Here is a 60948-nt window from a genome sequence, read left to right as displayed (position 1 = left end):
TCATTAATGATAAAAACATAAAGATTTACCACTCTGACAACAAATTGGTTGTCATACTTGTTAAATTGTCCATAAATTAGTATATTAGTTTAGGTGGAGTAATTACTATAATTAGAACAAAACTTTTCATTTTTTCGTCAATTGTTGGAATTTGTGGTAAATTACGTCGATTAAGAGTAATTACTAATTCGACGATGGACATTACACAATATATTACTTTCATTATGCAAGGGAGAACTTTTTTACACAAATGAGGACGGGTAAAGATATGGACATTAACATTTCTCATACATGTTCTATTTTATATAATATTAACCACTCTGAGGACTCATGTAACCACTTTGAGGACACATGTGGTAATTAGAAAAAAAAATTCTCATTAAAGTAAATAAGGTCTTCGTTAGAGTAAAGTAGGTCAAATGTCCTAAAAGTGGTAATTATAATAGGTTCTCATTAGAGTAAAGTAGATTCTCATTTGAGTAAATAAGTCCTAAAGTAGGTTCTCATTTGACTACATTTAAAACAAATATTATTTATTTTTACACTAATTGTTGTGGTTGTCATAAAATGCATGTAAAAAGAATGATATTTGGTTAAGGAAACTACTAATGATATAATTAATTGGTAATAAAGACTACTTAACTAATACTAATTTTGCAAACTTAGGTTAGAAGGTTTTGTTTTTAATAAGGAAAAAACATAATTTTCAATTGTGTAATTGTCCATTAATAACAAGCATTAATCAAACATTAATTCACTAATAAAAAAATTAATTAGTAATATAGACTATTTAACTAATAGTAATTCGGTGAACTTAGGATAGAAGGTTCTTTTAATTTTTTTTGAAAAAAGAAAAATCATTATTGTGAATTGTCAATTGATAATTAAATATTAATTGGCTTTATTGTTTTCACTATCTTTATTGTTTTCAATTCAATTAGTAGTTTGTGTTAAAATTTTTGCTTGTTGGAAATGAGTAGCATAATTAGAAACGCTAAGGGCTAAACAAGTTATCAATTTGTTAAATATTTTGAACTATTGGATATATTACTAATCCAATGGTCCAAAATATTTAACAAAATGAGGGTATGGCAAACATCAAGGTATCCAAGAATTCTCCTATTAGCTACGACAAATATAATTACTTATAAACTTGCTGGAGATTTCTTCAGTTTTATTAAGAAGAGTTAGCTACTTTTGCCAATTAATATGGCACGAGTCATTACAGGTCTTGTCGTACGTGATTGCCCTTTTCGTTGTTTTTCCGAGCATTGTTTTGGCGAAGGAATATGTTGGAGACGATCAAGGCTGGGATGGTAGTGTGGATTTCCAAGCTTGGGCTGATAGCAAGACTTTCAAAATCGGAGGTGTTCTAGCCTCTAGGCGCGTGCCTTTTCTTTGTTATCAGTACATTAATTTGTTTTATAGATCTATTAGTTGTTTTGTGGAAGTAAAACTTGTAACTCACTGCATCTCGTTTGTTGTTTCCCAGTTTTCCTTTACGATCCTGATCACCATAACGTGGCTATAGCGGCTGATTCTACTTCTTATGCTAATTGTCAATCAACTGACTATGGTTCGTCCGATAGTGGCCATGACGCAATTCCGTTGAACGCTTCCGGAACCCATTATTTCTTATGTGACTATCACTGTGAAACTTTTGAGCAGAAGGTTATGATCAATGTGGACTAGATATCGACTCCCATGATCATCACCCTGTGGAGAAATATTCTCAGAAAACTAAGCTGAAATATCTAATGATTTCCCACATTGAAAATTTTTTTTCTCTTCCCATCAAATAATTTGTAGTTGGACAAACCAACTTATGATCGGGTGAGATCACATGCATATATGCAATGTACCTTTTGTCTACTTTTGTTTAATGAAATTTAAATTCTTTCTTTCTTTGGATATGCTAAGTTTGTTTTTAGGACAATTCTCAGGTTCACCCTTAGGGTGAACGAGCATATTTACTTCATTGTCGATTAACATACTTTTACTTAATAAATTTATAATCCAACGGTCCATATCTTAAATTAGCCTTTAAAGATCATCTCTGTAAAAAATCAATCAAATCGGAAATCGTTTAAATATCTAATTGAATCAAATAAATGGATAGTTTTAACCGCACTTACTACTATTATGATGAACCGTCTATGTATTTCATAGAAATAAACTTCAATTTGATTGATTTTTTACAGAGCTAATCTTTGTATTACGTCATACAACCTAAGAATTATTCTTATTTTTAATCTCTTGACCTGCATCATAAGAATAAAGATTTGATTGATGATAATTAAAGGGGAGTACGTGATGGTAGCCCTTCACATTTCAACAGATTTTAACACAGTTGCATTCTTTGTTAATAAAAACAAGTAGTGTGAAAGTGGAATATTCTTTTGTTAAACACAAATGATTGATATGAGAAATAAGCGATTAGTGATTAAGACCTGATTTAGTTAAACCAAATATCTAAATGTTCTGTCATAAGGAAAAAAACAAAAACCGGTGGTCACTGCGTGGTAGGGAAGGTGATTGAGCATTGTCCCTACGAAGAAAAATTAGGTACACCCCGCGCTTGTAATATTAATGATGAAAGGTTTTGTTTCACTGAGCCTTGAGCATTCTCATTTGTTGCACATCATTCCAATCATGGTCAATCGGTTTTGGTTGTGATCTTTAGATCACTTTTACATTGTATTAGAGCGGATTTGCCTACATACATGTGAATTGTCTCATGCTCAAAAGTGCTCAAGTTATAAATTGTCTAAATATGAATTGAAAATTTGCCACATACGCGGGGAGTGTGAACATGTGGAGTGTTTCTCTCACATTACAAAAAAAAAGACCTCACAATTAAGGGAGCTTCTATTCATACCTCCAAAATTGGCATTTGGACCTCTTTTTTTTTTTTTTTCCAAGTAATAGTTAACTTCGTTGACTCATGTTAAATTACCAATAAAGACACAAAAGAGGAAAAAAAAAAATTTATTGTCAGACTCAACATAGAGTTTTTTGACCATGTTGAATGCACTAACAGACTAACCACCATTCAATATAGCTTTGTCTTTGGTTAACCCATGATCTTACAGTTTGCATCTAACACCGATTTGGTGCTTGTTTTAGTTAGTAGCTCTTTACTTGTTTTTTTAATTTCCGCTCACATGTACATGTCCATAAGTTAAGACTAGCATAGTAGAGATTTCATGAGTCTTTCAATAGGCTAGGGTATGATTGACATTTGGTCAGATACCGGGCTTAGAATATCAGCAACAAGAGGAACATGTCATCCTAGTGGTGATACCACGATAGAAAACAGAGGTATATATAAAAGAAATTAACAAAATGATGAATCTTCTATGAAATCTCACTGAAAAATGATTGTAATATCACTCTACTATCAAATGCCAATCATAATCTGTCTCAATTCACTTATATCTATATTATAGGGACAAGTAATGCTATAGTTAGGTGTTTTATGCTAACTATGTGAACAACTCACTTGTATCATATCCATATATTCCAACAAAGAAAGTTGCCACTAGCAAATCTTGCGGAGGCTGGGGAGTTGTAGTCATTCATCTAGGTATTGATTTGTTTTTCACTCCGGCTTCCATCTTGCTTTTGTTTAGTTTAACATCGACTGTACATATATAAATCTCGTTTGCTTTCCTTTTACTTGTTTCCACAATGGAAATGTCGCTACTAGAGTAAATGAGAAAGCAACAAGAAGCAGATAAGGTCATGATGAAGAAGATCACAATAACAGAAAATGGTTTTTTACATGGAGTAAATTTGGAGGTATGAATAAAACCTTTATAAAGAAGAAAAAAAAGTCTTTTATTGATTTTATTGGACGATGGGCATTGTGAGAAAATTAGAGAGGTGTAGATAGAAAATTGGTTATTTGTAAAAGTAAGTTGGAGGTCTATTAATTGAGGAGGTCTAAAAAACAAAGAAAACATAGCGTAAAAAGACAAAGCCGCAAAGAAAACATAGCGTAAAAAGACAAAGCCACCTCCTTTTCTCCTAGGGTTAGGGTTTCTGCGATGTCTCTGTGCAATCATCAACAATGACTTTTGTTGATGCTATGGCTGCTCGGCTGGCTTATTCTCTGGCCATTGCTGAGGGGAGGAAGCAGGTCGACCTGCGACAGACACAGGGGAAGGTTCTGCAGCAGGCAGATGTTTTTTTGGTGGGAAAGCTGCTCACCGCTCGAGAATATAAGACTAGATCTTTTTTGCGGATGTTTCGGAACGCATGGAGGGTACACAGATCTTTGCTTGTGGAGGAAGCGGAGGGGCAAAGGGTTCTTGTCACTCTATCTGATGCTACAGATCGGGATCAGATCTGGAAGGGAGGTCCATGGGGTTATAATCACGCTCCAATTGCCCTAGCTTACTACGATGGCGTGACTGCCATTGAATCGGTCTCCTTCACCACATCATCATACTGGATCACTTTGCAAGGCATCCCCCCTGCGTTCTGTTCCGAGAGAGTGATGACTATGATCGGCTTTACTCTTGGTGATTTTAAGGAAATTGACAAACAGGCCAAGAAGGTTGGAAAGCTTTGCATCAAGGTGGAGATCCCTTTTAACCGACCATTGTCCTTCCAAAGATGGTATTGGGTGGAGGATGAAGTCGAGTTTCTCTGCAAGTTTAAGTTTGACAAACTCTTTGGTAGATGCTCGGTTTGTGGTTTGGTTACTCACATAGGTCTCCCACGCTCGGGGCCTCCTTTGGAAGAGAATGATGAGGCAGAACGCACGGTCCTGGGTGCGTCACAGGCGATTCACCTTGCTGCACCGGAGCCGCAGCTTGCTGGGCAACTTATCTCGACCTCAAGTCTTCAACTAGCACAGTGAATGCAGGAGTTCGGGCTAGGGTTTCTTTGGGTGGCAAGGACGTTGTTTTCCGTACTATGCTTCCCAACTCTATGCCAGAGCGACTGCTCCATAATCCGGCAATGTTGATGCATCGACCTCGGCATCAAGCTCAGATACGAGAACTGCCTAAGATGATGGCTGTACCTGACAGCATCATAGGAAAGAGGAGACTGAGGGAGGATGATACCATTATTATATCTCCAAAGAAGCTCAAACTGAGCCTTGCCATTGGAAAAAGAAACCTGAATCTGGAACCGGAGCAACTAGGTTTAGTACCGGTGCTGCAAACTGAGGAACAGCCCCTCCAGGTGAAGAGAAAGAGGGGGAGACCTGTAGGTAGTAAGAACAAATTATCCTATGGGGAAAAGTAGAAAGCAAAGCAGGGGGACAAGACCAGGGTAAAGAAAAAGCTTCTCCCCAAGCTTGACAAGGCAAGTGGCGGATCAGGCTCCAATCCGAAAGGGAATGAGCTAACTCTTTTGTAATTGCAATTTTATTTCCTTCAAGTCTATGTGAAGGTGGAGAAGCTTCTATATGTCTTCTATGACGTTTCTAATCAGTGTTTGTACCACAATTGCGTGCTTGGCAAGCAAGGGTTAGTTGAATATTTCTTCCGTAGAAGGCGAGGTTTGGTCACTTTTGTATAGGCTTGCAAATTTGCGAGCGCATCAGAGACTTTAGTAGTTTGCTATAGCTTGGATAGGGCAGTCAGTTTTTAGTTCTGTTTTGGCTTTCTTATATAAGCTTTGTAGACTATAGCCTTTTGGCTGTTGATCTATTGATATTCAACTTCTATTTCAAAAAAAAAAAAATTGAGGAGGTCTAAATACTAATTTTGGAGGTATGAATAGAAACTCCCTACAATTAATAGGATTTGGAGGTGATCAATTAGTAAAGAAAAAAAAACATTGCCGACCATAAAGATTGTCCAGATGAAAAAACATTCTCCTATTGGTCTGTTTGAAATTGTTTTATTCCCTAATGATCTAATTGCAATTGGGCAAAAGCCCCGGTAGCAACGAGGCCAACGAGCGCTTGTTTAAAGGCCGTCCACGGGAGCGGTAAACTTTTTCGATATTCAAAGCCGGTAATCAGTAAGTATTGGCTATCTTGAATAAGTCTGAGATTTGATAAGGCTTGAAAATTCATTATACGAACATATAATAGTCTGTAACTGCTGATACTCTTAACACCATGGAAAGAGGTAAATCGAGCAGCATGACTCTTATATTACCGAATCATGTAATATTGTAGTTATCAGTACAGCGGTGTGACCAAAGTACTAGCTAACCCCATACATATGACTGGTATGCTCAGAAGCATAAGTGTCCGTACGGTTTTAAGACCATATATATATATATATATAAGCTTCCATTGTTGGCTTGGACAGTATAAGTTTACAAAGGCTAACAATATATACAAAGTGAGATTTCTTCAGAGGGATTAACAAGAGCTTCATAGCTAGCTAGCTTATTTTGCCAACATGGCAATCAGTACTCCTCTTGTTGTGATAGCCTTTTTTGTTGTTTTTCCTAGCATGGTTTTGGCAAAACAGTATGTTGTTGGAGATGATGAAGGCTGGGATGGTAATGTTGATTACCAAGCTTGGGCAGATGACAAAACTTTCAAACTTGGAGATGTTTTAAGTATGCGTGCTTTTTCTTTGCTATCAATTCATGAATTTGTTTTATGGAGGTAAAATTGTAGCTCACTAAATCTTGGTTCTTTTTGTTTCCCAGTATTCAAATACGATGCTGGTAGCCATAACGTTGCTCAAGCGTTTAATGCTGATGGCTATGACAGTTGTACTTCATCACCAGAATTGGGTGTGTACACCAGTGGCAATGACGCTTTAACTTTCAATCTTGTTGGGAGCTATTATTTCTTATGTGACTATCACTGTGACTCTGATCAACACAAAGTTATGATCAATATTGTTACATAGATCTCGGCCTCCGGATCAGCACCCGTTGAAAAATTCAAAAGAAATCTATTTGAGATCTAATTAGTCATTATATGTTTAAGTAATTAGTAATTTTATTTTTTGACATTAAAATTATTATGTTGGACAAACCAACTTATGATCGGTTTCCTGACTAGTATATAGTCTAATGAATAAGACATTTATCTCAAACAAGATGTTGGTACCAAGTTCGTATCACCCCTTCCTAATTATTATTATTATTTTTTTTAAAGAGCCTTATGATCGGCTCAAGTTATGTACACACATTGTAACTTTCATATATTTTCATTAGAAGAAATTTAAATTCTTTCTTTGTTAATTTTGTTTTAATCAAGTAAACAAATCATATACAACAACTAGTTTATTGTAAGTCATAAAGTCATACTTATAACATTCCATTTATAAAAGAGAGACTTATGCCATTAAATCAAATGATATTGGGCTTCTTTGTTAACTTTGATATTGTTTATTTATAATCTAATTCATATACTTATGATTTAAGAATTGCATCATAAAAATTAAGGGGGGTGTATTCAATATATATTTTAAATGATTTTATCTGACTTTTTATAATCCTTGGATTCTCATGGATTCTGCAGAATCTACGGATTATTTTTTTTGATCAAAAGAATGATTCATTCATATTTGAAGAACTACAAAAAGGAGTATGTAGTTGCCTCATTAAACCTTCCACAACTCGGATAGGAAGAGTACCACACTCCAATTAACCAAGACTCAATGACTTGACTCATGAACTAAAATTGAGGAGAGCCACTGTGGCTCCATCAACCACCAATAGGTAGGGAAAGACAAAGATAAAGCCTCCCTTGCTACCCTATGAGCAGCGTTATTACAAAGTTTGGGGACATAGCCCCAACTACAAGACTGAAGAAAAAAAAACGAATAAGATTCTTTGCTTCATCTACCAACGCACAATCCACACTAAAATCCTCCTGAGTAGAGTCTAAAGCCGAGATCACAGTCTGAGCATCACCTTAAATTATAAGGTCCACGATCCCCGCCTGCACACAAAAGTGCAAACCGTTTACCAAGGCAAGGAATTCGCAAGTCAAAGGACTCACAGATTATTTTAATTCCATATAGATTTGAACATATTCTAATGTATTGTATTAGCATGATTTGTTTGGATTTTAATAAGTGCATGGATTGTTTTGTTTCGTTCTATGCTGTAGTTATTTATTTGTTAATTATTATCCTAATTGCCAGCTCCTTATGTCAATCGTACTGATTACCAGCTGTTCGATATATTTGAAGATGGCGTTGTAAGTACTTAATAAACTTATCAATATCAGAAGAAGTAGAAAACGATTATGAACAGGCATAATCTATGGCCTTTCAAACAAATATAAGCAAATATGCATACATAAGATTGTCGGCAGCACGTAAGAAACCTAAGCACAACATAAGCTAATGTATGTGTTAAATTCACGGGGGTAGGAGACTTTTTGCAGAAGAAGTATATAGGCAGTAACATCAAAGCAGTTAGAGACCGCTCTGCAACAGCCACCCATGAAGTGATCCACTTGCTAGTGCCGCCATTAGCAAAATAGATACGAAATAGAAGGTTAGATGCAGGAAACGCTACGAGCATTGCCACGCTGCTTAGAAGTAGAAGAATCCAATATAAGATTGGCTTGCTTTTATATTCTTCCCAAGCCACTATCTCAAGGGCAGAAATCTAGGCATGCAATGGAGCATTGATGTGATTACGTGTCAGGAAAATGGGAGTACCCAAATGACCAATTCCCAGTTTCAATCAATTGGAGACGCTCTACACAAAGTGGATGTAGTTGTCGGTTCATCTTCCACTCAGGTTTTATCTCCAGAGTCAGAGAGAAAAGAGAGTGGATTTCTGATAGGGTTTGGTATTTATACCAAGCACTTTAGAATCCTCCACAATCTAGCTACTAATACAATTCTTTGAAATCGTTGGTCTTTTGAATACCACCAGATTTAAAAGAACTTTTTAAAATCTTAATTGAATACCACCAGATTTAGAAGGACTTTTTAAAATCTTAATTAAATACCTCATGATTTTAATAGACTTTTAAAATACAAAACAATTTAATAAACTCCTGATTGAATACACCCCTCTAAGATTTGATATTATGAAAATAACTAATATTGGCAGTGCACATTTGAAAGGGGTATGAAGCTCATCCAACTTGGGGGGCTCATCCCATGCCTAACTTATTATATTAGAATGAAAATCATGCATAGAAGGGGACATAGGGCCTTGACCTCTAGTAATATCACAAACATTTTCATAAAGTGCATTCCGAATAATAACATGAGCCTCATCTAACCAAACTTCATTCAGATAATTAAAACTAGCAAGTTGTGTCAATTTATGAACTACGTCATTTGCTTTACAAAATATATGCCTAAGATAAGTGAAAAACGGTAAAATATAAGAAAGTAAAAATAGAGTGTCAAAATTACTCTGTTTTTTAAATTTGACATATGATAGTGGATGATGGATCCGTAAAAATTAATTAAGGATTAAATTCAATTTACTCCCTCAAATTTTAGGTCAAAAATCAGTTTGATATATTTTTTTTTAATCACGTTGGTCCCTGGGCTTCTAAATCCCATCAGCCGCGTCCAAATTTCAAATTTCCCACCAAATGTGACGTCATGTGCTGAGTTGCAGCCAACATGAGGCCCCACTTTTCAACTTTTCAACCCTCCAAGAAGGATAAATTCCCAAACTAACCTTTCAGCTAAATTCACAACAAAAAAAAAAAAAAATCAATGGTTGCCCATCAAAAGTGTGAAGGTCTCTTCTCCTCTTCCGATCCCAATCCCAACCGGCATCAGCACTAATACCTAACGATGTTGTCTCCATCCTCCTTGACCTCGACTTCCTTCAAAGGCTGCTGCTGCTGCTGCATCTCCCTGCTCTTCTCCTTTCTGGCCCTGCTGGTCCTCGTCGTCGTCCTCGTCAAAATCCTCACTTTGAAACCCAAGAAGCCCCAGTTTGATCTTCAACAGGTAGGTGTCCAATACATGGGCATCAACTCACCCAATCCCACCAACTAAACCCGACTACTCCGGCCTCTCTCTCCCTCAAAATTCGCATGATCTTCTCAGCCAAGAACCCGACTCCTTCAACTCTTCTTCTTCTTCCTCCGCCATGAAAGACCTAGAAACCACACCATCTCACCCTCCTTCAACTTTTCTTCTTCTTCCTCCGCCATTAAAGACCTAGAAACCCCATCATCTCACCCTCCTTTAACTCCTCCTACTCCACCACTTCGAATTGCAACAATTTAATGATAATTTGCTTAAACCTAGCATGTCCAGGTATTCACAAAAAAAAAAAAAAAAAACTTACTTTTGTAGAATTTGAGCATCAACAATGCGGCTTTGACTCCCAAACTGTAATTTCCTTATCTAATTACACTCCAACTTCGGCGAGAGAAAAAACGACCTGCCGCCACTGAAGGAGGTGGATTCGATCATCAGATGCACCATCGACAAGGTCCTTATCCTCTACTTCAGCAGCACTCGTTGATATCGATTCCAATGAAATTCATGTCTACCTCCATTACTTCGACATTACTTTGATTATGTTCACCATTTTCTTCTTGAATGTGCATCACATGAAGATGGATTCTAGAACTGCAGATCACACCAAATGGATCGGCGCATTCGGACGAAGCAGTTTTCACTACTGTTGTGAAGGCGATTTTCAGAGAAGCAATGAAAATGAAGCTAACTGTGAACTTCCCGTTGCCAGAAATTGAAGATGAAGACTGGTTGGGATTGGGATTGAGATCGAAAGGAGGAGAAGAGACACTTTTGCTTCTGGAGAGAGAGAGAGAGAGAGAGAGAGAGAGAGAGAGAGAGAGAGAAGGCAGGCATTTTTATTTTTTTCATTTTTGTGAATTCAGCTCAAAGATTAGTTCTAGAATTTAGCCTTCTTAGAGGGTTGAAAAGCTAAAAAGTGGGGCCCCATGTCAACTCCAACTCAGCACATGACGTTACATTTATTGAGAAATTTGATATTTGAAATTTGAACGCGGCTGATGAGATTCGGAAGCACAGGGACTAACGTGATTAAAAAAAAAAATAGGGACCAAAATACTTATTTTTGACCTAAAGTTTGAGAGAGTAAACTGAATTTAATCCATTAATTAAAGTGCCACTGCACACTCCGGTTTTATCCAACAAGGGGAACTAGACAACAAAGTAAAGAAAGTCGGCATTCAGATATATGAGTTATGAGTACTGCCCCTAGCCAAGAAGTTAAAATATGACACTGGTATGAAAAATTAGACTAATGTTTGGTGCACTACCTTTTTAGGTATTAGTTACATATCACCTTATGTGGTAGCTGATATAGTATAAACCCAACTTATTAGAGAATTTAATTAAATGACGTGGTTGTTCTACATCAGTTGCCACATAAAGTGAAATGCATGCGATAACCAAAAACGTGATTTACCTAGCATTATTTAAAGCTAATTATGGTATGATGAAAAAAAGGTTGTTTTTTGGTTCAGCACCTTTGATCAAGAAAATAATTAATATAGTTGTCATCCCTCATCCGCATATGAAAAAAGTCTAAAGTGAATTAGTGATTGGTGCAAACATTTTAATTTATAACGCCTTTCCTCGCATATATACTCACCGTGCAAGTAGTTTGAGTTTTGAGAACCCTTTGCTCGACTTAAGAGCTAGGTTCTAATTTTGTTTTTATAAGGTTGTTTTGAAAAGTAGAACTGTGATTTTTTTTTTGTACACCAAATTGTATGTACATCATATATACCATGTTTTTTAGAATTTTTGTAAATAAAATATCTTAAAGTTAAATGTGTTTTAGGAAAACTGAAATTGAGAGAGAATTGAGTCGTGCTTTCATTGATAATAGGGACATCTTTATATAGAGGATTACAAGTAAAGAGATAGAGTTGTACATGGAAACATAATCGTACAATGATTAGATATCTAAGAATATCTCCGAGAATATCTTTAACATAAATCCTATTACAACTAGAGCAAGCAACCTAGAGTTTGGGCCAGACACATATTCTGGATTTACTTGAACACTTCCTCTTGTGTCGCCCAAACGTGATGCTCCTCTCGTTGTCCCATTAAAAACCTTGCCGAGTAACAAAAACCTAGTGGGAAAACAATAACCTCGGTCGAAGGGGAAAAAGAGCACAACACACCATTCATGTTTCGAGATCAACATGTAGACATCTCTCCCTGATGACTACGTTCATGGGAGTTCGGATAACTTCCGCAAACTATTGCTTGTAACATTTTCTCAAACATGGATTTGGGCAATGACTTAGTAAACAAGTCTGCTACGCTGTCCTCAAATCAAACCTAGTTCACTCTGATCTTGAGGAGAGTTTGTTGTTGCTGATTATGCTTCGTGTTGTCACCTTTGATGTAGCCTTGCTTCATTTGTCCAAAGCAATTAGCATTATCCTCATAAATGCTCGTAGGCTCATCTTGTAGTAGACTTCAAACCACAATTTCTTTGAACATGTGTAGTTATGGATCTAATCCATATATATCCATGAACCGCTTCGTGAAGAGCGAAAATCTCTGCATGGTTCGAAGATATAGCGACTAGGGTCTATTCTGTAGACCTCCACGATATCGTGGTCTTGTCCATGGTGAACACATAACCAGTTTGGGAATGACCTTTGTGTGGGTCAAAGAGATACCCAGCATCAGCAAAACCTTCCAAAACACTAATGTCGTTTGGGAGGGGAGAGGAAACTCAGACCACTGTTGGTGGCGTTCTTTACATATGATGGGTTCGAATCCATCGTCTCTCTATAGGGATAGAACAAGCTCATATCAATAGTACATCTTAAGTATCAAAAGATATCTTTTACACCAATCAAATGGCGTCGCGTTGGCACAGAGTTATACCTAGCTAACAAGTTCACTACAAATGAGATGTCTGATCTTGTTCATTGAGATAAGTACAATAATGCGCCTATTGTACTCTAGCATGGCACCTTTGCCTTTAGCACATTTTCATCATCATCCTTTGGACGAAGAGGACCATTTTTTCAGGATCAAGATTACGGTCGATCATAGGGGTGCTTGAAGGCTTGACCTTGTCAAAACACCTAAGCATCTATCAACAAGATGCTTAAGTTTCAAACCGAGACATAATCGTGTTCTCCGAAGATCTTTCATCTCAAACTCAGATTTCAAGTGTTCAGCGGTTTCCCTTAACTCTTTCAGGGCTTCCAATGAAGATCATGTCTAACATGAACCGAGATAAAATCGGGAACTTGTCTTAGAAATGCTCGGGTATATCCCTTCCCAATCAAGTAGTTTCTTTAGTGAGCATTTCAACCTAATTGCAAACGCGCTCTATGTTCTAGAGCCACTTGACTTGGGTAAATGAAGTCCACCATGATCCTTCATGTATATTCTGTATCTAGATCCCCATTGAGATACGTAGTGACCACATTTGTAACCTGCATGTTCAGTTATTCGAAAACTACCAAACTGACAAGGTAGTGGAGTGCAATGACATCTATTACGAGAGAATATGTCTCATCGCAGTCGATCCCAGGGCGTTTTGTGAGAAGCTTTGCACCATAAGGCGAGATTACTATCTCTTTTTCTTATCATGCTTTCTAACGAAGACCTATTGGTCAATAGGTTTTATGTTAGGAGGTGTTGGCATCACTGGCTTGAAAACCTTCCTCTTCGTTAGAGAATCCAACTTAACATGGATCACATCTTTTCATTTAGGCCAAATTTCTCTACGTTGGCATTCATTTATCAACAGAGCGTTGTTCGATATCATCGGACTAAAAAACTTATGCGCAATGAAATGCGCGAATACATTATCAATCATGATGGAATTTATATCCCACGTCTCATGTACACTAGTGTAATTTTCATAGAGCTCTATATTCTTAGGAAAAGATTCTGACGTTGAGGCGTCCCCCAACGATAATCATAAACTGAAAGATTCTCATGAAACGGATTTTGAGTGTATCCTTCGAACCCACGGGCCTCACATTCATCCTAGCAGGGGCCATGGCCTGTAGCACCAGAGTGTCACTCTCTATGGCGTTGGTACCATGCCTACCTCCGTGCAGGGTGGCGCTACGTCCACTCGTAGGGAAGTTCATCCTTGTAGGCATGTTTGTAGCAGATATGTATGATCTCGTCACTTTAGCGGGGATCGAGATGAGACATAGTGGGGATAAACCACGACAATTCCTGTAGTTCCTGCTGAACATCTGTGTTCTTATCTCCCCCTAACAACGGGAAGACTGTCTCGTCAAAGTGACAATCTACAAATCTAGAGGTAAGGAGATCGTCTAGCAAGGGCATTAAGTGATGGACGATTGTTGAAGTCTCAAATCCAACTTAGTTGTCCATTCGTCTGTAAGGACCCATCATAGTGTGTTGTGGCAGCGCAATTGGCACATAAATGGCACACTCAAATATGTATAAGTACGATACTGGTACCCAGTCACTAGCTATAACGCAGATGTAGATTGAGTGGCGGTGGGTCGTAGACGAATTAGGATAGCTGCATGTGATATTGCATCACCCCAAGTGGATAAAAGGAGATTGGTGCACATTACCAATGTCTGGACTACTATCGTAGTCATTTCCGAGAGACCATTTGGGTGTGTACATGGGAATATGATGTCCAACATCAGTTCCATTGCAATAACCATCGAAAGTTTTCAAGTCCAATTGACTGAATAGGATGATTCGGGGAGTGAGCCCGTTGTCATATGATATGTGCTAGGAGTGTAGTATAAGTAGCATTTATAGGTGGACAATGGCACACCACATGACCAGCGTGTTTGCATGTCAACCAACATCATGAAATATTTAAACGTCCGCAAGTTGGTTGAATCAGTGCACATAATCCCCATGGATTCTATATAAGAACAAAATGAGTATTTTCATATCCTTTACATAGGACGGTCTCAGTCCTAATTTCTTCTTGGAACGGGCTTTGTAAAAAAAGCAAAAGGCCTTGGAAGCAACCAATGAGGATTTTGGTTGGGTTTGAGTGTCTGAAACGTTATTTGAAGCAAAGTTGGTGATTGCAGCATTACCTGAGGCGCCATCACCATGATGGACACCATCCATGGCATCAGTAGAAGGGACTACGATGCAGATGCCAAAGGCAACGGCGGTGGCGGTCACACTTAGTCCAGGAATCAACTCTTGATTCTTGCTTCGTTTCGCTCGAAAGAATGGATGTCCGTGTGAAGTCTTTAGTAGACGGATGATCATATCATGACCAGGATGACCTATCATGTCGGGACAAAGTCAATATGTGTCTAAATCCAAGGGATCTTATCTCATGACTTTATTGGATTTAATAGCTCGAATAGTGACATAGAGTCCACTAGAGAGACACATAAATTTCTCTAAGATGTGCCTTTATTCTCAATCATTAGAGGTATTGCAAAAGAACTCATTTATGTTCTTTACATGCTTTTTCGCATGAAATCTGTTGGCTCGAATAGCTCAATAGGGTTCGATTCTCCCCAGGAGCATAGAGAGTTTTTGTGACGGTAATCAAGGTGCCATTGGGCAAGCGGAATTTGGGTCATTCCATATCCTTGAACTAATTCTGATGGCCTCTCCAAAACGCTGGGCTGCCTTTTTTTTTTTTCTTCTTTTCTTTTCTGTCAACTAGGCTGCGTCTTCCTTTCTTTTTTCTTTCTGGGTCGTTGCCTTTTTTTTCTTTGAGCTAGGCTGCCCTTTTTTTCTATTTTTTTTCTTTAGCTGGAGGAGTTGCTACTGGTCTGGTCACTTTATGGCCTGTTCCTGGGGTGGTGGTTCCTGTTCCTGGAGCCTGGGGTTAGGGTGGCAATGTTGGCCAAGTTTGACTGTGAAAGGCGGTCTGGAAGCTTGTGAACCAGGGAGGGATTTTTTTCTCTTCTTGGAGGGCTGGTTCAGTACTTTTCCGACCGGTTCTGAGTTTCTGGAATCGAGAGCTTCAAGGTGGGGGTCTGTGGTTGTTAGGGTTTGAAGGCTACCATTTTAGGGTTAGGGCTTCGTGCTGATAATGTGTTTTAGGAAAACTGAAATTGGGAGAGAATTGAGTCGTGCTTTCATCGATAATAGGGGCCTCTTTATATAGAGGATTACAAGCATAGAGATAAAGTTGTACATGGAAACATAATCATACAATGATTTGATATCTACGAATATCTCCGAGAATATCTCTAACATAAACCTTATTACAACTAGAGCAAGTAACCTAGAGTTTGGGCCAGACACATATTCTGGATTTACTTGAACAAATTGCAAGTATTGTAATTGGCTGGTTCAAAAATATAAAATCTAAATTTCACAGAGGTATAGAAAATATCTGAAATGTAATATGTTCACCAAGAAAGAAATAGGCAAAATTAAATTTCTTTGACAGAACGTTAAAATTGCCAACATGAAATGTTGGTTTGCAATTCTTTTGTTCCCTAATTATGTAATTCGTAACAATCCCTGTCAATGAGCTCATATCAACGGGACAACATGTTATTGGAAATTTTTATGATTTAAAATTAAAATATATTTTATTTATTCTTTATTTATTTTGGGGGTTATTTTCATTTTGTGTTTATTACTCTATTTATGGTTTAACGGTTTTATGTTTTAAATATATGATTATTATTTGACCGTTATATGGTTTATGAGGCTAATTATGGTCATGGTAAGTGTGACCTGTATATGGCTAGAGTAGGAAGGCATGTGTGGTTGGACATATTGTCGAATATGAAATGTCGAGATGGTCGGATAAATATGAGGGATATCGTGGGAAGAAAAGGCACTCCACCATCATGCAACCACTCTAGCACAACACCCTAGCTATCTAAAGTCCTCTTCCATATTTTACATTTATCTATTTTAAGTATATACCGTTTTGAGTGCATAAGTGATTAAGGTTCAATGGGGCTTCTTAGCTACACAACAGAGCTCGAAGAGTTGTTGTATCTTGGAGGAAGTTCATCATTCAACCATGTGTAGTAGGGGACGAATCTTTTCTTAGGACAGTGCGCTTGCACGCCTCGACGTGATAAGTTGTCCTATATAAAAACTTATATATTATATTATTTTCTTACTTTATTTTATTTTCTTATCTATATCATTTTTGTTATTTCCCAAGATACTATGATATTATTTGTGTTTTAATTTTACAAGAATTCCGTTCCATATTTTTTACAACACATGTCACGGGAACCGTAAACTTTCCAATATTCAGGTTCCATATTCCGTTGGGAGGCTTTGTGAAATGTAGCGAGAAAAACCCAACAAATTAATATATGCTATTAATAATGAGTAAAAAAGTGATCGAGTAAAACAAATCTGTAACTGCAGACGTACAACAATGTAGTTCCGGCTTCAAAGATTGCAATTATCAGTACAGCGGTGTGACCAAAGAAGTATTAACCCCATATATATGATTGATATGCTCACAGCATAAGTGCCCGTAAGTTTTCAAAACCATATCTTCCATAGTTGGCTTGGACAGTGTACAAGTTTACGAGGGCTAACAATATATGCAAAGTGAGATTTCTTCAGAGGGACTAACAAGAGCTACCTTTATTACTAACATGGCACGAGTCACTACTGCTCTTGTTGTCATTGCCTTTTCCGTCGTTTTTCCGAGCATGGTTCTGGCAACAGAATATGTTGTCGGAGATGATCTAGGCTGGGACGGAACTGCTAATTACCAAGCTTGGGCTGATGACCATGCTTTCCATGTTGGAGATGTCTTAAGTGAGTGCCTTTTCTTTTCTATCAATTCATTGAAGTAAAATTGGAAGTCAATACATCTTAGTTTTTCGCTTTCCAGTTTTCAATTATGAAGCAGGTGAACACAACGTTCTTTTAGCGGCTGATCCTCTAGGGATTGATACTTGTGTTTCATCTCCAAGCTTAGGTGTGTACGACAGTGGCAATGACGCATTAACCTTGAGCGTTGCTGGAACCTACTACTTCTTATGTGGATATCACTGCGATACACTTCAGCAGACGTTCTTTATCGTTGTGGGCTAGATATTGCGCACCTGATTAGCCACCTATGGAGGTGCTACAAGACCTTTGTGAGGTTCCTTTGGGCCCAAAACCTCAATCCGTAAGGATATTTCTTTTTTTCTTTTTCTTTTTGACCAATGAATCTGTAAGGTTTTCTAGTTGTGATTGATTTCTCAGTTGTGAACGTCGTGCCTGTCATCTAGCAAGCAAGAATAAGCCCAATGTCAAAACTAAAGTTATGTGTCGGTCTATTATGACCAAGAAGAAGATGGAGGTTGTTCTTCCAGTCTTATCTGATGCAACTGTTAGGCATCTGAGTTCTATTTTCCAATTCCCCAATTTCAGGATCATACTATATGTTTTTATTATTTGGGCTATAACCAATAAAGCAGGTGCGGTTTCTTATTGATGATACTTTTCTGTAGAGCCTTAATAGTGGATCATTTTTGTAACTTTGCTTTATAATGGATTTTATAATCTCTTGCTAAATAAAGAAAAATTCATTTTTCTAAAGACCAAGACAGACTTGGGCTCTACAGAAAAGCCACCAAGATATCTCCTTGAAACTCAAAACACAGAGAGAGAGAGAGAGAGAGAGAGAGAGAGAGAGAGAGAGGAGGTGGTTTTTGCATATCTAATTGGAATGGTATTATTTTGAGGAGAGATTAATAGAATATTTTGGAATTGCAACTGATATCCAAATTGGATTTAACTTACCACCAAACGTTCAAAAGTAATCTCAGTTGTCATAATGGATTAGTCACACACGAACTGCTGTAAAATAGCATTCTTGCACTGTAATGATTAAATTTACTATTGTCCACAAGCGACAAACTTGAAAGAAACTTAAGTAATAACTGAGATAAGTACTAGTACATGAAGGTTGATAGACATCAGTTAGAGACTTATCTCTATTTTAGTAAACAACCGATTTCTCGTTAAGTGATATTTAATGTCATACTTTTAGACATCGATCGGTCAATGCTCGATGTCTAAACATATTTAGACAACATAGATTTTCAAGAAAATGATGTCCTATGTATACTATAAACCTATGAATACCTAGATTATGGATGTGTAAGCACCAACTTCTGATGTCTCATATCACTTTAACATCAGCAAATTGTTTTCGTCTAATGTGTAACCCTAAAACCAAATCAGTCTTTCACTTATATTTGATGTCTAAGAAGAATTCAACATCAGTTTTTTACTAGGTTATGTTTACAAATGCATCTTTACACCATGAAATGCATTTAAACCTATGGTTATCTAGTCTTTTGGCATCCCTTTTTACCTTCAATTCTTACTATAGAATAATAACTTTTGTATTTAAAAGTAAGATTAATACAACTGTCTACATATTAAAAGAGCTATTCTTATTTCTCATATAAAAAAGAGAGAAGAGTAATGACCAATATTCTTTATTAGCACAAAAAACAAATACAATAGACAGGGGGACATAAAACCTGACCTCTTAGTACAAAAAACATAAAGAACTTAGAGCAACTCTAACAGCTTCCCCATATTTTGATTTTTCTCTATTTTAGGGAAAAATCAGTCTCTTTTGCTCCAACAGATTCCCTATAATTATCCCTATTTTAGAGAAAGTGAGGAAAGAGAAAACCAAATTCCCTATATTTATAACAATCTCTAAAATTTAAGGAAGAATATGAAGATTTTAGAGATTGCTGTAAATTAGATAATCTGTTGGAGTTTGAAAAGAAAAATATGCTAAAGTTTTGACTTTTGATTCCCTATTATACAGAAATTATAGGGAAGCTATTGGAGTTGCTCTTACATAATGGAAAGCACTAAAAGTTTAATTGATCAAAATTAAATAACTTGGCTATCCAAATCAAATTGCTACCCAAGAATTAATATAATTAAAATGTTACATGAATATATAAGCACCCTTAGAATGAGAGAAGAACAGCTCTTCCTTGCACAAAACAGAGCATAAAATCCTCCTTGTTCAAATCCAACAGAGCAGCAACCCCTTTCTCCAGTACTGAAACCTGTGCAACAAGTAAAATAATGCAAAAACATATAAGTTCAGGAATAGATGCGGGAAAACAAACATCCAATATTTAATGATCAAAAGTACCAATAAGGCTAGTTTTTCATGATGGACATTCTTAGCAATTCAAAAAACCCAAAAAAAGAATTTGTTAACGTTCTCAAACTCAGTATGTCAAAGGAAGCTCAATTTCACTCCATAATGGTTATTGCCTTATAGCATCTTTAGCAATGTTAGCCATTTTTTAGTCAAATTTTAGCTAAAGTAGCTAAAAAGTTATTTTAGCTAGCCACTTTAGAATTACTTCTGCATCAATGCTCTCTATTTTAGCTAGTTTTGAATTTATATTATTTTTTAAATGAAGATTAAATAGATTAAATGTATTTATAGATTACATAAAATAACTTAAAAAGAATGTTTTAAATTATAAAGAGCCTCATCCCGCTCTCTATATTTAGGAGCGAGATAGCTAAAAGTTATAATAGAGAGCCACTTAGGAGTCTGGTGCAGCTGCTAAAATAGATAAAAAACTAAACATGCTCTCCAAAATAACTAAGGAGTCAAAATAGAGAGTCTGCTAAAAATGCTCTTATCTAGTTAAACCCAGGGAAAGAAGTCAGTTAAGTTAAAAATGATTAAGACCAAAAGTTTAAAGCTTAACTCAAATTACATTAAACCAAAAAACATATTAAAGATAACATTTACTTTGGGAGTTTTACCTGTTCCTCAAAGGCAAACTAGGAATCCGATGTTCCAACCCCAACTTCTCTGTAAGAAGTAAACACAAGCAACACCAGTACAAATAGAATGAATGCATAGACATATGAAATATAGTCAAAGAAAAAAAAACAATGAAAAGATAAAGCCAAACCGTATGGTGGATTTTTCAACGGTGACCAAGAGAATCAAAAAATTAAAAATTAAAATCAATAGATACGCTCTTATTATTTTTGAAAGAAGCAGTACGTAGTTATGACTCTTCTTCAGGAAATGTAATGGGATCACCATGTAAGAAGCACATTGACATTAGAAAAGTTTTTTATGTGCCATTAAAAAAACACGACTAGCAAGAGTGGTAATTAGCAATACCCTCATACAGAACACCCACTAAAACAATAATAATTTAGTATGGACCTTCCAAATCAGCTGAAGATTCTTGGCTGAAGACATCCTGAATTGAAGTTAACACAACATTTTTGTTATGATAGAGGCACCAAACATTGCTTTTTCCTAGATTTAATGTAAATTTCAAAAACAAGTTAATGATGCCACAGGTGTAATATCCAAATATCCATAAAAGTAAACCAAAGAACATAAACAATTCCAAATCTAAGTGCTAAAAAAAAAAAGGCTAATAACTTCGCACCAAAAAAAAAAAAAAACCGGCAACTTATGTTCATCAATTTAGCTTCGTAATATAATGTCAAGTACTTAATTTCAACACACAGTTGCAGTGTCTATTGCAAGAGGCAGTGGCTACAAAGGATATTAAAATAAAGCATATGTTTTATCAGAATCAAAACACTTTGTAAAAGATATTTTCTACAGTATGGAGTGCTATGTTTCCCAAACAATAGCTTAATATCTAAAGTCACAAAATACCCAAATCAAAATAAAGTGGTCGACAATATAAGGATGCCACATTTATTGGCCCTATCAGTTTAAGTAGGGAAAAAAAAAGTAGACCTGCAAGCTTAAATGCATCCCATATTATTTCTTCCTGTTCAGCGATGCCGAAGAGGCACAAAGTTACAAATTCAGTGCCAAATACTTGCCATAACAACTTTCCAGTTTTGTTCTCATCTTAAGAAATCCTGCAAAAAGCTAACGGCTCATTTCAATAAATTATTTTTTCAAAAGTGTTTGAAGTACCTGACTGGTTCATAAAATGACAAAAGTGACAGCCTTTGAATGCATATATAACCAGAATCGCATTCGAGGCCATAGAGGGCACTGTACCACTCTTGAATACATACAATCTTCCAAAGAAAGCCAGCACTGCAAAGTAATATAATTCCTATAAGATGTGATAAACATGTAATGGAGATGAATGGCGTGTTTGCCTTCTTCTATGAGTTAGGAATTTAGGATGCAGTATTACCTCAGTAAGAGGAAGAAGTTAAAAGCCAAAATGCACACAAATATTTTTGCAATAAATACCAAAGCTCAAGCCTAAATTCTATTAGATACCTCATAAAACATCAATGTTAATGTCATACTTTCTCTCAGTCTTATAGAGCACTAAAAACAGCTAAATGAGATTACGCAGTACTCAACTACACATCTGAACTTTAACTAAAATCTGAAACCCCCTAAAACCATGTTGATATGAAAAGATAAAGCCAAACCGTATGGTGGACTTTTCAATAGTCACCAAGAGAATAAAAAAATTAAAAATTAAAAGAAGAGTCTTTTGGTTAAAGTGCCCACTACCTAGGATTGAGGTCATGTGTTTAATTCACCATAGGAGTATGAGTGAAATCCTTTGATCCTCTTTTAAAATTAGAGGAAAAAAAAAAGAATATAAACATCTCACATGGGAAAAATGGGACATTGCCTATGAGTTTATAAGGGTTTGGGCCACTCCATCCATTGACAATTGGTTTAGGATGTGAATCCTGTTAGATATCTTAAGAACAAGACATTGTATCAAGCTGGACATAGATGCATATATGTAATTGGTTTAGGTTTTGGTTCCTGCTGATACATGTCCATTTATTCTCATTCATAAAACAGTCCCATCCACTTATAGGAGAATTATAAAGGTGTAATCAGGAGAAGATCAAAATGAATGAGTCAAGTTCTTCAAGTGAGTGTGATGTTCTTCTAGTTTCAATATTTTCTGGAAAACTGGGATTGCTGATGCTATATCTATCCTAGTTCTATTTTGCACAGAAATGTCTATCTACATTTATTCATTTGGATATAGATTTGTATTTATTTTCATGTATAGTACTAACAAATCCCTGATTACTTTATCACGATATCAGAGGAGTCATCCCAAGTGTGCATGTCTTACGGCCACACGGGCTCCATGTCACCCAAAATTGTTCATGTGTATGGCTTCAAAATTCACCACACGTGAGGGAGCGTGTTGAGAATATATACATCCCACATGGAAAAATGAGACCTTGCTTATGAGTTTATAAGGGTTTGGGCCACTCCATCCATTGCCAATTGGTTTTGGATGTGAACACCAGATTATTTGCGTGTTGAGAATATATATATACATCCCATGCACATAGGAAAAATGTGACCTTGCCTATGAGCTTATAAGAGTTTGGGCCACTCCATCCATTGCCAATTGGTTTTGGATGTAAACCTCAGATTACTTTAGCATTGGTATCAGAGCGGGTTACCCACGTGTGCATGCCTCATGGCCACACGGGCTCCACGTCCAAAGTTGTCTATGTGTATGGCTTGAAAATTCACCACATGTGCGGGGGCGTGTTGAGAATATATACATCCCTCATGGAAAAAATGAGACCTTGCTTATGAGTTTATAAGGGTTTGGGCCACTCCATCCATTGCGAATTGGTTTTGGATGTGAACCCCAGATTATTTTATCATCTTGTTCTATATAAGTCAACTAGCAGACAAATAAGACAATAAGAGTGTAACCATTAACGTAACATATAGGAATGAAATACAAATGCATAAGAAGGGTCATATCGATGGCAATTCACATTCAGAGATGACTTGTCATCTGTGAAATCTGTTCAAAAGCAAATAAATTCCTCAGACCCATAAGAGATAGGCCCTTTATCATCATGAATGGGGTAAATTCATTGTTCTGAGTAAACTTACAAAGAAGAGAGAAAATCTGACCCAAGAGGATATTAAAAGTGCGAGAGAAGTCTTTTGACTCCGCACCAAACGCCTTGACCTCATGTCGTATATCTCAATTTCAAGAGACCCTGCGAAATCAAAGCAAACTTGCAGAAACTATGAAACTTCAAAACCTAATTATTTCAACAGAGGTAATGAATATATAGAAGACAAGCCAACTACCGAGTAAAAAGAAAATGCAATAAAAAAAATTGACAGATTTGAGAAAACCATAATAAAAAGGAGTAGCTTCTAAGATAGTAAATTGCATATGAATTAAAGAAATTAACAATGAAAAAAAGGTATAATAGAAGAGGAAGCGTACATCATCGAAGAGGACGAAGCCGGTTGCTTCATTGCGCCTTTGTCGTTGGATTCCTTTATAACCAGATTTCGGTCTTCTGAAAATTATTTTTCCTTTGATAATTGGAGAGAGCGAGAGAGATCAGAGAGAGAGAGAGAGAGGGAAAGAAGGGAGAGATTCTGGCAACAGATCAGTTCAGGTCTTCAGGATGTGGGAATTTGATTTTTTCTTTTATCATGGAAATTGGGAAGTTTTCATTCTCCAAAAATTTTAATAAAGCAGCGCGCTCAGCTTTTCTTAAATTTTGAGGTTCCCGCAATTCAGAATTTTTTTTATATCAGTCGCTATAAGGCCCGATGTGTATGGCCATGTTAGAAATCGGAAATAAGAGAATGCTATGTTAAAATATTTGTACCATCAGATTTTGGTTAACCTAGCTGATGTCAATCAGGCGATGTCTATGAAGGGATTTGTAGTAGTAGTACTTATCTCAAGTGAAAGAGCATACTTTTTAATCAATTTTAAGCATATGTAGTTAGCATGAATTGCATAATCACTTACGTAACCTTGCATATTACAAAAATTCCCAGCTCATACATGTTAATCACAACGGTGTGACCAAAGCTCAATTTTTTAACCTGTATATATGCATATATGCCTTCAGAAAAACCTATATATATCCTTGTGATAAAGCATACCCAGGGCACCAGCCTTGTATAGAATATAAAACACAATAGTAGAACTCGATCAATATACCAATACTTCCTCCTCAAAAAAATCATACCAATACTTCTTCAAACAGGAAGAACAAGAATAAGTTTTATTGAGATGGCACGATTCAATACAGCGAGTCTTGGTTTGGTGATTGTCTTTTTCGTTTTTCCGAGCATGGTGTTGAGTGCACAATATTGGGTCGGAGACGATGATATTGGCTGGGGAACTTTTGGAGAAGATTACATGAGGTGGGCTGCTAGCAAAAATTTCCATGTCGGAGATGTTCTCAGTGAGTACTAATTACTGCAGTTAATTTTTTATTTTTTGTCTGAGCATTCCAGTTAATTAATTTGCTGCTTTCATCACTTTTTTTTTGTCTAAAGAACAAATACTCATATAATAAATCTAAATCTTCCTTGCTCAATTTGTAGTGGTGATATTGCTGTTTTAATTCGTCATGTATATATCTAAACTATCTTATTTAGATATATTGTATTTTTCATTTGAAGATTGTAATTATTCGTTTTTGTATATTTTGTCTTTCTATGCACATGATGAGTCTGCACGATATGTACATAAAAATGGTGATTAACTTAATATATGTTGTTAGTTGATTCTCTAAATGCTAAATGATAAAATTATTGGAGTATATATGTATTTAATTAGTTGCTTAACTGTATGATCTATGTTAAGATTATAATTCACATATTATTGATCTATATATTTAATAGTTGCTTAACTGTATGATCTATGTTAAGAGTATTGTGTCTTTTCCTTGTCTCATTAATTCATTACTTTGTAGTTTTATTGGTTTTGTATAAGTTATGATTATAATTCACATATTAATTCTTTTGTTTCCCAGTCTTCAGCTATGATGCAAAAATACACAATCTTGTTGTAGCAGCTAATAGTGACCTATATGAGCAATGTAATTACACTCCAAACTTGGGAGTGTATCAGAGCGGCTTCGACTCTTTAACTTTGCCGGTTGCTGGGACGTATTATTTCTTCTGTTCATATCATTGCCACCCATTCGCAATGAAATTTTACATTAATGTAACCTAGCTACATAATCTAATTGAAAGTAACCTATGTAGAGAGAAATCTAGTTAGTAGTTTTTCTTTACATTAAGAGTTATTTTAAGAGTTCCTGTACCACATGGTTTATAGTTTCACATAAAACTCTAAAGGAAATGTTTCCTTCTGGAATTTGCAAGACCCGTCAATTGGTTCGCATGCACTCTTCTTACAAACTTTATGGGCGTTACATGTATTTCAAAAATAGTGTTGATGATAAGATAAAAAGTTTGTTTCACGAATGGTGTCAAGGTTTTACTTTTAACATTTATACCTCCAATTGAGGTAAAAAGTTCGAGTCTCAGTTTTTTAAGGAATTACAACAAGAAAAAAAAAAACATTGCGTGACAATTTAAAAATGATTATGGGTGGTCATTTCCAATTGTTTCACATCCTCACGAGTCGTAGGATACCGTTACCACTTACCAACATATCGTTACGGTTCTAAATAAGAAAAACATTGCGTGAACAGGGGAGAAGAGAAGAGAGAAAACCAGAGTGTGTTCCCTCCGGCGGCTCGCCCTCGTGGTGGCGTCGTCGGACGGGATTGGAAGGGGCCTAGTGCCTGGTGGTGGTTGTCCATGTAATAAATTCGGTCAGAGAGGAGGCTGCGTGGTGGTTTCGCTGCCCAAACCGCGTGGTGGCTGTGCTTGCGGGCTCGGTGGCTTGAGTGTGGGGCTGGGCTCGATCTCCCCACGACCAGAAGGCGGTCTGCAAGTGGTGGCGTCGTCCAAAGGAGTGAAGACTGGATCTGAGGGGCTCAGATCAGATCGGAATCCGATCTGGGGAGGTTGGCGAGGGTGGGTTCTGTCTGGGTTGGATCTGATCGGAAGTTTTCGATCGGGTTCAGTTCGTGTGGATCCGATCTGGAGAGGGGAAGGCTTGGGAGAGGCGGCTCATCTCTTTGGTGTGCTGGGAATGAGGAAGGGCTGGTGGGTCGACCTGCGTTCGCATGCTGCAAGGGAGGTGCTGGCGGAGGCACTGCCGGTGATGAAACGACGAAGGAGTTGCAGACGGGGTGGTGGGGAGATGCTTGCAGATCGGTGGCGAGATGCTTGCAGGCAGCTGTTCTCTTCGATTGGGCTAAGTGGGGTTTGGGCTATGGGCCCAATTTCCCTTTATTTTATGTTTTATTGTCTTTGGTTTTTGTTAGTTAATTGTGGCTTTATGCCGGTAATAAGTCCTTACCGAGTAGTGGTAGGGCGACGTGGGCTTGGTCCCGGACTGCACACCTTGTGTGCCTTGTCTGCTCTGGCTAGGCGGCGAGTTCCTTGCTTTGTCAAATGGTCGCAGCCTCCCAGTGGCAGGATGAAACTTAGTGTCACCGAAATTGTTTTTCGGTGGCAACATAGTGGGAAAGCTGATAGAAATAGTAAATTATGGCTCCGCGTGAGCAAAATCTTTCTGGTATGTCACCACCTTTGTAAAGCGAATAGAGTAGCTAATGATGCACTCTTCGCTAATTGGTGCTCGTTAGAATACATATTTTCTGTAGAGACTCTCGTTATGATTTCGGGCTGTTCTCTTTATGCTTATTGTAATCTGGGGTTTAAGTATCATGTCCCCCCATGTATTTTGAGGTTTCATTAATGGTCAAGGCTTGAGGGCAACCGTACTGGCCCTATTTCAAAAAAAAATTAAAAAAAAATAAGAAAAACATAATTGGTTAATCACAATTAATCTCGTAGAGCCATAATAAATGGCATATTGATTATACCAAAACAAAAAGCTATTTATATTGAGAGCGTTTTTAATTAGGAATTTAAAATGAGAATTTGATGAGAATATTTTCAAAGCAACGGTTAAATTAATGATTAAGTTTTAGCTAAAATATTATTTATTCAACACACTGGCCAAAGAGAAAAAGAGGAAGAAGAAATGAACACAGAGACATGCATGCACTAAAGCCAGAGAGAAAAACTGAGAAAAAATGTTACCATGCATGGGAGAAGGGACATAGCCGCTACATAACCATGTTACAATAAATTCTCATTTGTTGCCTGGAAGAGTGTCGACTGCTTCCTTGTTCAATAATTGAACTTCAATCGCACTAGCTTCTAGAGCAAGGTTTGGAAAGTTAGAGCTTCTGCGCAAATGCTTCTTCTTACTCTTCTTATTTAGAGGGTGAGATTTAGTTTATCCTTGCACTAGCCTTACTCGTCGTAAAGTACAAAATACAAAATAAATGGTAGAAGAAGCCCTGCTCGTCGTCATGAGGTGACTGCTGATTAATAGGGGTGGCCATAAAAAACCGAAAGACTGGAAGGAACCGATCTGGACCGGCCGGTTCGGGTTGGGTTTTAGATTGAAAATAATTGATTTCGGGCCGCTTCGGTCCCTGTACTCAGTGTGCCGGGCCGGTCCCTATTCTTGACTTGCGGTGACTGCGTGGATTGAAAAAACCGAGCTTGTATACGTGTCTTCCAATTATTGGTTAGTTTCGAAGTCTATTGTGTTAGTATGGACATGACCACATGTGATTAGTAAGTAAACTATAAACCTAAAATCTAAAATCCCAAATCGATCTTCCTCAGTTCCTCAGCTCTCTGCCGCTCTGCTACTCCGCCTCTCTTGCTCTCTCCGTCTGTTCTCGCGGCTCTCTGCGACTGAGCGACTCCGCCTCTCTAGCTCTCTCCCTCACAATCGGTCTTCCTCACCAGTGGCGGAACCAAGATTTGATCTTAGGGGGGGTCCAGACATAACGTAAGTTGAAAGTTAAAAAATAATAATAATAATAGTATAAAAATAATTTAAAAATCTTGAGTCTTAATATCAGATTGTAGTAAGGTAGCACTAAATTTAGAGTTTTCGAGTGTTTTTCTTTTAGTAAATCTTGTATCAAGTGCTTTTTTGTAGATGACTTTTTCATCTACAAATCAAAAGAAAAAAAAAAATTACATATAAACAATGAGTATTCAACAAAATCAATCGTGAAAAAATAAACCAAAAATTTTTTTAAAATCAATCTAACAAAGTAAAATGAAAGAATGGAAAAATATAATATAACAAAAAATAAATAAAGGTATCGGACCTTTTTGCTTTGCCTGGTGCGAGAGAGAAAAAAATTAGGTTACAGAATTTGCAAACCGCCAACCCCAATATATAGAATAAAAGCTGTCAAAATCCTAATGATATATGAATATTTATTAATTTCTGTTTTGACTTTCTTCTCTTATCCTAAATTTCTAATTAAATGAATATTAATATTTTATTTTTAACCTGACAAAGTGACAATCACGTGGGTTTAGAGAGTGGGGGAGGTGGGGGATAGAATATTATATATTTATGTGTACAATTCAATTTAGAAGGGGGGTCCAGCCGTTGCACATACACATAACTCAATAATAGACATATAATATTATATATCTGCCAAAAAGCTGAGGGGGGTCCGGACCCCGTCAGACCGAATGACGGGTCTGCCCCTGTTCTTCACCTCTGCGGCTCTGCCTCTCATCTCTCACACCAATTGATCTTCCTCAGTTCCTCAGCTCTCTGCCGCTCTGCTTTCTCCCTCTGTTCTCGCGGCTCTCTGCGTCTCTACCTCTTTGGTTCTCTCCCTCACAATTGGTCTTCCTCACTCTTGGTCTCTTGCATCTCTGTCCCAGCCACCCAGGTACTCAGCAACTCATTCTATGTTCTTGTCGAATCTTTTAGCTTATCAGGGATTAAGATCTTAGCATGGTTAAGAGAGAATTGACATATCAATGTGGTTGCAACTCCAAGAAGACTGGCAAGGGAAAGAGGCCTGGAAAGGGAGGCAAATTAGGCAATTGCTATTCGCTTCTGGAAGAGCGTTGGGCACTTGGGCTCTAAGACTCCCAGAGATGCTATTGAAGGTTCGTGCTTAGTGTATGTTCTTACTTTGTGTCAAAACATTTGCATATTCATGATTGAAATTGATGTAAACAAATGGTTTTCACTCAGATGAGCTACTTGTAAATGCAATTATGCAAACATTGGTATGTTGTTTTGTTTTGTTTTGTTAAACATTGTTACAACTGATCGAATTAATGAATTATACTGTGTGCCAAGTATGTTGTTTTGTTAGTGAAGTGGTGATTTTGTTACTAGAGTGGAAGTAGTGAGGAATTTGCCTTGTAAATGCAAATGGGGTACTGTCCTGCTAAATGAGCAAGAAAATTTGGTGTTTGTGGTTTACATTAAGAATTGTTTGCCTTTTTTTTCTAGGAACATACATTGATAAGAAGTGCCCTTGAGAATTGAGATGCCATGGTGACTTGGTGAGGGATTGGGGGCTACTGAACATGTAAAGCATCTATCCCTGGAAATGTTTGCATTTGAAATTTTTTAATTTGAATGAAGTTAATTGCTTAATGCTTGTCAACTTGTGTATTAATCTCATAACCATTATTTAATCATGCAGCTTGTGTTTTCTCGGAAATTTTACAGACTTGAATACTTGATGGCAACCTCATCGGATTCAAGTCATTCAGTCAGTTCTCATTATAATGGTGATAATGATGAAATTGCTATTGTTGGGAATGATGCCAATGTTGTGTCTCAGCAAGGTGAGGACAAGGAACCAGCCAGGGAAACAGAAGCTGCATTACAAATAGAAAATGAAGCACCAACTCAGGCATCCCGAGGTTTGCCGAAAAACTTGAAAAAGAGAAGAAGAGAAAATAAAACAAAGAGGGCTGCCCCGAGGTCAAATAGGTGGAATCATTACGAGAAGTATGACAAAACACTCTACATTGAAAAAGATGGGAAGAAAGAAGAATGTGGATTCGAGAAAAGGGCCAAATGCAAGTATTGCTCCGCTGACCTCGCTGCTGATTCTTCATTTAATGGTACAAGTACTTTGCGTAGACATGTCGAGAAGGTGTGCAAAAAGTATCCTGGGAGGGAGAATTTAGAAGACACAGCAAGTATTGATTAGTGATGGTGGAGTTGAACCTAGCTTGAAGGTGAATAAAGGGTGGTCACAAGAAGCTTGTGTCAAAGCTTATTGATGAACTGCCATTTAGCCACATTGAGAATGAAGGGTTTAGGTGGTTCTGCAAAGTAGCAATTCCTATATTTGAGGTGCCTTCTCGGAGAAAAATAGTGAGGTGTTTCTTGGAGATGTATGAGGAGAAGAAAGAGGAGATTCAGATGGTTTTAAGGAACCATAGAGTATGCTTAACAACAGATACTTGGACATCTGTACATAACATCAATTATATGGTGTTAACAACGCACTTCATAGATTGCGGTTGGAATTTGCACAAGAGAATCTTGAACTTTTGTGTAATTCCCAATCACAAAGGCAACACAATTGGAAAGCTATTAGAAACATGTTTGCTGCAGTGGAGGATAGACAAGGTGTTGACAGTGTCTATTGCTAATGCTAGTGCAAATAAGGTGGCAATCAAGTATCTACAAAGGAAAATGGCTGGATGGAAGAACCCCCAGTGCTTGGTGGCAAGTTCATGCATGTGAGGTGTTTGGCTCACATCTTGAACATTATAATTAGGGCTGGTTTGAGAATTATTGATAGAAGCTGTGCTGCAATCCGAAATGCCATGAAATATATTAGAAGTAGTTCTAACAGATTGAACTGCTTCAAGGAGTGTGTTGAAAAGGAGACGCATGAAGGCCATATAGATTCTCAAAGAATTCCAGCTTTGGATGTTCCAACGCGATGGAATTCCACATTTTTTATGCTTGACATAGCTTTGGAGGTGAAGCCAGCTTTTGATCGGATGGCTGATAAGGAAGACAATAAGTACAAAGACTATTTTGATGAAGATGAAGAAGTTGAAGAGGAACAGGAGGGTGAAATACAAGTTCAAAAATAATCAGTTCAACCAAGAAAAAGAGTCGGGCCACCAGTTGCTGCAGATTGGAATAAAGCTGAAATCTTTGTGAAGTTCTATGATGTGACAATTAGAATTAGTGCAACTAAACACCCCACTGCTCATAAAGCTTTCACGACATTGTAGCAATCGAGGCTGAGATTGATGCACTCTTTGTGCCTCCGGAGATGAGTCATGGAAGTGAAACCGAATAGTTAATGAGGGAGATGGCAGTGAAGATGAGAGTAAAATTTAGGAAGTATTTTGGAACGGTTGATGATATGAATCAACTGTTGTTAGTAGCCCTTGTCTTGGATCCTAGGTTCAAGTTGAAAAACATTAGTCACATATGTCTAACTCACCTCCAGTTTGATGCTACCGAAGCAAACGCCAAGGCCAATGAAGTGAAGGAGCTGTTAGTATGCTTAACTGATCTCTATAGATCATCAACCAATGCCTCTTCAAAGAGTAAAAGTTCTAGGAGCAGCACTGGAACAAGCTGCGTTGTTTCTAGCAGCACAAAAGCAATAGCCACATCTTCCAAGTCCAAGGAGAAGAGCAAGAAAATGTCCGGGAAAATGGCTGAGATGTTAGAAGGTTGGCAAAGAGCCCTAACTGAATCGGACGAAGTGGTTGTTGAGAGTGAAGTTGACAGGTATTTACTTGATCCAATGGAGAATCCCAAAGATGAAGATTGGCAGTTGCTTGAATGGTGGAAGATAAACGGCTGCAAATATCCAAACCTTGCTCTTGTTACAAGGGATGTACTTGCAATCCAAGTTAGTACAGTTGCATCCGAGTCCTCATTCAGGACAGGTGGGAGAGTCATTGACCCTTTTAGGAGTTCTTTAACTCCTAAAAGTGTGGAAGCATTGATTTGCTTGCAAAACTGGATCAAAAAACGAAATCAATCTGACATTGAGTATTATCCAAGCCTAGAAAAGCTTGAGTTTTATGAAAAAATGGAAATAGGTACATATGTTTGCATTTGCAGATTTGCTGCTGTTTCTTGCTTTTGGTGAGGTGTTTGCAGTTTACAATTTTAATTTTTACATCTCATAGTCATTACTTCTTGAGTTGTTGCAGATGTAGCAAAGGGAAAGTAGTAGCTTCCAAAAGTGATGAAGAAGAACCAATATCCAAAGCTAGAACCTCAAGCTCAAAGTCTGCAAAAGTCTCCAAAAGAGCTGCAGCTACAAATCCTTTAACAAGTGCTGCTGCTGGGACCTCAAAATCTACAAAAGCAGCAAACCAAGGGCTACTGCCACCAAGAAAAGCTAAAGGTATATCAATTTATTGCCTTGCTGCCTTTTTTTCCTTTTTGGTTTTTGTTTCTACGATGTTTCATTGGTGCAAAGTATAAGTGATTAAGTGTATAACTATATAAGTATATAATGTGTAAATGTGTAACACAGTGTTTTTTTAAACTAAAATGTGTAGGGAAAAAATTTGAAGATGGAGGACTGGAGGAGCAGCTACATAGCATTGAGCCTGGCAGCATGGAAGTTTGGTTGTTGTCTTGTTGAATAATTTCTGATTTTGGATTTTCGGATGTTTGGACTTTGGCCCTTAACATTGTTTTGGTTTTTAATTTGTTATGTTGTTAAGACAATATGTGCTGCTGTGTTGGTGAACTTGCTGTGTAACTGTGTTAATTGTTATTTGGAAGATGGTTTTATTTGCAGCCTTGCCATGCTAGTGTAGATTGCAGAATGGTTTATTGGTTTTATTTTCAGCATTACAGCCTTACTGCTAGTTCAGATTACATTGCTCTTTATACAATTATACTCTCTAAACAGAAGCAGCAAAATGCAGCAGTGCTGCAAAGATTGACTGGAACCGGAAACCCGAAAAATGGGCCTGTTTTGTCTCGGTCCGGGTTTAGCCGGTCCCTATTATCTGCAACTGCAAGACCAGCTTGAAGTAATACTGCCGGCCCCTGTCCTTGTAAAACCATTGCCTGTCTGGGTTTAGCTTGGTCCCTGTTTTCTGCAACTGCAAGACCAGCCTGAACTGAGACTGCCAGTCCCGGTCCCTGTAAAACCAAAGTCGGTCTGGGACCGTGCCCAACCCTACTGATTAATGTCGCCGACAATTCCTTTGTCTTAATCAGGAAGAGAAAATTTCTCAAGCTAATATATATAGATGTGTCTGGCTTGTTCGTCACGAGATTTGAGATCATTTTTTTTTATGGTTTTGGTTGTTGAGGCTTAGAGTTAAAGATAGTGTTTTATTGATAGGAGCATTTTATGCGACATTTATATAGTTAATTCTATATTAATCTTTGCTGGTTTCTTATATTTTCTCTTTTTTTTATTTATGTTTATGTTTATTAGGTTTTTCAGAGTAAATATACAAAAAGAAGATAATATGGAAGAAAGATGCGCGAATAAGAAAACTTTGAAGTCTTGGCAAGCAAGAGACGTTGCGATGGATTGAGGAGCCCAATCCATGGAGATGACGCACCAAATAAGGAGAATATTCAGAAAATATTGGTGATGACATGGCGTATTCTCATTGGAAAAGTAATGTGGAGTAATCTTTTTTGAAAGGCATGTGGAGTAATTTTTTTTTTTTTTTTTTTTTTACATAAAAGAGGATCAAAGGGTTCCACTCCTGCCCCCATGTGGAGTAATCTTAATTCAACTAGAAATTCAAGAAGATGGCTATCTCTACAATTCAAGGAATCTCAAACCAAAAAGAATCAAAGATGACTCAAGAAGCAATATAAAATGTTGTGCAACATCTGAAAAAACTCTCTCTTCTCCCCCCGCGACTTCTTTTTTATTTTGTTTGTTTTTCTTTCTATGAGAAATTAACTCTTTAGTAGTTAGGGGTTGTTGAAGCCCCAAATCATGATTGTCTACTAGATATGACTTGTAATTAGTTTTTGTATATCAAATGAATGAGAACCTAATTTCTATTAATTTTACATTGATGAATTCTTTACATGTTTTCTTTGGTGCGCAACTTAGATTGCATGTCTACGGTTCTATTGTTATGAATAATCATTGCCTGCTCCTTGTTAAATAAGGTCCCTTTGAGAGTTCAAGAGTAGCAAAATATCTAAGAATAAGATATGTTTTTAGCTTCCTAGGTTGATTGAGACCTGTCGTACTTGAGATTCCTTGTTATATCTTGTTTTTTAAATCATAATGATTTCTTTGTGTTAAATCTAGAGTTGCTGAACCTAGGTTGCATTTTAGAAAATAGGTTAGGCCGGTGTACAGCTTTTCTCTAATTTAGCATATACATAAGGAAAAACAATAGGTTAATCCTAACTGTGAGTTGACTTGAGCATCTTCATTCATGGATAGATAATACTAGGCTATTTCTATCCACCTAAATAGATGCACAAAATAATTTGCAACTAAACCCTACAAGACAAAGCTTAAGGATTTTTGAAGAATTTTTTATCGGTGTAATAATTAAATAAAAATAAGATAATAGTAACTCCGAAAATGATAAAAATATTTGATTTAGGAAGTTAGGCGGCAATTGGAGTGAGGCTAAGCCTTCCTATGCCAGTTTGATTAGGTTATTAACTGTTATTCACAAAAGAAAAAATCCGCCAAAGAACTATGCCTGGGAGGAATGCTAGCTACCTTCCCGTTCTACCTTTCCCTTTCAACCCTCTCCACTCAACAAATGACATGTGGATTCCACTACCACTTTAAACTCAATATTTATTACATTGAATAACTAATTCTATTTTTTCCATGTCTGCCCTTCTAATAAATGTCTCACATTTTTTTTTTCTTTCTATATATTTACTTTGACTTTGTAGGATGTTTAATTTATTTTTCATTTCTTTTTTCTTAATTAATTTTGCATTTTTTAATTGTTATTTTGACAATATGGGTTGTGGTTTTTTTCTTTTTAGCTTGCATTATTATTATCTAGTAAAACATCACTTTCAATACTCTTAATCGCCATCTAACTTTGCTGGCGAAACTTTCTTCACCTATTTGAGTCCAAGTATCATCCCCTAATCTAAAATATGCAAGACTAGTTACAGAAAGAAACTCACTATTGTATCGTACTAGTACTTCATAATCATTAGGACACAAACATGGGTCAGCCGACAATTCAACCGAATAAATAGAACCTCTTCCATCTGTGGTTTTTATAAGTGGTGGAAGAGTAATGGTATGCCCGGTGAAAGGGTTCAGTTAGCTCAATTTCTTAAAAAAAAAAACAACAACAACAACAATTTTTAAAATCTTTGTTCAATTTCATTTCCTTGCCAAAGAAATGAAATTGAACAAAGATTAAAAAATGGGAATGGATTTCAGAGTGGATGCTAGAGAAAAAGAAAGAGATAAAAAAAAAGATTTGATTGAACGAAGATTAAAAAAATGGGAATGGATTTCAGAATGGATGCTAGAGAAATAGAAAGAGAAAAAGAATTATTTGAGAGAAAGGGAAGATAGGTATGGGGAAGTTTGACCTAGATGAACCCAGAAAGGAAAAAACCACAACCCAGATTGTCAAAATAACAATTAAAAAATGCAAAATTAATTAAGAAAAAAAATGAAAAATAACTTAAATATCCTACAAAGTCAAAGTAAAATATAGAAAGAAAAAAAATGTGAGACATTTATTAGAAGGGCAGACATGGAAAAAATAGAATTAGTTATGCAATGTAATAAATATTGAGTTTAAAGTGGTAGTGGAATCTACATGTCATTTGTTGAGTAGGGAATGTTGAAAGGAAAAGGTAAAAGGGGAAGGTAGCTAGCATTCCTCCTATGCCTGGATGCCCCGATGCAATGGAGATAAGATGATGCATAATGCAAATTCTCATCCGTCTCAGTTTTAACCCAATGAAGATGATATATTTCTACGATCTCATTGGCCTTATCCCCAATGGCCGGCCACGCCATGCATAGGTATTAAGTTGTGGACTTGTGGCCACTTTACTTATCAGAAGAGCATTTAAAATTAAACATTAAGGCCTTAAGGGCATGTCAATATAAAGTAAATTAGCATGAACTGTTTATTACATAATCACGTACGTAACATGTGTACATTACAAGAATTCCTAGCAGCTATTATTTTAATCACGACGGTGTGACCTAAAACACTACTTTAACCAACGTACAGTTCATGCTAATTAAACATATATACCTTCGGCCAAGATAAACCTATATGTATCCTTGTGCTAAAGTATACCCAGGACACCAGCCTCGTAAAGAATATAAGACATAATAGTAGAACTCGATAATCATACCAATATTTCTTCAACAGGAATCTTGTTCTTCATTGAAATGGCACGATACAGCATAGCGAGTCTAGTAATTGCCTTTTTTGTTTTTCCAAGCATGGTGTTGAGTGCACAATATTGGGTCGGAGGCGGTGTTGATGGCTGGGGAACTTGGGAAGAAGATTACATGAAGTGGGCTGCTGGCGAAACTTTCCATGTCGGAGATGTTCTCAGTGAGTACTAATTACTGCAGCTAATTTTTCATTTTTCATTCTAAAGAACAAATATTAATTCTAAATCTTCCTTGCTCAATTTGTAGTTGTGATATGATTTATATATATATATATAGACACACACACTAGCCGCTTAACACACACTCACGCGTGTGTGTCAGTTGGCCTTTTTTTTTATATATATACTTTATTTGTGTCTATAATATTTTGTTTGAGTTTTTATTAATATTTCTAAAAAAAGAGTTTGTTTTCGTAATTTATCTAAAAAATGTTTATTTTGTATGAAATTATGAATAGATTTTTTTTTTGTTCAAAAAAAAAAAAAGAATAACTTTTTGTTTAGTAAGCAATTTTTTTATTTAAACTGCCAACTCCAAAAAAAAAAAAAGGGTTAAATATTATTTAGTACCCTGTGGTTTGTGCCCAACATCAATTCAGTCCCTCGACTTTCAATTTCATCAAAAACACCCCCTGCATTTATTAAATCTCGTCAAATAGATCATTCCGTCATTCCTCCGTCAACTGTAGCTATTAACTTGCTGACATCGCATGCCATGTCAGCTCCTGTGGGCCCCATCTCTAAGGCAAAGATGGGTATTTCGGTCATTTCATTATCCAGATACAAATCATCCCTTCTTCTTCCCCTTGTTTCCTTCATCTGGGTTTTGAGCAACTTCATGTACAAAAGTGAAGCCCAGCTACCAGACAGTAGAGTCAAAATAAAATATAAATAAAAGCACTACGACTGACTGACAAAGAAGGAATTGAAGGAGCAGCTCATAAATCAAAACTTCAAAAGATCAATATTTTCAATGACAAAAGCATCCGATTTATAGATCATAACCTCATAAATCACATACCAAAGTGCCATTTCCCAAAAAAAATCGGAGCAAGGACTCATCTTTCCCAAAGAATCAAAGTGGCAACTATGATTTCATTCCAAGAAACAGAATGAACCAAAAATCCAATCAAACAATCCTAAAAAAATTGAAACTCATTCAATCAAAACAAGAAAAGAAAGTCAATTCTACAACTTCAACGATTCCAGAAACATCAAATCATCAATTTCTGCTCATTGTTTCATGTCATGGTCGGAAATTGGTCAAGGAAGTCCAAAACCACCACCGTGAACACTGAACCACGGTGGATCAGTAACTCCAAAATTCCAATTTCTGCTAATCTCTTCCAAACTTAAATTCAAGTATATAACAAGGTAGAGCTTGGCAAGGGAAACAAGTTTGAGACCTGAATTGAAACCAAACGTCGCCGGAAAACCTGAAAATTCGTCAGAAAACTCAAACATCTTCTCCTATTCGATTCTTTCTCCCAAATTAACAGATGGATAAGAAGGTACCATAGGCTTCTTCACCTCGCCAAGACGAAGCTACCGCCAAGGGTCTCGCTTGCAGCCGTGGCCAGAGTTGGAAAATATGCCGAAAAACCAGAGAAGCATTCGGTCTTTGTTCTGCCGTCATAGTTGCTAGTTTGGAGAAGGGAGGACCAGGCTCCGCTTCACACCGCCGCGAGGAAGCTAACGGCGCCGATGTGACTTCGACTTGGTCCCAGAGATCTGCGAGCTTTTCCTCGCCGGAGCACAGCCGCTGCACATCTTCTCGCCAGATGAAGGAAATGAGGGGAAGAAGAAGGGATGACTTGTATCTAGATAATGAAATGACCGAAATACCCATCTTTGCCTTAGAGATGGGGCCCACAGGCCATGTCAGCAAGTTAACAGCTGTAGTTGATGGAGGAATGACGGAAGGATCTAATTGATGAGATTTGATAAATGCAAGGGTGTTTTTGATGAAATTGAAAGTTGAGGAACTGAATTGATGTTGGGCACAAAGCACAGGGTACTAAACAGTATTTAGCCCAAAAAAAGAATTAAAACTGCCATTGTAGTTAACAAAACGTCTAAGATTTTTTTTTTTTTTGTAATTTCTTTAATTAAGTTTACTGTTATATTTACTATTTTATCCTTCATGTGTTAAATTATAGATTTAAAGAAGGGTAAATTGTGGGTTTTTGAAAATTTAACCATAAGCCTTGTTGGCTTAATTAATACTGATATATATATATATAGGTCTTAAATTTATTTTTTAAAAACTCATGTCCAAATAAGTTCGAACTTGTGTGTCCGATGACTTTGATCTCTAGCTATCTTTTTCGAATATAATGAATTTTTCATTTTGAAGTTGTAGTTATTCATTTTTTTTATTTGTCTTTTATACGATGAGTGTACACAATATCTACTTAAAAATTGGGGCCGTGACCACTTACCCAATTTTAGCCCAAAAATTGCTCACTTACTCCACTAAGAGTTTTTTAACCCCATTTACCCAATCTAACAATGTTTGACAGTATTCTCCTCATTTTAATTAACAAATTACACTCATATCTCTCTCTCTCTCTCTCTCTCTCTCTCTCTCTCTCTCTCTCTCTCTCTCTCTCTCTCTCTCTCTCTCTCTCTCTCTCTCTCTCTCTCTCTCTCTCTCTCTCTCTCTCTCTCTCTCTCTCTCTCTAAGCCACCACGCCCACCACTTCACCGTCGATGACGGCCTCCACCGCCGCCACTCTGTCCCACCGTCGGACCACCAGAGGATGACGCCATCCAACTCCACGATCCCAACCCCTCTAGGCTTCTCCGGTTTTGTTCGTCAGATGTCCGGGAAGCTCTCCACGCCGGAATATGGTCTGGGCTTCGTTTGCAGGTCTCAGACGACGTCAAAACTGTGGTCTATTGGGGGGCAATAGACAGATTATTTCCCCCCAATAATTTCTTAACTGTGGTTAATTAATCACTGAAATTAGAGTTTTGATAAGTCTTATGTTGTTTTGAGTTTATTAAAGTACAATAATCTGTCAATGATAGAACTGGTGATTTTTTGGGTGGTCTATTGAGAGGCAATAGACAGATTATTGGCCCGCAATAATGTCTTAATTGTGGTTCATTTATTACAGGTCATTTCAACAAAATGCTGCTAGATTCATTAACCAAAATAATTAGGTATATTGGGAGGTCATAATATGATTATTGGGGGGCAATAATATGATTATTGGGGGTAATAAAATCAGACGCGGGAATCCGGTTACCAGTCCGGCAGTCAGATTCGGGATTCCGGTGACTGGTTGTCGGATTCTGGTCACTGGACGCCGGACTCCGGTCACCGGAGCACAGCAAGGTGGAGGATGACTTCTCTCTCTAAGTGAGAAAGAAGGAGAGGGCAAAAAAGTCCTGAAAATAAATAAAAAGAATAAAAAAAGAATTAATTGGGTATTAGGGAAATAATCCCTTAGAGTGTTTTGGGTAAATGGGGTTAAAAAACTGTTAGTAGAGCATGTGGGTAATTTTTAAGCTGAAATTGGGTAAATGATCATTTCCCCTTAAAAAATTCTTATTAACTTAATATATATTGTTAGTTCATTCCCTAAACGGTAGAATTCTTGGAGTACTTAATTAGTTGCTTAATTGTACTGTCTATGTTAAGAGTATTGTGTCTTTTCCTTGTTTCATTAATTCATTTACTTAATTTGTAGTTTTAAATTCATTTACTTAATTTGTAGTTTTATTGGTTTGTAGAGGTTATGATTATAATTCACATATTAATTTTTTTGTTTCCCAGTCTTCCGCTATGATGCAAAAATACACAATCTTGTTGTAGCAGCTAATAGTGACCTATATGAGCAATGTAATTTCACTCCAAACTTGGGAGTGTATCAGAGCGGCTTCGATTCTTTAACTTTGCCGGTTGCTGGGACGTATTATTTCTTCTGTTCATATCATTGCCACCCATTCGCAATGAAATTTTACATTAATGTAACCTAGCTACATAATCTTAACCTATATATGCAGAGAGAAATCTAGTCGATCAGTAGTTTTTCTTTACATTCGGAGTTATTGCAAGAGTTCTGTACCATATGATTTGTATAAAAAACTCTAAACTAAACTAAATGTTTCCTTGTTGAATTTGCAAGACATGTCAATACAGATTTTGGTTCGCATGCACTCTCCTTACAAACTTTTTTTTTTTTTTATCAAATAAATACTTCATTGAAAATGAAACTGATTGCAATGACTTGTGAAACAAAGCCTGTAAAAAGTCCCAAATTGGTGACCCTTGCACGACAAATGACCCAACTAGACTCCACACTAGAAATCTATACTGACAGACTAATGAAGCCAACAAGGCCCCTACTCCAAATAAAGTAACGGTTGACTAACTTTTAAAGCCTTTTTTGCTAGACGGTGAGCAACGCTGTTACCTTCCCACTTCACAAAATGGCCACTACAAAAAGAAAAGGACTGAATTAAAGACTTGATCGACTTCATCAATTATATGACCTTCAAAACTTAAATCCTTTGAGTTATCATGTAGAGTATTAATAACCGAAAGAGCATCCCCTTCGACTTCAATGTTTGTGAAGCCGACATGAGCTGCAAATCTAAGTCCATGTAGTAATGCCAGAGCCTCCACAGATCTAGGAGGTAGATTACCAACCTGGGGAACTGCAATTGAACCTTTCATCCTCCCAGAAATGATCTCTTAAAATCACTCCCAGACCACAAATTCCCTTCTTCACATCACATGCACCATCGAGATTTAACTTGAGATTTCCAATCTGATCAAGGTAGCGTCCATTGAATCCTGCCATTCACCATCCCATTTTGACCCCCACCACCTTTGGTATTATGCTTCAAGCCATCAGCTTGTTTATACAGCCTCTGCCAATCACTAGCAGAACTTACAATTTCTGCAGGTTCTAGTGGCTTCTCTCCATGTCTATGCAAATTTCTGTTTTTCCACAGCCACCATGCTATAGAGCACAAGTACTCAAACTCCTTCCCTACTGCAATAACAATGACATGATGCACCAGGTCGAGAAACGATGATCCTGCCACACTCTACAAACTCCATTCATGAAGGTTTTTTTCCAGGTCTTTTTTGCCTTCGTACATTCCCACAACACATGCAACACCGTTTCGCTTGGATGGCCATACTGCCAAAAGCAAGGATCATCAAGAATCCGTCTACGCTTCAGATTTGTCTCACAAGGTAGAAAACCATGCATTGCTCTCCACATGAATTCCCGAACCTTATGTGGTACCTCCATGCTTCAAATTCTCCCCCAGACCTCCTTACTTTTATTTGAGCTTGAACTAGCCTCATAACCTCTTTGTCGAGCCTGCAAGTCCCTGGCCACCCAATATCCCGACTTCACAGTATACACTTCATCTTTCGTAAAATGCCAAACTAATTTATCAAGTATACTTCTCAAACCAAGTGGCATACTGAGTAACATATCCGTTTTATGTGATAAAAAGATGTCCCTGATCACTGGCACATTCCATCCACCAGAATCTGTAAACAAAGTATCAACTTTGTGTTGCTCCGACAGGGTAAGAGGGCTAACAGGCTTAAAACTACCAGACAAGGCAGCCACCTATCATAGACAATACTTACTCTCTTCCCATCACCGATCCTCCACCTTTTCCCTCCATCAATCACCTGTTTACCCCAAATCAACCCCCTCCAAATAGTAGCAGGAGTACGGCCCATGCTAGCATTTAGAAAACAGGTTTGTGGAAAGTATTTGGCTTGGAGAAGATCACTAACTAAGGAATGCTTTCCCCAGAAAATCCTTCAAATAGTCTTCGCCAACATAGCTTGATTAAAAGCTAGCAAATCCCTGAACCCTAGATCTCCTTCTTCTTTTCTCTTGCAAAGTCTGTCCCAACTACACCAATGGATGCCTTGTATATCACCACCTTCCCCCACCAAAATCTGCTCACCTTTGATTGAAATTTTTTGCACACTCCAATAGGCAATTGGAAAAAACTCATAGAATAAGTGGGAATAGCTTGAGCTACTGCTTTGATTAAAACAAGCTTACCCACTTTAGAGAGGAACTTCCCTTACCAACCTTGGAGATGAACATCTAATCTATCATTCAACTTTTTGAAAACTTCTTTTTTATTTCTCCCAATTGTTATTGGTAATCCCAGGTACATTTCATGGAAATCCACCATCGATACATCTAATATGGCCTTCACTTCCTGTTTTACTCCTTCCAATGTACGAGGTCCAAAAGAAAGGGCTCACTTTTGGAAATTTATACGTTGACCTGCTGCACACTCATATAGTAGAAGACATTGTTTCAATGCAACACATTCTTGAACTGTTGCATTAACAAACAGGAGACTATCATCCGCAAATAATAGGTGGGAGATTGAGGGTGTATTAGGTGCCACCTTAACTCCACTTATTAGCGTCGAATTGTCTGCATGTTGTAGAAGACCAGACAACCCCTCCGATACAAAGAGAAATGTTTAAAGGGTCACCTTGACGTATTCTTCTCGTTGGCTTGAAAAAACCCACAGGTTGCCCTTTCCACATAATCAAGAAGGATACTGAATTAACACAGCTTATAATTAGCGTCACCCACTCCTCCACAAACCCTAGCTTCAGCATTACTTCCTTTAGGAAACTCCATTCCAACCTGTCATATGCTTTACTTATATCCAATTTGAGTACCATCTTGGGTGATGTCGTGTTCTTTTCAACTCTGGTGGTGTGAACAGTTTCAAAAGCAGCAATAATATTATCTTGGATATTTAGACCTGGGACAAAAGCACTTTGAGTGCCAGAAATAATCTATGGCAAGAACTTCTTGAGCGGGTTAGCAATTGTCTTTGAAATCAACTTATAAACACTAGTGCAAAGACTGATAGGTCTAAACTCGGTCACCAACTTAGGGCTGGAGCGTTTCAGAATAAGAGAGAGTATTGTGTGATTAAACTCCCCCAAATCCTTCCCCTCATTCAACACACCCAGGCAGAAATCAAACACTGAACTTCCCACAATAGGCCAATATGTCTTGAAAAATACGGCTCACATTCCATCAAAACCTGGTGACTTTTGTGCTTCAAAGAGACCTCAATCTCCCATCTCTCAAACTTTTTCAACAACTTAGCATTTACATCATCAGATACTCCTCGGGGAATCTTGTCTAATACCAGCTCAATGTTAATGCAACCATCAGTTGTATAAAGTTTCGTGAAAAAGGATACAAAAGCTGACTGCACATCATTCATCTCCTCACACCAGTTACCACTCTCATTTGAGATTCCTACCACCTTGTTTTGCTTCCCATGACCTTTGCATGAGCATGGAAAAACTTGGTATTTTTGTCTCCCTCGTGTAGCCAATCAATCCTAGACTTTTGCTTCCACATGGTTTCTTCCATCATCGCACATTTCTCTAGCTTCGATTTGATCAGAGATCGCTGTTTTTGGTCCATCTCACTCTGAACATCAATTGGGAACTGTTGTAACGAAGCCTTAAGGTCTCCAATCCTCCTTGGTATATGTCCAATGACTGTTATATTCCAGTGAGACAACTCTTCAGCACACTTGTTTAGTCTTGTGAGAAGAGTTGACTAAGCCATTGTCTGATCATCCCAAACCTCCTTAATTATGTCACTACACCTCTGCTCTTTGGTCCAAAAGCTTTCAAACATAAATCATCTCCTTCCCACCTATTTCTTTTGAAAACCTGTTCCTGGAAAATCAAACATCAAGGGCAAGTGGTCACTTACCCCAACGTCAATATGGTACTCATGTACTCTGGGGAAAGAAGCAGCAGCTTCATTATTCATTAAGCCCCTATCCAATCTTTCATGTACTGTACCATTGCTCCAAGTAAATTATGGACTTGAAAACTCAATGTCCTGTAGGCAATAGTCATTAATAACTTGACTGAATCTATCCATCTAACATATAGGTCTTGGTCTGCGCCCACTCTTCTCTTCACTAGTGATTATCTCGTTAAAATCCCTAAACACAAGCCATGCTACATGAGGATGCAAGTATGAGATCCGTCGAAGTACTTCCCATGAGTGATGCCGCTCTCCCGTTTCCAGGTTTCCATAAAAACTAGTTAGTCTAACTTGTTTACCATCAACTACCACCATCACGTCAATAAAACCCGACGTAGCATCAATCGCCGTCACATTCAAGTTGTCCTTCCAACAGAAGGCCAAACACCATCCTTGTTTCCCCGTACGCTCCACTACTTTGCAATTAACATACCCTAACTTACCACACAACTTTTCCATGACTGCCTTCTTTTTCTTTGTCTCCAATAAGAAAACAAAGTCGGGATCTTGTGCCCTTAACAACTTCTTAAGGGCATTGAATGTTAACGGGTTCCCAAGCCTACGCACATTCCACCTTAGGAGACTCATTGTTCGTGGCCCGGATTTCGGGTCCCACCACTTTAGTCCCCTTCTCGGAACTAGAACTAGAGCTTGCTGTATTACCAATCTTCTTCCTCGACTGTTTACTCGAAGAGCCAAAGACAAATAACTTGCTTGGAGAGCGGGTAATAACAAAACCCTTACTTTTCCTTTCTTTACCTGGAGAAGTTGCTACCTGCTTCGAATCAGTCTTAGAAGCAGATCCATCCTCCACATTTCTGGCTAATTAGTGGAATCTCCCCGGGATCAATCATTCCATCAGTTGGGATCAACACCAACAATGAATTATCATAAGACCACGGGCTACCCTGCAAAATCCTCATCTGATCACCATCAGTCTTAAAAGGAAAAACAAATCGCTCCGAGTTCTCCCACTGCAGGATGGAAAAGTCCTCCTTTGTTAGTCATATCTTTCTAATAATACGCCTAAAGGACTCCACATTAACCTTTTTATTGGTGAGAACTTTCCCAACCAACCAGAATTTCTCTGCTATTAACGACTTTGGATCATCCACTGTTATAACTTCCAGGTAGTCATCATCCTGTATTGCCAGACGACGGGAATAGTCACCAAGTGCCTCCTCCATTTGTAACAATATATACTTTCTCCAACCCGACCACACCGTCTGTACAGTGTAGAGAGCCTTCCACATGCACTACAGATTTGTTGATCAGATGCGGCAGAACTAATCCACCAGACTATGGCAAAAACCCTATTTCACTCAAACCCTAACTCAGAAAGAGTAGGGGACTCCAAAGTTCCTCTCCTTACAAACTTAAGGGACATACATTTCAAAAATAATGTTGATGATAATATATAAAGTTTGTTTCCCGAATGGTATTTAGGTTTTACTTTTAATATATATTAATTATTATATTTAGGATTAATTTCAATTTACCCCCTGAGGTTTGGAGGTGTCATCATGTCACCTCCTCTATTCTCAATTTTGAATTTTTACTCCTAAGCTTTCTAATTTCAGTCAACCGTGCCCAATTTCGTAGATTCCGTCTAAATTGGACGTTAACTTTGATCTTGGGGCCCACTTTAAGGGATAAAATGGTCAATTCAAGATTAAAAAAAAAAAAAGATTCGACCTCTCTCTCTCTCTCTCTCTCTCTCTCTCTCTCTCTCTCTCTCTCTCTCTCTCTCTCTCTCTCTCTCTCTCTCTCTCTCTCTCTCTCTCTCTCTCTCTCTCTCTCTCTCTCCCCGCCTCACCACCACCATGGCCCCCGACCAAGATGACGTCGTTCTCCCCAAAGGTGACCTTTCCTCCTCCCCCTAAGACGACGAGGAAGAAGATGATGACGTCGTTAACGATGACGACGTCAACGACTCCTTCCTCCACCTCTGATTCCCTCCTCGTCGCCATAGTCACCGCTCCTTCTGCCGTCACCATCACGCTCCTTGCTCCGCTTACCACCACCGCGCCCGCGACAACCACGATTGAGTACGACCTGGTCTTGCTACAAAGGTTTCTGGTTTACACGACGCAGAGGGCCCACTTCTCTGATGTCGCCTTCAATGCCAATATGCCACCAAAACCCGTACATTTCAGTTGATCTGCCATTCAATTTCTCACCCATGGGAGAGAACACCCAGGTTTGAAGCCCCGCCATTCAATCTCGAATACCAGATTGTGTTTTCACTTGTTTTTGGGTTTTCCAGTGGCTTTTTTTTTTTGGGTTCTATGTTGTTGTTTTTTTTTTCAAAGGTGGGTTTTGCTCTACTTTGGTTTGTAGTGATTGAATTGTGTTCTGGTGGTGTAGTTTGGGGCATTTCGAATAGGTTTTTGTGGATTTTGGGAGGTGGGTTTGGTTTGAAATTTTGATTGGAGGTGATTTCAGGTGGTGGATGTTGAGGAATTGGACACGGAGTACTTTGTTTTTGATGGAGAGGGATGGTCGAAGAGATTGGTGACGAAGAAACTAATGTCACAGTCTGAATCGGAGGTAGGTCTTTGGGGCTGCCCATCGGAGGTGAGAGAGAGAAGAAGTGGGTTAAGGAAGAAGAAGGGTTTTTTTTTTTTTTTTCCTTTAAATTCTTTTTAGTCTTAAAATGACTATTTTAGCCCTTGAAGTGGGTCTGATCGTCAGAGTTAACGTCCAATTTGGACGGAATCTGAGAAATTAGACACGGTTGACTGAAATTGGAAAGTTTAGGGGGTAAAAATTAAAAATTGAGAATAGAGAGGGTGTCATCCTCAGGGGGGGTAAATTGAAATTAATTAATCCTTATATTTATATCTCCTATTGAGGTACAAAGTTTGAGTCCTCAATTTTTAAGAAATTTTCACAAGAAAGAAAACATTGCATGAGAATTTTAAAATGATTATGGGTGGCCATTTAAATTGTTTCACATCCTCACTAGTCCTTAGATACCGTTATTACCAACATATCACTACTGTTCTAATAAATAAGTAAAATATAATTGGTTAATCACAATCTCGTAGAGTCATAACAAATGGCATATATATTAAAAAAAAAAAAAAAGACATATATTGAGGGAGAGTCTCAAATGAGAACTTTAAATAAGGACTGCATATATATATATATATATATTTTTTTTTTTTAATTAATGGTTTTTTTTTTTTTGAATAGGAATTGATTGCATTAGTAATCAAGCCATGAAAACAGGTCAGAGTCTAATGGAACTTACAAACAGAATTCCGGGACAGACCGGATAACCTATCCAAACCACAACTAGACCCATTAAAATCTCTGGGATGCTCGCTGAACAGCAAGCCTAAACTACGCAAGAATAATCTCGCTCTCTAAGGAACAAATATTCATCTAGTCTAATCTGCCAATTATGCAATTGTGGTACAAATATCAACTAGAAACATCTTAGAAAAGCTTATAGAAATTATCCCTACATCAAAAGGCTTGAGTCCAGAATGTCTAAAACCCTAGAGAACTTAGGAAAACACTAGTCCCTTCCCCGTAGGGTTGGAACCAACACCATCTTCAGCCTCCTTAGTAGCCAACAACCTCGGCATTAAGTCGCTCCTCAGGCTCTTCTTGAGGGTCTGCAGCATATAGCCCCATTTTCATATTTGTGCCAAATAGGTCCAGTCCCTGCCTTCGGCCCACGAACAGCATCCCTAGGCCCAGTCAACTCCATTCCAGAAATCTTCGGCCCAGCAACCAGCCCGGTCAAACCCTCGACCAAACCTAGTCTGAAACTAGCGTTACCAGTCAATTTTTCTAGGGCTTCTTCTTGTCCACAGCCTTCTGCCGCGTTGACCTCTAGCATCCAACCGGTCTCAACCACAGGCCCAGTCACGGCAGGCCTTTGAGAGACCCGCCTCGGTCCACTTGTTGCCTCCACAAAATGTGGCGCACCTGCATCCCCATTGCTTGGGCCGAGGATGTCCCAGCCCGACACCACCGAATGCACCGAGCCAAGCTGCCACCGCCCCCAAAGCTGCAGGCGTCGACACCAGCATTGCCGTTCCAACCCGATCAGCAAAGCCGCGGTTGTAATATCACCCTCAGTTGAGAATCGCTTCAATCGAAGCCCTCGAAATCCTTGATCGAGACCCCAACGTCGCTGCAGGAGAAACCACTATCTCTGAGGCCGACGCCACCGTCGTCTTGCCATTGTCCGGTCTGGAGAGCACGAGCCTCCCAGCTGCCATCACGAAACCTAGGTTTCGCCTTGCCGGGTCGCTCCGCAAGTTTCAGAGGCCCTCTCATTCTTCAAGATCAAAATTATTCAATTCATTCATTTTTTTTTAAATTAATGTTTTGATAAGTGGTCCAATTTTTAATTGAAATATATTATTTATTCAACACACAAGTCATCCAATGATTGATTTAGAAGTCCTCATGAGGTTCTGAATTATAGGTCATTAAAGTCACATGTAATATATTGACATAAAATAATTGTTGGCCTCAGATCAGGCCTAAAAGTTGTAGCCACAATTTGATGTGGTATGCCGGCCATATCAAGCATGTGCATTACCTATTTGCCACATCATGCCATGTATAAAAATAACAAATCTTTTTTCTCCAATCAGGCAAAGAAAAAAAATTTCTTCATTGTTTTGATAATTGATTAAAACAAGAAAGACAAAAAATTACACTCGTGCTAGATTACAATTAATTGTTGCCGTATAGTGTATCATGTTGAATCACAGTTCTCAAAAAGGGTAAAGTTATGGTATGTTAACATTTCTCATACATAAACTATTTTTACCACTTTAAGGACTCGTGTTACCACTTTGAGGACTAATATTACTATTTTGAGGGCTCATACGGTAAACTAAGAAAATTTACCACTTTAACACTACTACAAAAATTGAATCAGACGACGGCTAAAAACTGTCGTCTGATATGGAGGCAAAGCGTCATCTATCGAGGCTCCGTCTGATGAAGATCGATTGTAGGGAACCGTCGTGTGAAGGGCTCGGCAGCCTGTCGACAGCATTAGTTGTTGCGTGACTATTCTTCAGACGACGGGCGACTTTAGAAACTGTTGTGTGAAGGTAATTCAGAGATCGCTTTATTTTATTCCCGTTGTGTGACTTTCATTCAGACAACAGTTTTTCAAAGTATCCATTATCTATTTTACATTCAGACGACAATTTTTATTTTTGGGTCATTGTGACTATTGTGCACATACGACAGTTTTTTTGTGGTTATTGTTGTCCTAATAGAATGATTCAATGCATTATATTTGCTAGATGTGGAATCAAAAAAGACCAAATTAACTTATCAATATATATATATAGAAGAAATTGTTATAATTCACATCATGCACCAAAATGGATTGTGCAAAGTTAATCTTTTATCCTCAAAAGGAGTACATCTAATAGTACTCTCCTAGCAAAATACATCCAGAAATTTACTTGTGTCTAGCTTTGCAAGCTTTGCTGCTCTCATGGCCTCATTGGAGTCTAGCTTTGGAAGTTTCCAAGCATTAACTCTGTAGGATTGCGAGTAATACCCTGATCCTCTGAGATATCCATAACCCAACGTCTTTAAGTTGCTTGTTTCTTGAAGCAACTTGCTGGTTCATGGATTACAAGCTCTCTAAAAGAAGATCATGTCCTGCTCCCTCAGCAATCACAATAACCATATGTCCATTTTCTGAGTCGTTTTTCAATGAACTCAAAAAATCAACCTCGTCCTTTTAAGAAAGAAAGGGGAAATCCGGAATCAAACAATAGTCCACATTGCAACTGGCAAGTGTAGCATACATAGCTATGAAACCTGCAACATGAATATATAGGTGCTATGTACAACTGCAAGCAGTCAACAACAAAATCAACATGACAGAACCAAATTCATTTAGCATCTAATGTTGTACAAAAATATATTGACGAAACTGCGTACGTACTCTAGTTGATAATCCACAAGTTAACGACATATGAGGTTGATATGATTGTCAATTCAATGACATTAAAGCAGCAACCGTGTATTTATAACTAAAGATGTACTGGCCACAACAATTGAAAGACCAAAGAGACAGAAAATTACCATTGCAATTGAAGGAAGTACAAGACCTCCGAGTTTTAGCCAGCAATCTGTGGCTGTAATGACACTTCCAACCATACTGTGTTGAAAAGTAAGCATGTCAACAAAATAATTTCAAACCATATATGCCATGTATATATTCAGAGGCACAATTATAAACTAACAGTAATTATACAATCCAATAACTAACATTTTAAGAATATAATATACAAAATTTTTGATAGCTACCTCATACAGAAACATGTATCCTATCCACTCTGAAATTATAACATCAACCTCCTCATCAATATCAAATGCTGCAGAACTAAAAAAGTTAGCAGTACCATTGGTTGGCTTATACATGTGTAAGTCAGATTAATAAGTTGATGCAAGGGAAAGCAAAGTACTTACAAGAATACAATAAGTCGTTGTACATGACCTATCTTCAATTACTCCTAGACCCTCGTTCAAGGCATAGGCAGCTTTCTTTCCTATAAACTGTAGTAAACAAAATTTCAGTCAGTTTTGAAAGCTGGTGATAGATCAGGAAGTTCACCAATTGTTTTCTCTAAGAAGCCTATATAGAAAGAATATTTAGATAAAATAGAACCAATCATAATCATCAAGTATCAGATAAAAGAAAGAGGAAACTATGGTGGTGAAATGTTATCTCTTAGTATAGGATAGATAACATAACAAGACATAAACTTGTTGAATTAATATCTTGAATGCAAAAGATAATGATCAAGTAAAGTGCTGACACATTTTGCACCAGCTTGAGTACAAAAGATAGAAAGAATTCCTGTGCCACAGCCAACATTGACTACCACCTGCCAACCAAACAAAAGAGGTTCTAGTAATGATGATAACTGCTATTTTATGTTCTTCCTTGTAAGGTAAGATTTGTGCCTTCATATGTTCAAAACATAATATGCTATTTCAAGCCAAACAAACAGAACATGATCATACCTAAGGGCACTGTGATGCCCCGGAAATTCGTAATTATTTTCCGAGAATTTTCCGGAATTAATTTTATAACTATTGGACGGTTTCGTAGCTCGTGGATGGAGCGGAAGTGTTTCGGGCGAATAATTAATTGAAGAATATGGTTTTAGGGGGGTTGCCAAAGGTTGACTTTTTATTCGTTGGGATTCTCCAAAAACTTCCTTCACGAAAGTTGTAGAGCGCGTCGATACGAGTTCGTGGACATGTGGAATGCGTAAATCGGAGTTCGTATGAGAAAGTTATGGCCATTGGAAGGAATTTCCATTTTGGTATAAATAGAAGTTTCCCGAAGGAGAAACTTACTATTTTCATAAGTTTCCTTTTCCGGAAAACCGATTCCTTTCTCTCCCTTCTCTCTCGGCTGCACCTTCAGAATCGAAATTATCCGGCTGACCCGACCCGAACTCAGACGGTCAGACCCGACTTTTCCGGAGAACTGCGGCGATCTCCAGCGACGAAACTTTCTAGATCAGTTCGTCTCCTCCATCTGGTCGTCCCTGTGGTGTCCTCTAGCACCGATTCTCGGTGGTGGCGGCAGTAAAAGGCGGCGCAGTTGGGCGATTTCAGACCCAGTCGGAAATCCTTGTTCCGACGTCGGCGAGGCTTCAAGTCTTCTTGGTTGAGCTCAGAGCAGCCTCCTTGATCGATCCTTGGTGGTTGTTTGGATCGATTCACGTGAAACTTCGATCAACTCGGATTGGATTACTGTTCACGGCTTGTGAGATAGTTTTCGACCCTTTATGCTTGTTTTCTGACTTCGAGCTAGTTAGGAAAGTTCACAAGCATGCTTAGATGAAGAACTTTGATGTTGGGAGTTTTGTGAAATATTGAGTTTTGGCCGCCGGCGGTGCGCCACCGTCTGTGGCAGCGTTCCGGCGGTGTTCCAGCCACTTAAGGAACTGTTTTTGGTATTATATATGTTCTACTCATTGATACGAGCGTTTCGATATATAATATGCAAATTTTGGAGTTCGAATGGATTTGTTATGATTTTTGCAATTTCATACCGATCGATTTAATTGATCCGTGAGGATTCGAGCGTCCGATCGACATGTGGTTTGGTCACATCGATCGTGGATGTATTCCGGGGACTTTGGTAGGTCTCGGATGTGGTTTCACCTCATTTGGCGTCACCTTGGGAATTTTGGTTCGATTTAGGGTTTCGAACGTTATCCCTTGTGATTTGTTGACTGAATGAGAGCTGTAATTCCTTAGGTACGTGACGTAGTACTCCTTGGACGGCTATTTTGTGGATTGGCTGCCTTGTCCTGAATTGAAGACGCAGCGGGAGTTTCGAGGTGAGTAATCTCACAAGGTTCATTAATGAATGGAATACCTTTATCGTTTGGTGAGTAAATCTCACGATATGTGTTATGAGTAGGATTGATATTTGTTATGAGCAGGATCGATATTTGTTATGAGTAGGATTGATATTTGTTATGAGTAGGATCGATATGTGTTATGAGCAGGATCAATATTTGTTATGAGCAGGATCGATATTTGTTATGAATATGATCGATATTTGTTATGAACATGATTACCCTATTGTCTTGGAGTTATTAGGTTAACTACGACTATAGTTAGTATTAGTGGCATTTCTAAGTGGATGACTATGTGTGTCTATATATATATTATGGGATATATATATATATATATGTACATATATATTCATGTATTAGTGGTTTCGTGGTGAATCTTTGTGATGATTGTCATGTAAAGCTCGTGTAGAAATATCTGTGTGAATCTATGTGATGATCGCCATCTACGTGATGACCAGCGAAATCTATGTGATGATCGCTATCTATGTGATAACCAGCGATATCTATGTGATGATTAGTAAGATGATTGCTATCTATGTGATGACAGGCAATATCTATGTGATGATCGCTATCTGTGTGATGATTGGCGATATCTTTGTGAATCTATGTGATGATCCTTGAAATCTATGTGATGATCAGTAGGATGATGTAAATCTGGGTGATGACTGGTGGAAATCTGTGCGATGATCAGTGTGATGACTGCTCGGTAGCGGAGCTGAATTATTATTAAGTTAACAAAGATCGAGAGGACTGCTGTGATGGTTGGGGCTACCTACAGACGTCAGAGTGTGGGACTTCGATGACTACTTTGTCTTGAATTGCTTGACCTAATGTGACCTCCTGAACTAAATTACATGCAGGGGTTACTATGATTCGTTTTGCTTGTTTTGATATGTGATTGCCTTGTTTCTTCTTGATTGTATTGATTGATGGTTTGATTTATCTTAAGAGCCATAGTGGTGACGAATTGTACTCTGTGTTAAGGATAGGAAGGTGATTCTTTGATTTTCACCTTTGATGTCATGTTGATGACAAAAACTCCTTGGGGGGGGGGGAATGGGAAATGAGTGTGATTTTGGAATTCGCTGTAATGCATTAGAGTGGCGTCAAACATTGCTTGAGGAAGTCTTGTTTGACCAAAATTTGTATAATTGAATGCTAGGATTGAGGTTATGAGCAGGAGGCTTTTGTGAAATTTGTGTAATTGGTTTTGAGTTACTCATACGAGCTTCATAAGCTTACCGGGTTTGTTGTGTGGCAACCCGGTGCACTATTCAATGGAATGGTGTAGGGGTTAATCCTGCAGGTCAGGGAAATCGTGGCTGAAGCTGAGGTGGCGCTTTTGCAGCTTTACGGTAGGAAGTCATCTTTGTGAATTTACCGTTGATAAGGACTTCCGTTGTATAGTTACTCTGAGCTGCATTTACGTTTTATTTTGTTGTTGACAATTTAATTCGTAAGCATTGTAATAAATAACTCTATAGAGCGAGTGTATATTAACTTTGAGGGTTCAGGGCATCAGTATGTACTTGGTTAAAAGGAAAAAGATTCCAGGTATTTTGTATTGATGACTGAACGTTCACGCATGTATAATTATGGGATTATATATCGATTTTCTTGTGTGTAAAATCAGGGGCGTGACAGGCACAAATATACCAAGGGAGAAAGGAGTAAAATGTAATCTAGTAACATATATTATTGAATGCCCAAGAGTCCTAAAACTTTAATCTATTAGGAAGTCACCAACAACCTATAAACAGAAGGCAATACCACCATGCTATATGGAAGTAGACCAGTGGAGACAATCTGAAATTAGAATTTGCTTACCAGAGAAAGGAGTGATCAGCCATTCCCCACTTTGTACCACACATAAATCGAAATTCCAAAGCACCATTGTTTCATTTGCATTAAAGATCAGTATATCAAACAAGTTCATTCCTGTGCATGAAGATCAAATGATCAATATGAAACAATTAAGGTAGTATTAAGCTAAACAACAAGCACAGAAAAAGCTTGTGAATAAAAGGCTCAGGCATATTGGAAAAAATGAATCAATCATGAAACACAAATATGAACATAAACCTTTTGTGAAATACTTGTCATCTGCCTACCAAGGCCCGAAAATCTAGAAATAAGCATAGTTAACAGGAACCACCTAGAACTTGAGAAACATAAACAAATAACTTAATAGCAAAAGTAACCAAAACAAAGAAAACATATCTCTTTCACAGATATACGGAATGTATGGATCGTGCTTGAGCACCACAACAATATCACACTTGGTAATTAAACAAAGCGAAAAAAGAAAAAAAAATCTTCATTTGGGCCAAAGGAACTCACCAATTTCCTCAACATAACAAATAAACATAAAACCTAAAACAATCACTTCATGGCTTATTAACAATACCATATTCAATGATGGCTCAGTGGCTTTAAACTAATATGATATTCGATGATCATATTAGAAGCCCAGAATTAAAAGCAGTTTAGCAAATTTCCATATTCAACTAAATTTCCAACCTTCCATAACCGAAAACAACAATCCTAGATTATTAGTTCTTCAGTAGGCAGCGATTTAGACAAGAACTGAAGAAGAAGAAGAATTCCTTATTCAACCAAATTTCTAAATTTCCATCAACGAAAACAACAATTTTCTATTCAATATGAATCCTAGATTCTAGAACTGAAGAAGAGAGAATCCCAATTCAAATCTAAATTTCCAATTCAATTCAATTCAATTCCAAAGAACTGAAGAAGAGACAAGAGAGAAGCCCGATTCAAATTCCAGTAACTTACGTTGAGTTACTGAGAGAGATAAGAGAAGGCTGAAGTCGATTGGCTATCGGAGAAGCGCGAGGGTCGTCTAGCTGTGGCCTGTGGGAGATTGAGGTAGAGAGAACGAGCGGCACGGTGGAGTGGTGGAGAGAGAGTGATGAACAACAATTGATTTTGGGACTCATCTCTGTTTTGGGGATTTTGTGACTTTTTTCTCGCAAAAATCCCACAATATATATATATATATATATATATATATATATAAAACGCCGAGAACCGCCTAGCTCCTTCCGCCTAGCGCTTACCGCCAAGCTACCTAGGCCGCCTATACGCCCCTACCTCTAAATCTCCAGATCTACACAGATCTGAAATTGCACAAAACCGAAAAATTGAACTGATCTGAAATTTCATTTGAAAATAGATAAAGGAGAGAGAAATCAAATGGGTGTTAAGGATTTCATACCTCGGGTCTGCTTTCTCAAAATTTCTAGGGTTTTACTAGACTTGAGGGGTTTTGAATCAGCTCTGAGTTCTGAGTCTTCGCTCCAATAAGCTCACAGGTTCGCCAACAGTGCTTCAGAATCTGTACGTCCAAGGGAATGAGTTATCCGACGAGTTTTCACCCAGGTTGCCTCAGTTGGAGATGCTGAATGGACTCGATGAGTTTTCCGGTGGAGAGGTGAGATTTTGGTTAGAGAGAAGAGTAAGTGTTTTGGAGAGTGAGGTTTTGGCTGTAGGTTTTGCCAAGAGAGTGAGAAGCTGTCGAGAGTGAGGGTTTTGGTTTGGGTCTGTCGAGTGTGAGGCGAGTCGCGAGAGAGTTTTGGTTTTGGCTTTGGGTGTGTCGAGAGTAAGGCGAGTCGAAAGTGAGGCGCTGTCGAGAGGATTTTGGATTTGGATTTTTTTAGTTATTTTTGTTATATTTTTGCTTAAGTGTTTAGGGTTTCAGGTGTTTTGAGATGGGGTTTGGCACCACATACATGGTGGGAAACTTGCCGCTCAATTTTTTTAGGGTCATACGACAGTTCTATCCTTAAATGTCTTCTAAACTAATTCATAATTCCATATCAGACGACGGATTTTATAAAAATGACGTCCAAAAAATTAAAAATCAATTAGACGACGGAAAACTATAATGCGTCGTCTGATTCAATTTTTGTAGTAGTGTAAGGACTCATGTTACCACTTTGAGGACTAATATTACTATTTTGAGGACTCATTTTACCACTTTTAAGACAATTGTATATATGTCATATGTTAACACATTGTAAAATTTTCCTCTCAAAAATTGTTCAACGTGAAAACAAAAAGAAAAATAAAAAAGTAAAGCAATATACAAGTAATTCGATCAATAGATTTGCACATACATCTGGGGTTTACAACAAATCTATTGCATTAACTACACATGTATATGAATTTGACGCTTTCTTAGGTTCCTCTAAATTTTTTTCCTTCATTTTTTAAAGGTTTTTCCCATTTAATTTTTTTTCCCTAATTTAAGAGTAATTTATGAATCGCAAAGACACAAAAAAGAACACAGAGACATGCAATAAAGCCACAGAAAAAAAGCGAAGAAAAATATTGCCATAGGAGAAGGGAAATAGCGGCTATGTAACCATGTTATAAGATTATTATTTGTTGTCAGGTAGAGTGTCGACTGCCTTCCTGGTTGAATAATTGAACATCAATTGCACTAGCTTATGGAGCAAGGTTTGGATAAAGCTTCTGCGTAAATGCTTCTTCTTATTCTTCTCATTTAGAGAGTGAGTTTTTGACTTTTGTTTTAGAACAATTCTTAGATTCACCCTTAGGGTGAATGAGCATATTCACCTTCTCTTGCAAGTAGCGCATAATGACTTTATAATTTTCTAATCCAACCATTCATGTTGTATAATGTAATACAAAGATTAGCTCCGTAAAAAATCAATCAACTTGAAGACCTTCTAGTTATTCATTTTTATGAAACACATGGACGATTCATCATGATAGTAATAAGTGTTATTGGAATTAAGTAATTTCCGATTCGATTGATTTTTTACAGATATGATTTTTAAATGACAATTTAAGATGGGGAGTGCTAGGCTCACATTCACTTGAGTGTATGAGCCACACTCATACATGTGGCAGGTTCTTCTTATTTTTTTAATATTTAATCATACATTAATAATGGCTACTGTTTTGGATTCATTTTCTTCCGTTTTCACCCTTGTTTCATATTTAAAAAAAAAAAATTTAAATGCTCAAGGCAACATCAAATTTTTCCAGAATTAAAGAAACAAATCTCTCAAGCTATCTCTTCCTACCCAGACCAAACTTGAGCTCTATAATTCCATAATCAGGCAAACCCAATTCGTAATTAGCAACCACAACATCAAAATTTCCATCTCCAGGCGTAATTACAATAACAAACAATCATGAAACCTAAATCAATCCGTGTAATTTAAAAACTTTGCAATTGTCAAAATCAATCCTTTTCTATTGGGCCAATAGAAAAACCAGAAGGCAATAAAAACACAAGAACCCTAATCCAAAAGATGAAACAAGGCAAAGTAAAATAGATATAAATTTTATGATTATTCTCTGCATTCAACCTCCAAATAAAACTCCAAACCAAAATTTCAAATCAACAAAAGAAAAGATATAATCTCAGTCTAAGTAATCATCTTAAATCCTTTCTTGCTTCTTCTCCACCACAACCTCCTCCTTCGATGCCATCACAGCCGCCCTGGAACTCGTCGACTTAGTTTTCAGCCTAATCTTCAAAATCACATAAACCCTAACCTTCTCCAAAATCACAAGCTTCCCCTTCACCACCATAGCATTCTTAATCCTCCTACTAATGGCCCCTCGTCTTTTATCGAAATATTAACCTCTGGGTCCTCGTCGGGATGTACGGAATCTCCACCGCCCTGTCGACCTTAGCAGCGATTTACCATCAGAATATTTAGCCTCGCCTTCCCATGAGAGATTGACGCTGATTTCATTTTGCAGAACTTTGGCCTGGGTAGATTGAGAGGAAGATGGATGGAAATTAATGAATGAAGAAAGAGAAAACTGATCTGAGGAGGGCAAAAACGGAGGAAAAGAATTGCAAACTAGCAGGCTTAATTAATGTCTGATTTAATATTTAAAAAGTAAGAGGAACTTGCCACTTGTATGAGTGTGGCTCATACACACTCAAGGTGAGTGTGAGCCTAGCAGGCTAGCACTCCCCATTTAAGATATGGACTGTTGGATTATAAATTAATTAAGTAAAAGTATGTTAATTGACAATGGGGGTGAATATGCTCGCTCATCTTAGGGGTGAACCTAAGAATTTCCTTTGTTTTATCCTTTCACTAGCTTACTCATGGTAAAATAAAATAAAATAAATAAAAAATAAAAAAATAAAAAGGTAAAAGAAGCCTTGCTTGTGGTCATGAGGTGACTGATCAATGTCGTCGACAATCATTTGCCTTAATGAGGAAGAGAAAATTGCTCAAGCTATATATACAGATGTGTCTGGCCAGTTAGTCGCAAGATTTTAAAAACCTATTTTGATTGGCTTTGGTGTTTAAGGTTTAGGGTTGAAGATAGTGTTTTATCACGACTAGAAGAGGCTTTGATTAGATTAAATAGAGGCGATGAGTCCCTTTGGCTCATGGATTATATTGAACAAGATCATCTTGTAATCTCTAATTTTTGGAGTACTGGAATTACATTTCACGGTTTAATATGGGGAATTGGAGTGAGGCTGAGCCTCCTATGCCAGTTTGAATAGGTTCGATCTAAACTGTTATTAGGAAAAGAAAATAAATCCGCAAAGTGAAAAGAGAATATGCCCCGATCGATGCAATGGAGATAAGATCATGCATGATGCAATACGTCTAAATTTTAACCCAATGAAGATGACATATTTCTACGATCTCATTGGCCTTACCCCCAATGGCCGGCCATGCCATGCATAGGTATTAAGCTGTGGACTTGTGGCCACTATAATTATCAGAAGCACATTTAAAATTAGAAATTAATTATTAAGGCCTTAAGGGGGCATATGTCAATATAAAGGACATTAATCCCCAAAAAAAATATAAAGTAAATTAGCATGAACTGTTTATTACATAATCACGTACGTAATTTTGTGTACATTACAAGAATTCCAGCAGCTATTGCAAGTAAATATTTTAATCACGACGGTGTGACCTAAAACACTACTTAACCAACATACACTGAGTTACATATATACCTTCGGCCAAGAAAAACCTATATATATTTTTTGCTCGTATGCGTACCAAGCAGACATAGCTAGCTAGCTAATTAGATAATCACAATTATAATGGCCCAATACAGTAATGCTTTCGTGCTTGTGATTGCCTTTATGGTAGTTTTTCCGATCATGGTGTTGGGAGGAACAGCTTATCACGTCGGACTTGCTGCTGACTGGAACGATCATCTGTTCGATTATCAGGGTTGGGCTTGGAGCATAAATTTCCAAGTCGGAGATTCTCTAGGTGAATACTATCAATTTGCTGCATTCATAATCACTTCTTTAATTTTTTGACCAAAAAAAATAATAATACGAAACTAGATTTTCTGCTTGGTTAACTCCTTTGCTGCTCTCTCTGTAGAATATCATTTGAATCTGCAGGCATAGGGCTTCCATTCTTCATATTCTCTAGTCTTGTTATAGCTCAGTTTCGTATGTTGGTCCATTCGATCAGTTTGGGCATCTTAAACGGGCTGCTGATCGAGGGCTTGAATTAGCAAACCCACTGTACTTTAGTCTATCGATCCGTAGTCTCCGAGTTTTTAGACGCACTATACGTAGACACGCCATAGGTTTTTGGGGTCTAAGAGTTGCAAGAGGGTCTTCCGTCTTCCTTAAGGCTCCAACTATTTGTTTGTTGCTCAACATTTCTTTGCTTTCCGACATATAGGAAAATTGAGTACTTTGCAGATGAGAAAGACAATTTAGTTTCAAATGCATATGTTGTTGGTATATGTCTAAAAAGTTAAGCTCTTGGACTAATTCTTCAATGCATGCATCATTGCTTAACATGGTATGTACTAAGGAGTTTTTTTATATTTTTTTCTGTTTCATTGATCATTA

The 60948-nt window shown here is 37.7% G+C and overlaps 3 protein-coding genes across 3 annotated transcripts; all 3 read left to right on the top strand.

Moving 5' to 3' along the window:
* Positions 1–6371: 6371 nt before the first annotated feature.
* On the top strand, positions 6372–6833 carry LOC112186622 (blue copper protein). Its single transcript, XM_024325094.2, has 2 exons — positions 6372–6534; positions 6628–6833. Exons 1-2 carry the CDS (start codon positions 6372–6374, stop codon positions 6831–6833), a joined length of 369 nt encoding a protein of 122 aa, XP_024180862.1.
* Positions 6834–17449: 10616 nt separating this feature from the next.
* Positions 17450–17894, top strand: LOC112189096 (blue copper protein). Its single transcript, XM_040506868.1, has 2 exons — positions 17450–17615; positions 17710–17894. Exons 1-2 carry the CDS (start codon positions 17450–17452, stop codon positions 17892–17894), a joined length of 351 nt encoding a protein of 116 aa, XP_040362802.1.
* Positions 17895–24845: 6951 nt separating this feature from the next.
* LOC121051970 (mavicyanin-like) lies at positions 24846–25872 on the top strand. The gene is made up of 2 exons (XM_040515706.1): positions 24846–25025; positions 25599–25872. The coding sequence occupies exons 1-2, from the start codon at positions 24851–24853 to the stop codon at positions 25799–25801; spliced, it is 378 nt and encodes a 125-aa protein (XP_040371640.1). The 5' UTR covers positions 24846–24850; the 3' UTR covers positions 25802–25872.
* The last annotated feature ends 35076 nt before the right edge of the window (positions 25873–60948 follow it).

This window comes from Rosa chinensis, chromosome 1 (assembly GCF_002994745.2).
Source record: "Rosa chinensis cultivar Old Blush chromosome 1, RchiOBHm-V2, whole genome shotgun sequence".
NCBI classification, from domain to species: domain Eukaryota; kingdom Viridiplantae; phylum Streptophyta; class Magnoliopsida; order Rosales; family Rosaceae; genus Rosa; species Rosa chinensis.
This window is presented reverse-complemented; position numbering and strand designations above follow the sequence as displayed.

Coding starts and splice junctions, on each gene's coding strand:
- LOC112186622 (XM_024325094.2), top strand. CDS start 6,372: ATGGCAATCAGTACTCCTCTTGTTGTGATAGCCTTTTTTGTTGTTTTT. Junction 6,535..6,627: donor CAAACTTGGAGATGTTTTAA/GTATGCGTGCTT, acceptor TTTGTTTCCCAG/TATTCAAATACGATGCTGGT.
- LOC112189096 (XM_040506868.1), top strand. CDS start 17,450: ATGGCACGAGTCACTACTGCTCTTGTTGTCATTGCCTTTTCCGTCGTT. Junction 17,616..17,709: donor CCATGTTGGAGATGTCTTAA/GTGAGTGCCTTT, acceptor ATTATGAAGCAG/GTGAACACAACGTTCTTTTA.
- LOC121051970 (XM_040515706.1), top strand. CDS start 24,851: ATGGCACGATTCAATACAGCGAGTCTTGGTTTGGTGATTGTCTTTTTC. Junction 25,026..25,598: donor CCATGTCGGAGATGTTCTCA/GTGAGTACTAAT, acceptor TTTGTTTCCCAG/TCTTCAGCTATGATGCAAAA.